This window comes from Bos grunniens, chromosome 10, assembly GCF_055505025.1.
Source record: "Bos grunniens cultivar Pamir isolate PY7600 chromosome 10, Bosgru_T2T1.0, whole genome shotgun sequence".
NCBI classification, from domain to species: Eukaryota; Metazoa; Chordata; class Mammalia; order Artiodactyla; family Bovidae; genus Bos; species Bos grunniens.
The window spans coordinates 25,421,448-25,483,319 of NC_141174.1; the positions used below are offsets into that span (position 1 = coordinate 25,421,448).

The window sequence follows — 61,872 nt, forward strand, 5'->3', positions numbered from 1 at the left end:
GCCTGTTTTTGTAAATAAGTTTTTTTTTTTTTTTGGAACATAGTCATATTCATTCATTTACATATTTTCTACAACTGGCTGCTTTTTTCTTGTTAGTAACAGAGTTGAGCAGTTGTGACAAAAAACATGTGACCCACAAAGTCTAAAATATTTACTATCTAATCCTTTATGGAAAAAGTTTAGTGACCGCTGATTTAGAAGAAAAAAAGCAGAAGATAGTAAGGCATGCCTGCTGGGGAAAGGACATCAGCAAAATGTAGTAGAGAATATAAAATGAAAGAGAAAGAGGGAGTCAAATGATGGAGGCTGAGAAAGCTTGCAAAAAAATAGAGAAATAAATGAGCCACTACAGGACATTCAGAAGAGTAGAACCTTGAAGGGAGTAATATTAGGAAAATGTAAAGCAAGAAGACGCTTGAAGAAAAGGGCAGCCCAGGCCGATGTGGAAATAATCTAGATGGAGGTGACTGAGGCCTGGACTGGAAAGGAGTGCAGAGACTGCGTGACCTTTCCAAAGCCCTGCAGGTGGCACCAGGAAAGAGTACCAGGGAGGTGTCAAAAGTTCTAGCTTTGAACTCTTGACTCAAGCTCGCCCTTGGGCAGTTCTCTTCATCAACTTAACTTCAACTTTGTCATGAAGAAAAATAAGGGGTAACTATGAAGGTCTCTCCACTTTTACTTTACACAATTCTGTGCTTTAATTTCAAGGAAAATGAGGACATGTTTCCTACGTTTCCCTTTTATTCAACCTTGGAAGGCAGGCTTGATATTTACCCTCACATCTTTGTTTCAAGGCTAGTACACCCTACACAGTCCCTTTCAGCATCTTTGTGGTTTTGGTCATAAAGGCTGTGCATGTGGTGACATACAGTTCTCAGACTTTTTGGTGGATCAGATGCCCCTGGAAAGCTTATGAGAATACATGTTGCAGAGCCCCACTTCCAGAGTCTCTGAATTAGTAAGTCTGGGATGGGTCCCAAGAATGTGATTTTCTAACAAGTCTCCAGGTCCTTACTGTTGGTGAGACCACTGGGCTAAGACAAACACACCTCCTCCTTATCCAACCCACTGTTAAAATAGGAGGCTCAAATATTGTCTGTTTCTTCCAACTTTTTGCTATCCAGCCACAGCCCCCCTCACCAACACACTGTTCCATATTTGTAGGATTCCTGGGACCAGACCAAGTAATCTGCAGAGAACCCCACAGCTATGGCACTTCCTGAGACCTATTTTCCATATAACGCTGCGGGGAGTCACTTACCCACCACTGACTGGGAATGATTCAACATCACAGCATGCCATAAGAATTGACCATTGTGCCCTGGAGGGTGCCCGATGAAAGATGGCACTAAGAATGGCAGAGTACTGAATGTGAAAGAACCCTGATTGAAGACTGCGCTTGGAGTGAGGAAATCGGCTCATAAAATCCCTCCTGACAAACATATAAGGAACAAAATTGACGTTTACAGCTATTTGGGAATAAGAATTGCATACTTCTGCTCTGAGGCATTAGCAACATACATTTCAAGATAGCCTTTAAAAACATTTTTTTTGTTGTTACGTTTTCCAATAATGGACTGAAAAGAAGTCTGTTCTTTTCTGGGACCAGCTTCTTTTCCCAGCTGCTGGAAGGGTTCATGCCCCAAGGCTCCTAATTTCAGCTTCTTTAGAGCACATCACAACTGACAGATACATCCCAGCTGGTAACTCCTCACCCTGCTTAGCTCAGGCCTCCTGCCACCAGCATCTCTGATTGTGGCACTTCTGTCTTATTCTGTTCAGTGGATGCTTGAAGAAAGGAGAGGCAAAGTTGACTGTGTATTGCTTGGGTGTTAAATATCAGGCTAAGCACTTGGCATGCACTATCTCATCCAGTCCTTGAAAGCTTAATATGTGGGCATAGATCCCAATATTATCCCTGTTTGTAGAAGAGGAAACCAAAGGTAGGTAGCAATGCTATCCTTAGTCATATAACTAGTGGGGAAGAACACTGGAACTCTGACATTCCAGAGCCTGGGCTCTTAACTACTCACTCTACTGTGCTGGTGGGAAAAACAGATAAAAGATGGATAGATGTGAGACAGCGGGAAGAGAGAGAGGTGATAGACTGACTTATGTGCATGCATGCTAAGTCGCTTCAGTCTCGTCCAACTCTTTGCAACCCTATGGACCCTAGCCAGCCAGGCTCCTCTGTCCATGGGATTCTCCAGGCAAGAATACTGGAGTGGGTCGCCATGCTCTCCTCCAGAGGATCTTCCTGATCCAGGGATCGAGCCCTTGTCTCTTACATCTCCTGCATTGGCAAGTGGGTTCTTTACCACTAGTGCCACCTGGGAAGGCCAGACTGACTTATCCTCTGTGGTTAAACAGTGGGAAATTCAACATCCAGCAAGAAACAGTGGTCTTAGAGGGTGGTCTCAACAATGGTGAACACCTGGGGGCTCATTAGAGAAGCACATTCCTGGACCCCACCCCGACCTACTAATTCAGAGACTCTGAGAGTGGGACTCCGCAACTTGTGCTTTCTTAAGCTTTCCAGGGACTTCTGATCCACCATCAAGTCTGAGAACCATGTGTGAGTACATGCACACTGGCTGCGCTTGCTGTCTTTGGCGCTTCCTGTCACCAGCTCCTAAAAATTACTCCATGAGGGCGCTGATCATGTCTTGTCATCCCTGTGTCCCCACAATCGAGTTCCACTTTCGACACACAGAGCAAGAAAATATTTAATGACTGACAGAGAAGTCAAACACCTTATCAAAAGGGGATACTTTCCCAGACACTTGCTTGATTGTGTATAAAGACCTTTATGGTCTTATGGGTCAGTGAGAGGTTAGAATCCACACCAATTATTTAACGGTAAATGCATAAATTTAGTATAAGGAGCTGTTAACCAGATAGAAAGTTGTAATCTAGGCATTTGAAAGAATAATGAGAGAATTCTATGAGCTAGCCACTGCAGGGAGTACCCCAACCTCACAGCCCAGGTGCCTCACTAGCTGGAATGACCCTGATGGGAAGGAGAAACCAGCAGGAAGTAAATAAGAAGTACCTCCCTTCTGCCTCCTCCAGAGTCACCGTCTCCCTGAGCACCCTCTATTGGAAAGCCTAACAGAGAGCCATCTGGCAAAGCAGAAATTGCTTTCTGAAGTCCCAGCTCCAGTATCACAAAACGTTATACGGAAATGGGTTAGGAGTGAGAGACAATGGTTTAATAGCTGGAACAGCTCATGAGAGTGGTGGTTAGGGAATGCACACTTTTAACATTTGCCAAAATAAGAAGTTAATTGGAGTATTTCTCTTAGCCTATAATTGGCAGTTTATGCCTTTTCCTTTCCCTTCAGCGCCTCTTCCCAGTGGTGAGTCAGAAGAAACTCTTCTGTACCATTTGCCAGGCAAACCCTACGGAGACTGGCTTTTTCCATCTAGACTTGATGCAAACAATTCCAGGAGCTGCCAAAGGGAAGCTGTGGAGCCTTGAGTTATGAATAAACTCTTTTTCAGAAAGAGGTAACAGAGATTTAAGCACTCTCCTCCACGCTGAAGATTTTTTTTTCCCCCTACAACATCATAACTCTTTAGTAAAACAACCATGTTGGGTATTTAACTTCTGTACCCACTAACAAAAAACACTGTTTGATTCTTGTGTTGAGGACTCTTAGAAAACAGGAGCAATGTGTGAACAGGTAAATTCCAGGTGGTTCTTAGATTGAGCCCACTCTCTTCCTGTATGAGATGCAAGTCTTTCTAGAGGTTTCTTGAACCTAATTCCCTGAGTGCAGGCTTTTATGCTTGTAGGTTCTTCATTTTGTTCTCGAAAAGGTTTCTGTTTTTTTCTCTTTCCCCCTAGTTGATCCCTGCCCCTCTCCTCAGCTAAACTCAACAGTGAAAAATCAATCTTTTACATCAGGTCCTGCTTTTATTTAAAAGCAAACTAGATCTCAAGGCCTTGAGAAACAGTTCTCTTGCTGCTTGTTCTTTGCTTCATTCTATGTATTCTTTATTTCTGTCTCCAGTATTTTTTTGGTGGGTTCACACTATTTTTTTTGCCACATCCCTCCCTGTCTCACACTCGGTGTCCAGCCTATGATTTTTACAAGCTTTCCTTCCACAGAGTATTACACACCAGACTATAAATACCATCATTTACAATGAATACATAGGGCTGACACTGTAAAGAGCCAAAACTCCAAAAAGAAAATATACCTTGGAGAGCTTTTCATCACTGAAAGATCAGGAATATTCTATTCCTGTAGAACAGTAGTGTGTATGCCAGACGCTGCTTGCATTGTTGTCATTCAGTTACTAAGTCATGTCCAACTCTTTGAGACACCAGGGACTGTAGGATCCCAGGCCTCCCTGTCCTCCACTATCTCCCAGAGTTTGCTCAAGTTCATGTCCATTGAGTTGGTGATGCTATCTAACAATCTCTGTTTGCACAAGACTTAAAAAAATCAAGACGGATTATAGGAGCTATTCTTATTGTAGTGCAAAGCCAGTTTAAGCAATAAAATGCATGGTGAAGTTCTCACATGGAGGCATATACTCTGTATTCATCAGTGTAGACTTTATACTTCTAGGGTCCGATCTGAATAACTATGAAATAGGAGAAAGACTGTTCCCCAAAGGGATGCTGGTAAAAACAAAACAATCTGTTCATTTTTCAATAGGTAAGGGCTTTTTTTTAAAAGATGAAAGTTAACATTGTTGAGGGTGTGGTAAGATATGTACTGGTTGGCACATAACCTCACAATGGTTCTGATAAACAATTTGTAAGAGACTTAAAAGTGTTAACATACTTTGTCCCAGTGGTTCCGATTTCATGACTCTATCCTAGGAAACAATCAGCAATGTTATTAAAGATTTGTGTAAAAGAATGTTCATGAAAATGTTATTTATAGTAGTAAAAAGATATTAAAAGTAACCTAAATAGAGAAAAGGTCAAATAAACCATGGCACATTCTTATGTTAGAATATTATTTGGTTCTTAAAACTCATATTATTGCAGAAATTTTAGTAATATAAAAAGGTGCTTGTGATGTAATAATATATTTTAAAAGCAGCAGAACACAAAACTTGTGGCTTGAGTCTCATGTTGCAAGAAATGAATATACTATAAAGTGATGACCAACCTAGATAGCATATTCAAAAGCAGAGACATTACTTTGCCAACAAAGGTCCATCTAGTCAAGGCTATGGTTTTTCCAGTGGTCATGTATGGATGTGAGAGTTGGACTGTGAAGAAGGCTGAGCGCCGAAGAATTGATGCTTTTGAACTGTGGTGTTGGAGAAGACTCTTGAGAGTCCCTTGGACTGCAAGGAGATCCAACCAGAATATTCCCTACTAGAATAGAGTATATAGTAGATATATATATGAGTGAGTGTATATCCCCCAAAAGTTTGATGGATTTTACTCTCTTGTTCATTCAATCACTGGGTCGAGAAGATCCCCTGGAGAAGGAAATGGCAATCCACTCCAGTACCCTTGCCCAGAAAATTCCATGAACAGAGGAGCCAGGTGGGCTACAGTCCATGGGGTTGCAAAGAGTCGAACATGATTGAGCAACTTCACTTCACTCTCTTGTTAGGCTCTACTGTAATTTCAAAATTATTTTTAAATGAGAAAAGGTTGTTTTAGAGATGTATCTGGATTATCTGATTATAGAAAATGACACTAGCATATTTATCATATTCCTTTAAAATATGATCTTAGTTGAGTTAGCAAGAACAGTTCTCCCAGTGAGCTTTCCATTTCTTCCCTACGCATTCTTTCCTATGCGTAAAGTCCACTAACTTGCTAACTTTAAAACCATGTCCATTTTTCTTGTTTTCCAAGGCTAATAGATTAGGACCAGATAAAGTTCCAGTGTCAGCAGCTAGGACAGCCTGCTAGGAGTTGGCTATAAATTGGGCTGTCCTGAGATGCATCTCAGAAATGTTTGAAAACTATGAGAAAGAACTGGTTTAATTGTTTAGAATTGAAAAATGAAATTATGTGTAATAAAACACATTCCTTTTGAAGAAAATTACTAAAAAGCTATTATGTTTTCTCTCAAGTCTTGCAGAGTAAATTGGATGTTTGGAGTTTTATCAGCTCTCTCTCTTTTTTTTATTTCTATCCAGAAAAATATTTCTGGTAGGGCAGGTGGAAAGAAGGAATTATTTTCTAATAAGTTGCTTAAATATTTTAATAACTGTGGTGTGATGTACTTTATTTTTCCAGAACTCTTTATATGTCCTCTGATCTGACCATCAAAAAAATCCAATGAGATAGCCGGAACAGATATTACAATTACAAATTGTAGATATTAAGTACAGAAGGATGATGGTATTTCCCCAAAGAATCTAAAGATTGCCTTTGAAAATATTTAACAAATGATACCCTATGCCCGAGGCCAGGGGCGGCGGCCGGGAGGACCAACCCCACGCCCTAGGAGCAGTGGCTGCGCAGGCGCAGGAGAGCCTAGAGGAGCTATCCCGCTTTGAAGGTCAGGAAGGGCGGCGGTGAGGAGATACCCCTCTTCCAAGGTAAGGAGCAATGGCTGTGCTTTGCTGGAGCAGCCGTGAAGAGATACCCCACGCCCAAGGTAAGAGAAACCCAAGTAAGATGGTAGGGTTGCAAGAGGGCATCAGAGGGCAGACACACTGAAACCATACTCACAGAAAAACTAGTCAATCTAATCACACTAGGACCACAGCGTTGTCTAACTCAGTGAAACTAAGCCATGCCCGTGGGGCAACCCAAGACAGGCGGGTCATGGTGGAGAGATCTGACAGAATGGGGTCCACTGGAGAAGAGAATGGCAAACCACTTCAGTATCATTGCCTTGAGAACCCCATGAACAGTATGAAAAGGCAAGATGATAGGATACTGAAAGAGGAACTCCCCAGGTCAGAAGGTACCCAATATGCTACTGGGGATCAGTGGAGAAATAACTCCAGAAAGAATGAAGGGATGGAGCCAAAGCAAAAAGAATACCCAGCTGTGGATGTGACTGGTGATAGAAGCAAGGTCCAATGCTGTAAAGAGCAATATTGCATAGGAACCTGGAATGTCAGGTCCATGAATCAAGGCAAATTGGAAGTGGTCAAACAAGAGATGGCAAGAGTGAATGTCGACATTCTAGGAATCAGTGAACTAAAATGGACTGGAATGGGTGAATTTAACTCAGATGACCATTATAGCTACTACTGTGGGCAGGAATCCCTCAGAAGAAATGGAGTAGCCATCATGGTCAACAAAAGAGTCCAAAATGCAGTACTTGGATGCAATCTCAAAAACGACAGAATGATCTCTGTTCGTTTCCAAGGAAAACCATTCAATATCACAGTAATCCAAGTCTATGCCCCAACCAGTAATGCTGAAGAAGCTGAAGTTGAACGGTTCTATGAAGACTTACAAGACCTTTTAGAACTATGAAAAGTTCTATAATGAATTTAGAACTATAATGAAATTTAGAACTATATTTAGAACTATAATGAAAAGATGTCCTTTTCATTATAGGGGACAGGAATGCAAAAGTAGGAAGTCAAGAAACACCTGGAGTAACAGGCAAATTTGGCCTTGGAATACAGAATGAAGCAGGGCAAAGACTAATAGAGTTTTGCCAAGAAAATGCACTGGTCATAGCAAACACCCTCTTTCAACAACACAAGAGAAGACTCTACACATGGACAAAACCAGATGGTCAACACCGAAATCAGATTGATTATATTCTTTGCAGCCAAAGATGGAGAAGCTCTATACAGTCAACAAAAACAAGACCAGGAGCTGACTGTGGCTCAGACCATGAACTCCTTATTACCAAATTCAGGCTGAAATTGAAGAAAGTAGGGAAAACCACTAGACCATTCAGGTATGACCTAAATCAAATCCCTTATGATTATACAGTGGAAGTGAGAAATAGATTTAAGGGCCTAGATCTGATAGATAGGGTGCTTAATGAACTATGGAATGAGGTTCATGACATTGTACAGGAGACAGGGATCAAGACCATCCCCAAGGAAAAGAAATGCAAAAAAGCAAAATGGCTGTCTGGGGAGGCCTTACAAATAGCTGTGAAAAGAAGAGAAGCGAAAAGCAAAGGAGAAAAGGGAAAATATAAGCATCTGAATGCAGAGTTCCAAAGAATAGCAAGAAGAGATAAGAAAGACTTCTTCAGCGATCAATGCAAAGAAATAGAGGAAAACAACAGAATGGGAAAGACGAGAGATCTCTTCAAGAAAATTAGAGATACCAAGGGGACATTTCATGCAAAGATGGGCTCGATAAAGGACAGAAATTGTATGGACCTAACAGAAGGAGAAGATATTAAGAAGAGGTGGCAAGGATACACAGAAGAACTGTATAAAAAAGATCTTCACGACCCAGATAATCACAAGGGTGTGATCACTGACCTAGAGCCAGACATCCTGGAATGTAAAGTCAAGTGGGCCTTAGAAAGCATCACTACGAACAAAGCTAGTGGAAGTGATGGAATTCCAGTTGAGCTATTCCAAATCCTGAAAGATGATGCTGTGAAAGTGCTGCACTCAATATGACAGCAAATTTGGAAAACTCAGCAATGGCCACAGGACTGGAAAAGGTCAGTTTTCATTCCAATCCCAAAGAAAGGCAATGCCAAAGAATGCTCAAACTACCGCACAATTGCACTCATCTCACATGCTAGTAAAGTAATGCTCAAAATTCTCCAAGCCAGGCTTCAGCAATATGTGAACCATGAACTTCTGATGTTCAAGCTGGTTTTAGAAAAGGCAGAGGAACCAGAGATCAAATTGCCAACATCCGCTGGATCATGGAAAAAGCAAGGGAGTTCCAGAAAAACATCTATTTCTGCTTTATTGACTATGCCAAAGCCTTTGACTGTGTGGATCACAATCAACTGTGGAAAATTCTGAAAGAGATGGGAATACCAGACCACCTGATCTGACTCTTGAGAAATCTGTATGCAGGTCAGGAAGCAACAGTTAGAACTGGACATGGAACAACAGACTGGTTCCAAATAGTAAAAGGAGTACGTCAAGGCTGTATATTATCACCCTGCTTATTTAACTTATATGCAGAGTACATCATGAGAAACTCTGGACTGGAAAAAACACAAGCTGGAATCAAGATTGCCGGGAGAAATATCAATAACCTCAGATATGCAGATGACACCACCCTTATGGCAGAAAGTGAAGACTAACTCAAAAGCCTCTTGATGAAAGTGAAAGTGGAGAGTGAAAAAGTTGGCTTAAAGCTCAACATTCAGAAAATAAAGATCATGGCATCTGGTCCCATCACTTCATGGGAAATAGATGGGGAAACAGTGGAAACAGTGGCTGAGTTTATTTTTCTGGGCTCCAAAATCACTGCAGATGGTGACTGTAGCCATGAAATTAAAAGACGCTTATTCCTTGGAAGGAAAGTTATGACCAACCTAGATAGCATATTCAAAAGCAGAGACATTACTTTGCCAACAAAGGTCCATCTAGTCAAGGCTATGGTTTTTCCAGTGGTCATGTATGGATGTGAGAGTTGGACTGTGAAGAAGGCTGAGTGCCGAAGAATTGATGCTTTTGAGCTGTGGTGTTGGAGAAGACTCTTGAGAGTCTCTTGGACTGCAAGGAGATCCACCCAGTCCATTCTGGGTGTTCATTGGAAGGACTGATGTTGAAGCCGAAACTCCAATACTTTGGCCACCTGATGGAAAGAGCTGACTCATTTGAAAAGACCCTGATGCTGGGAAAGATTGAGGGCCAGAGGAGAAGGGGATGACAGAGGATGAGATGGTTGGATGGCATCACCGGCTCGATGGACATGGGTTTGGGTGGACTCTGGGAGTTGGTGATGGACAGGGAGGCCTGGCATGCTGCAGTTCATGGGGTCGCAGAGAGTTGGACACGACTGAGCGGCTGAACTGAACTGAACTGAACCTGCTGTTGCCCAAGGCTGCTGCTCAGTCCTGGGACCACTCAGATCCCAGTATTATGCTCAGTGCCCACTCCCCAGAGAGGACTCAGTTAAGACCCAGCATACCTGAGGTGCATGTCCAGAGAGCTGGAGACTTCTCCCTAAACCCACATCAAGGACCACCCCCATCACCATGTTCCTTATTGGACTGGATCCCAGCTGAAACCTGAACCCCACCTTTCTTGGGATGCTTGCAGTCTACTTACTATAGACTGGTCCCCTTCTATGCACCCCATTTGGCTTAGAGTTTCCTCGTCCTGACCCTTCCCTACCTCACGCACACACACACCGCATCACCACCATCACTGCCTTCACCATTCAGTCTCTGGCTAATTTGGAAGCTGAGTACCGAAGGCTTGTCACCAGGTCACAAGTCCATTTAGTTGCCAGAGCTATAACAGAATTAAGCACAAGCTGGACGAAGCACAAGCTGGAATCAAGATTGCCAGGAGAAATAACAATAACCTCAGATATGCAGATGACACCACCCTTCTGGCAGAAAGTGAAGAAGAACTAAAGAGCCTCTTCGTGAAAGTGAAAGAGGACAATGAAAAAGTTGGTTTAAAACTCAACATTCAAAAAACAAAGATCATGGCACCTGGTCCCATCACTTCGTGTCAAATAGATGGGGAAACAGTAACAAACTTTATTTTGGGGGGCTCCAAAATCACTACAGATGGTGACTGCAGCCATGAAATTAAAAGATGCTTGCTCCTTGGAAGAAAATCTATGACCAACCTAGACAGCATATTAAAAAGCAGAAACGTCACTTTGCCAACAAAAATACGTCTAGTCAGAGTTATGGTTTTTCCAGTGGTCATGTATAGATGTGAGAGTTGGACTATAAAGAAAACTGAGCACTGAACAATTGATGGTTTTGAACTGTGGTATTGGAGAAGACTCTTGAGAGCCCCTTGGACTGCAAGGAGATCCAACCAGTCAATCCTAAAGGATATCAGTCCTGAATATTCATTGGAAGGACTCATGCTGAAGCTGAAACTTTAATCCTTTGACCACCTGATGCAAAGCACTGATTCATTGGAAGAGACCCCGATGCTGGGAAAGATTGAAGTTGGGAGAAGAAGGTGACAACAGAGGATGAGATGGTTGGATGGCATCACCGACTCAATGGACATGAGTTTGGGTGGACTCCGGGAGTTGGTGATGGACAGGGAGGCCTGGCGTGCTGCAGTCCATGGGGTTGCAAGGAGTGGGACACGACTGAGTGACTGAACTGAACTAAATTGATAACAGAATCAAGGTATGTGTCCAGATTCCTCCCTCTCTCCTGCCCTTCCTTGCTTCTTTCTTTCTGGTTATCGTTTTTTTTGTCCTTAAACCTCAGGTGCCTCCCTTCAAGGTGCATAGTCATCATTTGCCCATTTTATTGTCCTTCATCCAGTTTATTGGTGAATCCAGACTCATGCCCAAAGTCACCCTCTTTGTCCTCCCTCACAAGGCAACTATAAATTTAACATATTTCTCTTGATTACGAGGGGTATAACAGCACATAGATTGTTGATTTGCAGGCATATATTTTAATTGACATAAGCAATGTGGCATTATAGATCTCATTCCATTCACTTTTTTCCTGCACAATAGATTTTCATAATCCATTCATGTAGCTAAGCATTCATCAAATCCAATGCTTCTAGCTGCTGCACGCATAGGTATAAACCCATGACATTTATCCATTCTCTCTCACACTCACCACTATCGAATTGCCAAGATGCACACAGAATCCACTCTGCCTTTACCTCACTGCCAAACTCCATCATCATGCCCAGGGTCTACCACGATAAGCCTGAACTCGCTGAGAAAAAGTGCACATTAAAGTACAGCAATGTTAGGTCCTAAAACAACCATCAGACTCTGTGGCCCTAAATTTCTCCTGTCTGCCTGTCTTTACTAAGACAGGTTTAGTTTTGGATGTGTTTCCAGATTGCATGTTAGACTTTGTGTGAATTTACAATAGGGATTATCAAACTTTTCCACAAAAGGTCAGAGAATAAATATTTCAGGCTTTTGCAACAATTTAACTATGCTATTTTAGCATGAAAGCAACCATAGCTAATATTTAAATAAATAGAAGAGGGTGTTTCCATAAGACTTTATTTACAAAAAGAGACAGTGAGGTACATTTGACCTTGAGCTGGATTTGGCCATGAGTCATCTTTGGCCACAAACTGTAGTTTGCCAATCGTGTTTTATAGCCACTGGTCTCATGGAAATGATTAATCCTGGGAATCTTAGTTGTTTTGCTGCCATATTAGTGGCTTCAAAATACTAGATTGCCTACTGGTGAGAGGCTGTGATTAAAATACAGTCAATAGAAGCTTGCTGATAAAAAATTAATACATATAAATATTCAAGTTTGGTCTTAAAGATCTCTAGAAATCCCCTCACACATGTGCGCGTGCACACACACACAAACACACACATTAGGAGAATTTCAAGCTTAGCCTAAAGAAGAAATTATCAACATTTCCTGCATGCTCAGACACAGCCCATTCCTGGATGAGGCAGTATCCTGCGCCAAGCAACAGAGACGAACCACTGAAACACATGTCTCAGACACAAGGTGGAATTCATCATGTACTTTTTAACTTGCAGTATTTCAATCAAGCCACTTTAGTCCACTTTTAGGCACAACATATTAGAAAAGGAAGAGAGAAGGAGAGAGAAGACTGGGGAGGAAGGAGGGATGAAAATCTAAATTTGTACCAAAAGATAATTTTGTTCCATGAATTTTCATATCCAGTGTATTCATTTAACAAATATTTATTTTAATTAGCTTTTAAAACTGGAAATGTAGTACATTCACATGGTCAGAGATTTCAAGTAGAGGTAATGAAAGAGAAGCCTTCTTCTGATCTAAGACTTTCTGTGAAACCTTCACAACAGAATTGACAAGTCTATAAAAATAATAGTTAGTAAACTATTAAAAATTCCTTAAAAGATACATATAGTTCAGCATCTTGCTTTATTCACTTCAGTCCACGTCCTGGATTTAAATCTGCCCATAGTATTTTCTGCTTTCTAGTTGTCCTGCCTATTCTACATTTCCTTTTCTCTTCTTTTTTGCCCTTTTTAGGAGTAATCAAGATTTTTGTTTTTTAACCACTCTACTTGTTTTGCTAATTTGTTAGGTATGTAACTTGTTCAGTTCAGTCGCTCAGTTCTTGTCCGACTCTTTGCGATCCCGTGGACTATAGCACACCAGACTTTCCTGTCCATCACCTACTCCTGGAGTTTACCCAAACTCATGTCCATCACATCGGTGATGCCATCCAACCATCTCATCCTCTGCCGTCCCCTCCTCCTCCTGCCTTCAATCTTTCCCAGCATCACGGTCTTTTTCAGTGAGTCAGTTCTTCACATCAGGTGGCCAAAGTGTTGGAGTTTCAGCTTCAGCATTTGTTCCTCCAATGAATATTCAGGATTGATTTCCTTTAGGATGGATTGGTTGGATCTCCTTGCAGTCCAAGGGACTCACAAGAGTCTTCTCCAACACCACAGTTCAAAAGCATCAATTCTTCGGCACTCAGCTTTCTTTATAGTCCAACTCTCACATCCATACATGACCACTGGAAAAACCATAGCTTTGACTAGATGGACCTTTGTTGGCAAAGTAATGTCTCTGCTTTTTAATATGCTGTCTAGGTTGGTCATAGCTTTTCTTCCAAGGAGCAAGCATCTTTTAATTTCATGGCTGCAGTCACCATCTGTAGTGATTTTGGAGCCCCAAAGAATAAAGTCTGACACTGTTTCCACTGTTTCCCCATTCATTTGCCATGAAGTGATGGGGCCGGATGCCATGATCTTAGTTTTCTGAATGTTGAGCTTAAACCAACTTTTTCACTCTCCTCTTTCACTTTCATCAAGAGGCTCTTTAGTTCTTCACTTTCTGCCATAACGGTGGTGTATCATCTGCATATCTGAGGTTATTGATATTTCTCCCAGCAATCTTGATTCCAGATTGTGCTTCATCCAGCCCAGCATTTTGCATGATGTACTCTGCATATAAGTTAAGTAAGCAGGGTGACAACATACAGCCTTGATGTACTCCTTTCCCGATTTGGAACCAGTCCATTGTTTCATGTCCGGTTCTAACTGTTGCTTCTTGACCTGCATACAGATTTCTTGGGAGGCAGGTCAGGTGATCTGGTAGTCCCATCTCTTTAAGAATTTTCCACAGTTTGTTGTGATCCACACAATCAAAGGCTTTGGCATAGTCAATAAAAAAGAAGTAGATGTTTTTCTGGAACTCTCTTGCTTTTTCAATGAACCAAAGGATGTTGGCAATTTGACCTCTGGTTCCTCTGCCTTTTCTAAATCCAGCTTGAATATCTGGAAGTTCATGGTTCGTGTACTATTGAAGCCTTGCTTGGAGAATTTTGAGCATTACTTTACTAGCGTGTGAGATGAGTGCAATTGTGCAGTAGTTTGGGCATTCTTTGGCATTGCCTTTCTTTGGGGTTGTAATGAAAACTGACCTTTTCCAGTCCTGTGGCCACTGCTGAGTTTTCCAAATTTGCTGGCATACAGAGTGCAGCACTTTCACAGCATCATCTTTTAGGATTTAAAATAGCTCAATTGAAATTCCATCACCTTCACTAGCTTTTTTCATAGTGATGCTTCCTAAGGCCCACTTGACTTCACATTCCAGGATGTCTGGCTCTTGGTGAGTGATCACACCATCGTGGTTCTCTGGATCATGAAGACCTTTTTTGTTTAGTTCTTCTGTGCATTCTTGCCACCTCTTCTTAATATCTTCTGCTTCTATTAGGTTCATACCATTTCTGTCCTTTATTGAGCCCATCTTTGCATGAAATATTTCCCTTGGTATCTCTAATTTTCTTGAAGAGATCTCTAGTCTTTCCCATTCTATTATTTTCCTCATTTCTTTGCCTTGATCACTGAGGAAGGCTTTCTTATCTCTTTTGCTGTTCTTTGGAACTCTGCATTCAAATGGATATGTCTTTCCTTTTCTCCTTTGCCTTTAGCTTCTCTTTTCTCAGCTATTTGTAAGGCCTCCTCAAACAACCATTTTCCGTTTTTGCATTTCTTTTTCTTGGGGATGGTCTTGATTACTGCCTCTTGTACAATGTCACGAACCTCTGTCCCTAGTTCTTCAGTCACTCAGTCTATCAGATCTAATCCCTTTAATCTATTTCTCACTTCCACTGTATAATCGTAAAGGATTTGATGTAACCTGTTCAGTTCAGTTCAGTTCAGTTCAGTCACTCAGTAGTGTCCGACCTTTTGCAACCCCATGGACTGCAGCACACCAGGCCTCCCTGTCCATCACCAACTCCTGGAGTTAACCCATACTCATGTTCATTGAGTCAGTGATGCCATCCAACCATCTAATCCTCTGTCGTCCCCTTTTCTCCTGCTTTAAATCTTTCCTGACATCAGGGTCTTTTCAAATGAGTCAGCTCTTCACATCAGGTGGCCAAAGTATTAGAGTTTCAGCTTCAACATCAGTCCTTCCAATGAACACTCAGGACTGATATCCTTTAGGATGGACTGGTTGGATCTCCTTGTAGTCCAAGGGACTCTCAAGAATCTTCTCCAACACCACAATTACTCTTTATTTTTTTAGGAAGTTCCTTGTGGATGCTACATTAAACCCAAGGACACTTGTAATTACCTTGGGCTTACCCATATAATCCAGAATAATTTCTCCAACTCAAAGTCAATAATTGACACATCTGTTAAGTCCCTTTGCCACGTAAGGAACCATTCACAAATTCTGGGGACTAAGATGTGGACTTCTTTGTAGGGAGGCATTTCTCTGCTTACTACACCAAGTAATTCCAGGATGCCTGCATCCTTGAATTGTGTAGATTTCCCTATGATTTACTTACATACATAGGGACTCACAGATACTTGTTTCAGTCTATAACCCAGTTCTTTCATTGTTTGTTTATTTGCTCAAATTGTTTGAAATTTAGCCACTGGTATTCCCTCAGATGTGTTCCTGTATCTTTTAGCTATATCCCTGAATTTTTTCAAGTGCTTCATTTTTTCCCTGGTGCCACAAGATATTCCAAGCTCATTTTGAATTTTTTTATGTCAAAATCCTGATTCTACCATTGCTCCTGTGGAGCACTGTTTCCTTTTACTAGGGAAACCAAGAACAGGAAATTAGTGTACTTAGTGCTGTGGGGGCCCTTTCAGTACACATAGCTTGGATGAAACTACACACATACATATATCTACATTTATTTCTATGTCTGCTGCCGCTGCTGCTAAGGCACTTCAGTTGTGTCTGACTCTGTGCGACCCCATAGACGGCAGCCCACCAGGCTCCCCTTTCCCTGGGATTCTCCAGGCAAGAACACTGGAGTGGGTTGCCATTTCCTTCTCCAATGCATGAAAGGGAAAAGTGAAAGTGAAGTCTCTCAGTCGTGTCCGACCCTCAGCAACCCCATGGACTGCAGCATTCCAGGCTCCTCCATCCATGGGATTTTCCAGGCAAGAGTACTGGAGTGGGGTGTCATTGCCTTCTCCTAGCTGTGTGTATATATGAGTGTATATATGTGTGTGTGTATATATATATACACACACACATATATACACTCATATATATTACATGAATTTACACTAATACCTCTGATTTCAATTCAATATCACAAGGCTGTTTCTAGTATTTCTCCTTGCCTTATTTATAGTTTCTTCTTTCTTCACCAGTGAGAAATCTGGTTCTCATTATCTGTGCTTGTTTATTCAACTCTAAAATGAAGTACAGAATTGCTAAACCATGCCCCTAAGAGAAACAGATTTACTGACTAGAGTACAGTATCTGTGAGCAGTTCCTTTTGTCTTTTGTCTTATAGAATCCATCCACATAACTTTTCCAGTGTTATGAAAGTCAGGTCTTTTCTTCCCCATTCCTTTCAATGCTTTTCACCATTTGACAATTAGGCTTATTTGTTATGGTTTGTATTTCAATTTTGGTTGTCTCAACAGCCTGATTGCTCTTAATTATTTACTTATATTTTGAGGTGTGTGTAAAACATGCTGATTCTAAGGGCCAAGGCTGTATGAAAATGTACGCTCAGAGATGTTGCTCCCTCGTCATCCATTACCACATTTCCATTCCACTTCCTCCCACCCCTCTCCCACTTACTTCCTTAAGATAATCAATCTCATTTATCCTTCATGAATTTCATTTGCACAAATAAACAGATCTGTTTTTTTTTTAATACTAAGGACTCTTAAAAATTAATTGATAAATTAAATTTTGGCTGCGCTGGGTCTTCATTGCTGTTCACGGGCTTTTGCCAGTTGTGGTGACCAAGAGCTACTCTTCATTGCAGAGCATGGTCTCCTCATTGCTGTGGCTTCTCTTGTGGCAGAGCACAGACTCCAGGTGCTCTGGCTTCAGCAGTTGCAGCTGGGGTCTTGGTTGTTGTTATTCAGTCACTAAGTTGTGTCTGACTCTTTGTGACCCCATGGACTGCAGCACGCCAGGCTTCCCTGTCCTTCACTATCTCCCAGAGTTTGCTCAAACTCATGTCCACTGAGTCAGTGATGCTATCAAACCATCTCATCCTTTGCCACCCCATTTCCCTCTTGCCCTCAATCTTTCCCAACATCAGGGTCTTTTCTAATAAGGGGCTCTCCACATAAGGTAACCAAAGCATTGGAGTTTCAGCTTCAGCATCAGTCCTTCCAATGACTGTTCAGGGTTGATTTCATTTAGAATTGACTGGTTTAATCTCCTTGCTGTCCAAGGGACTCTCAAGAGTCTTCTCCAGCACTACAGTTCAAAACCATCAATTCTTCAGTGCTCAGCCTTCTTTATGGTCCAAACTCTCACATCTATACATGACTACTGGAAAAACCATACCTTTAACTAAATGTATCTTTGTCAGCAAAGTGATGTCTCTGCTTTTTAGTAAGATGTCTAGACTTGTCATAGCTTTTCTTCCAAGAAGACAGTTTCTTTTAATGTAGTAGCTGCAGTCACCATCTGCAGTGATTTTGGAGCCCAAGGAAATAAAATCTGTCTCTGTTTCCACATTTTCCACATCTATTTGCCCATTGAAATGATGGGACCAGTTTCCATGATCTTAGTTTTTTGAATGTTGAGTTTCAAACCAGCTTTTTCACTTTCCTCTTTCACCCTCTTCAAGAGACTCTTTTGTTCCTCTTCACTTTCTGCCATTAGAGTGGTATCATCTGCATATCTGAGGTTGTTGATGTTTCTCCCAGCAATCTTGATTCCAGCTTGTGAGTCATCCAGCTTGGCATTTCACATGAAGTACTCTGCATTTAAGTTAGATAAGCAGGGTGAAGATATACAGCCTTGATGCATTCCTTTCCCAGTTTGGCATCAGTGCATTATTTCTCCAGTCCTAATTGTTGCTTCTTGTCCTGCATACAGGTTTCTCATGAGGCAGGTAAGGTGATCTGGTATTCCCATCTTTTTAAGAATTTTCCACAGCTTGTTATGATCTACACAGTCAAAGGCTTTAGCATAGTCAATGAAGCTGGAGTAGATGTTTTTCTGAAACTCTCTTGCTTTTTTGATGATCCAGTGGATATTGGCAATTTGATCTCTGGTTCCTCTGCCTTTTCTAAATCTAGCTTGTATGTCTGAAAGCTCTTGGTTCACATACTATTGAAGCCTAGCTTGAAGGATTTTGAGCATTACCTTGCTAGCATGTGAAATGAGAGCAACTGTATGATAGCTTGAACATTCTTTAACATTGCCCTTCTTTGGGATTGGAATGAAAACTGACTTTTTCCAGTCCTGTGGCCACTGCTGAGTTTTCCAAATGTGCTGGCATATTGAGTGCAGCACTTTAACAGCATCATTTTTTAGGATTTGAAATAGCTCAGTTGAAATTCCATCACCTTCACTAGCTTTGTTCATAGTAATGCTTCCTAAGGCCCACTTGACTTCACACTCCAAGATGTCTGACTCTAGGTGAGTGACCACACCATCATGGCTATCTGTGTCATTAAGACCTTTTTTGTATAGTTCTTCTGTATATTCTTGCCACTTCTTCTTAATCTCTTTTGCTTCTGTTAGGACTCTAGAGCAGAAGCTCAGTAGTTGTGGAGCACAGGCTCAGTCGCTGTGAGGCATGTGGGATCCTCCAGGATCAGGGATCAAACCCATGTTTCCTGCATTGTCAGGCAGATTCTTTACCACTGAGCCACCAAGGAAGTCCAGATTATCAAGTATCTATTCTAACTGACTTAAAGAGATAAATAAGTGCTTGTGTGTCCAACTCTTTGTGACCTTATGGACTGTAACTCTCCAGGCTCCTCTGTCCATGGGATTCTCTAGGCAAGAATACTGGAGTCAGTTGCCATGCCCTCCTCCAGGGCAATCTTCCCAACCCAGAGATCGCACCCGCATCTCTTACATCTCCTGCATTGACAGGCAGGTTCTTTACATAAATCAAATATTCCTAAAATTTCAATAACATGAGATTAATTTCTAATGTATTAAGTGTGCTACACTATTAAGAAATTTCTTCAGAAATTAACTCAGAAACATTTTAAGAATCCATGTTCACATAATTAAGATAAATCTTTGGCCAATGTGACTGATTTTAAATGTCTGATTTAATAGAACAATTATATTTTCTCTGATTTATCAGTGTTGTGTATAATAGAAACATATTTTATTTTAATTAGGTTTATTTTTCCTATAGTTATACAAGCTACTGATCAAATAAACTAATATTACTCTTACATAATATAAATTTGTGTTCAAGGTTTTCATAACTTCAAGAATAATTATTCTTTGTAGCATGTCAGCTTAAAGATAATTTTCAGGATTCCTAGGTGACTTAAAACTTTGAACTGGTATTAAATTGAGTTAATTAATGGATATTCACTGAATATCTAGATTATTTCTAAGATAGTATATTGAAACATAATTAATAATATTCTCTAGAGGAGCTATATCTATGGGTCATGTTAATGAACATATTCATTTTTTCTACTTTAAGAATATGTAAAAGAGAAGACTTCTATGTGTGGTAATAGAAAAGTATATTCATGAACTTTTCTAATTTGCTGTATTGTTGGTATATGACAAATTTCTCAATTACCCACCCTGCACTTTCCTCTATGAATGAGATGTTAGTTGTTTTGGTTAAAGGTTATAGGTAGTATGCATGCGTGCTCAGTCGTGTCCAACTCTGCGACTGATGAACTGTAGCCCTCCAGGCTCCTCTGTCCATGGGATTTTCCAGGCAAGAATACTGGAGTGCGTTACCATTTCCTTCTCCAGGGCAGTTTCTGACCCAAGGATTGAACCTGCGTCTCCTGCATCTCCTGCATTGGCAGGCAGATTCTTTACCACTGTATGACCTGGGAGGCTCCTGCAGTTAGTATAAATGGTTGCAATTACCCTTAGGAGCAATAATAATAATAATAATAACAGAGAATCTAACTGTAGATATGTTCTGATTTTTCAAAGAAAAACAGTCGTTTTATCCTAAAGCAGTAGACCTCAATTTTGTTGGTCTCCAGATCATTTTACTCTTGAAATTTATTCAGGCCCCCAAAGGACTTCTGTGTATGTAGGTTATAACTATCAATATCATATTAGAAACTCAAGCTGAGAATTTCTAAAATACTGGTTTATTATTAAATTTGAGGATAGCAGCAATAAACAAATTGCTTATTTATGTAAATAGCATCTCAGAATTCTAAGAAAATTTGTTTTGATCTTGTGGGCCTCCTGAGATCTGTTCTAATGCAAAGTATCAGTATGTTTCAGAATATGAACAAGGATAATAAAGATAAAACTCAGAAATGAATTCTATTTGCCTTAGTTGATAAAAACAAAGTCTGAAAAAAGAAGTTATGAAATGTGTTAATATCTCAGCAAAGTTTACTCTATTTTTATGGGTTTGCTTCCTTGGTTTACTGACAAGTGCCTTTGTTTTTTTACAATATAAATGATGATTCTTTATTTCTGTGTAAATTGTCTAGAAAGAAAAAGTTCTGTGTCTTATGACAATAATTTTCTATGTTTTATGTGGATTTTATTATGTCCTTGATTATCTAAAGAAAAAAAAGCAAAGATTCCTCATTTATAAAAGTAATAAGGTTCTTTCCAATTGCACTGCTGCCAGTGTATGTTTTTAAATATTTTATTATTGCTTTGATTAACTAGGTAATCAAATACTATTTCTCAGGCATCCATGAGCCTAGCTTAATCAACTGTCTGAACTCTTTTGAAAACTTTTCTAAATTGTTCCTTCCCAGAATGAGTAAACAAGTAAAACTGTCAAGATATTTTTTACATCTAAAACTACGATTTCCCAGAAAGCCCCTGGAAAAACTCACAAAGTTATTTTTTCTTTTATTTTATAAAAAGGGAAGTAATAGAAATAATTAAGTTTGCTTGATATGTGACTATTATAAGAGTTTCATGGAAAGTACTGTCAGCAGAGACACTCAGCCTGCCCCAGGTTAAATTCCTGTAAGTAAAATGGTATTAAAAGAATACACTTGAGAAAGGGTATGCTTTATGGGAAGTCCCTGGAAATTTGTCAGTATTCATTCTTTCTACAATATGCTTTCACCTTAGGGGAAGCACTGATTAAAACTCTTAAGAAATTTTTCCTTTCAAGTATTCTTATATTTTATTAGTGTCCCAGAGATACTTTACCTGATGATATTAAGCCACAGCAGTATGGTATTATCTGTTATAAATTCAATTATTATTTGAAATACCTACTCAGTCAAAGCCTTACTTCTTTAATTTGAATCTAGAGGCTGCTAGGCCAATGGTTCTCAGTCGAAAAATACATCAATTTTACCAATGGAGTATGGGCATAAAAACTAGGAATATAAATGTCCATTTATATATTTTATAAAATATAAAATAAAATCCAGACTTATTGACTCTTTTTACTTGATATACTTGATATAGTGTGTATATGTTTCACGATTGTTAATTATATGCTATATCTCAAGATTTTTTTTCTTTATTGAAATCATATTTATACATTTGTATAAACCAAATGTAGCATTCACTGACTTCTTTAGAGATAAGTTTAATAAATATCCTTAGTGATATTTTGCCTAAATTTTAAAACTTACTTAATTATATTTGTTTTGCATATCACCAGACATTTTAAATTTCAAAATGATCAGTAATAAATTAAAGACAGCCATTCTCAGTCTTTTGTATCTACAGATGGTTTTTGTTTTACTCTGATGCTTCTGGGAAGTGATGCTATAAGATGCAGACCAAGGACTTCCTTCTTGGTCCACTGGTTAAGACTCTGCTCTTCCAATGCAGGGGACACAGGTTCAATCCCTGTTCGGAGAACTAAGATCCCACATGCTGCACGGTGCGGCCAAAAATTAAAAAATAAAAAGAAGCAGGCCAGAATTCACCCATCGCTAAAGAGGACAGTCTGAGTCTTGTGGAAAAAGACTTTACAAAGTACTTCAAACTACTGACATTTCAAAAAAATAGACTCCCGGGTACAGTGTTCTGAGGTGACATGCCTTAAACAACTCTCAGGGGTACTAGTTGGCTGAGTCAAGATTTCCAGAACCCTTTTACAGTTGAGAAGCAGAAGGCTTCATGCAATTGCTAACCTAAGACCCACCAGAGCAAGAATTATTTACACTACTGAATAAACTGATAAGGGAACACTTATTGGCTATCTGGAATATTGCTGATTTTTAAAATTGCTCCATTTTCTGGATCTATAAGAAAATTATTTATCTCTCCTTTCACATTTCTGAAACCAACAACAATATAGTAAACTTTGCTTTTGTAAACTGAAATTTCAGAAACAAATTTTAAATGATATCTGGTTCTCACTGGATCTGCAGAACTCAGAAACTCTAAATCTCCTCACTTTTCAAGGCAATGTTGTTATTTCATAGTTTCCATAAGAATTGGTCCTCCTTTTTACTGGGTACAATCAGACAAATTCATTGTGCAATACAGATCTTATCTGAAGTGTTATATTTGAGAATGGGTTCACTTAATCAGATATGACAACCACTTTGTTTTAGGAAACAAAGGTTGGCTGTGTTTATAAAACTAATACCTACAAAGCCCTCCTAGGAAAGCTGTTTCAGTTTCTGGCTGACAGTGTCACAGCCTTTCAGGTGACTAGTAAGGTTATATCCTAGCAGATCAAGAACTGTAGAATATTTGGTGGCCTTATGAAGAGAAGAATTCACTAAATTCCTAGAACCTGCAGGTGAACTTTGGTGAAGAGAATTTCTTAGGATTGGTTTCCTGGTCTTAAGATAGTAAATAGTAGAGGCTTTTAAATCTGTCTGAGATTCCTTATGAAGACTCTCAGAGAGTAGTTAATTTTGTTGCATTTGTAATTGTTCAACACTGTATGGACCAAGATTTGCAAAGCAAACTTAAGGAAGTCTGTATGTTAAGTGAAAACCCTTGCTGCATTTATGTAAACAATCAGGTCGAACTTCATTGAAGTCAGCCTTATTTTGTGATCAAGAATAATCTTTCTTTGAAATTCTACAATCACAAATGGAGAGAGATTGTGAGAAAAAAATTGTGAAAGACTTTGAAATGTACCAAAAGTGAAAGTCGCTCAGTCATGTCTGATAGTCCATGGAATTCTCTAGGCCAGAATACTGGAGTGGCTAGCCTTTCCCTTCTCCAGGGGATCTTCCCAAACCAGGGATCAAACCCAGGTCTCCAGCATTGCAGGCAGATTCTTTACCAGTTGAGCCATAAGGGAAGCCCCAAAATACTAGAGTGGGTAGCCTATCCCTTCTCCAGCGGATCTTTCCAACCCAGAAACCGAACCGGGGTCTCCTGCATTGCAGGTGGATTCTTTACCAACTGAGCTATCAGGGAAGCCTCCTCCCCCTGCCGCCCCTACCAGATGATTGGCTCTACTTCTTGGTAATCTATACGTTAGCTATGAAAATGAAAGTATTAGTTGCTCAGTCGTGTCCAGCTTTGCCACCCTATGAACTGTAGCCTGCCAGGCTCCTCTGTGCATGGAATTCTTTAGGCAAGAATACTGGAGTAGGTTGCCATTTCCTTCTCCAGGGGATCTTCCCAACCCAGGGACTGAAGCCAGGTCTCCCGCATTGCAGACAGATTCTTTACTGTCTGAGCCACCAAGAAAGGCCTAGAGCATACCATTTAGGATGATCTAATTCTATGTCATTTAAAATTTTCACTGTCTTTGAGCTATTTTACAATTCTGTGAGTTACTTTTTAAAATGATAGCAATACAAATAATTATAATCTATGAACATGCAAATTAATTCTGTCTGGGGGAGGAACAATTGATCCCTTCCTCTTCTCCATCATGGAAAAAGTCAGTTTTGCATTTACTTGTAAAGTCATTTCATAACCCACTTATGTCTCTGCTCTTTGAATTCTCCTTTGAACCAGTTATAACATTTTATTGACTTCCTCATTAATTAATATGTTAAATAAAATACTTAGTTTATATTCACTTTGTATATTTATTTGACAATCATGATTTTATCTTTCAAAAATTATCCTTTAACATATTAAATTCTTCCCATCATTCATGTGGTGTAAACTCTATTATCTTTATTATTTATACATAACTCTAAGAGTTTAATTGTTAATAGTTCACTGATACAATGTTAGTTTAGTGAACATTCAATTAAGCATTTATTAATTTTGAATCCACAAGAAGTGGATTCCTATCTTGGAGCTAACAATTTTATTATGTTAGGTGTTAAATATTCTTGTAGGCACTTGAAAAGCTCTTAAGTCCTAGGCATTATGCTTATGGGGTAAAATGAATATAGTCACTCAGCAAATACTTGTTGAATACATAAGTGAGTGAATTACAATAATATCTACAATTTTGTTGGCCCACATGCCACATATGCATACCTATCCTAGAAATAGGGAAGACAACACAATAAGCAAATTAGAGAGATCTGTTAGAAAAAATAATAATAATGGCTATTACGATTATTAATATTTCCAGCTGATAGCTGAGGAACAGGCTAACTGAGGGTGAATAACTTGCCTGTGTTTGCACAGCTCTAAACACCAGAGATGATACTGAACGCATGTCTCTGATTTCAGAGTCTTTGCCTTTTCTAAATCCCTTGATCTTCTGAAGGAATCCAGTCCAGGTGATTCAAACTTTCCCCTTTTGGTTCATCTACACCAGAGCCCCATATCCTTGAACTTGACTAAGAAGACATCTTAACTGGAAAGCATAGTATTCCTGGGCACCGGGTTTCAGTTCTACACGTGGCAGAAAATCCTGGCCCTGCCGGAAGCCATGTACTCTGAAGCGAGTTATTCAATCTTTCTGTTAAAATAAGAATATTAATAATATCTAACCCTAAGAGTTGTTGTGAAAGAAAAGGAGAGAACGCATACAGTGATCTTGACACAGTCCCTGGCACAGAGTAAGTGCCCAACAAGCAGTTGTCATGGCAACATCTGCCCCAGATTTCTGCTCCTCTGTGGATCAAGCATCCTGTGAACCGCAGCAGAGTGGCAGAGACTGGATTGGGAAGGAGGAACTAGTGGTGGGAAGACACAATTTGCATAAGCATTTACATATTAAGAAAACACTTTTTATTTCACAATGGAACGAGTCTTTTGAAGCAAAGCTGTACAATCTAGTGACAATTTAAACAAATTCAAATTGGAAAGTTACAAGGAAGATTACAGAAGGAAACAGGAGGAGTCCGGCCTTAATGGGTTTAAATCCCAGAGGCTCTGAGCCAAGCCGGCTCCAAAATCAGCCTTAATTCCTGCCTGGGCTGGGCGGGAATCCTTCTCCAGGCTCAATATTGGCTGAAATGAAGTAGGAGTGGAGATCACAGGGCCTGGGGTCCAGGATCTACCCCAGGCTCCAAAGTCCAGTCTGACACCAGGCTCCAAGCTCCGGTCTGGATCCCACTGTCCGTTCCTGAAGAAGTTATTTGTCAGCAAATGCAGGGAAATTGTGTTGTTGAAAACACGAGCCCGTCTTCCGTGTGGCCAAGTCCTGAAGTAGAGCTCAGCAGAAGCAGCCATGATGCTTTGGCCTGTCCCTGTGGTTTTCACTGCTGTGTCTGAATCCAGGGCGGCTCTGGGTAAGTGCTAATGTCTAAGGTGGGAAAGGACCCTTCACCCACTGCTGAGGGAGTAGGATCAGGACCAGGAGTATCATCGAGCTGGCCTTGCTGTGCTTAGCAATTGCCTCTGAAAAGAGTTTGAGACTGTGCACGGGGAAATGGGGCTACAGGTGCCACCCCACGGGCACAGAGCTGGGTGACCACAGCAGCACAGCCGCATCTGGCACAGAAGAGGTGCCAGGGCTCTGTTTGCTATCAGTGGAACAGGGTTCACGCCCAGCTCCGTCCCTGCCCAGCCGAGTGACTTAGTTTACTGAAATTCTCTAAACATCAGTTTCTTCATCTCTAAGGTCCAGTTCTTTATCCCCTAAGGTCCAGCAGTTAAGAATCCACCTGCCAATACAGGAGACACAGGTTCAATCCTTGGGCCGGGAGGATCCCCTGGGGGAGGAAATAGCAACCCACTCTAGTATTCTTGCCTAGAAAATTCAATGGACAGAGGAGGCTGACAGGTTACAGTTCATGATGTCTCAAAAGAGTCAGACACAACTGACTGAGCACACACAAAGGAAGATTAAACACACGTGGCTCCCAGAGTGTTTTGATGTGAAATGAGATAATGTGTGAAAACCCCAGGCCCTAACTGGCAGCTGGGTTGGTTTGAAGGAGGGCAGTAAATTCCCCACTCTCCCTTCTGTGATCTGAGCCAACTGAGATCTAGAAATAGATGTCAGAAAAACGGAGATCAAAACATTAGCTTTGCAGCCATCAGATCACATGCGTGTGTGCTAAGTCAATTCAGTTGTGTCAGACTCTTTACAATCCTATGGACTGTAGCCCACCAGGCTCCTCTGTCCACGGGATTGTCTAGGCAAGAATACTGGAGTGGGTTGTCATGCTCTCCTCCAGGGGGTCTTCCTGACCCGGGGATCGAACCTGCGTCTCTTATGTCTCCTGCACTGGGACAGGTTCTTTACCACTAGACCTGCAGCCAAATGGCTTCCAAACATTTCACCTGAGAATCATCAAGGATATGAAGTATCATTTGGACTATTTCCGTAAGGAAGCCTGAGGATGAAGAGTTAAGTGCTTCTGACAATCATACATAGAACATAGTGTGGACTTTCCTAACCCAAACCCTAACCTTTCAACTTGTGCTTCTGAAACATTTCCATCACTCACCTATAAACTAGCATCTTAGTAAGAGAAGTCTTCACAGATCAGCTTTCAGAGGAGCTCAGCGCTCTGAGCCAAAGATTCCTGAGTGATCAATTTCTCTTCCCCAAACTTAAAACCACATCCAGACTTTCTATTTTCATCTGCAGTCCTGTAAACATCACAGCCTGTTTGAAGTACACCCGTAGATTTTCTCTCCTCACCTATCATTCCTGAGGACCAAGTGTGATACAAAGGGAAAGATGTAAACCGTTCTCAATAAGACCCAGCCGCCTTGTCTCTCTTCAAAAGGTGCTGAAGTCCCATCCAAAGTCCTGGCAATGGACCAGGACTAGGCTCCTTCTGATCCAGAAGACAAAACTCCTGCCAGTTAGAACTTTCTATGAGACACTTGGTTATTTCAAATCTTCTAGGCTTTCCTCAAAATGCTGATGAGCATATGAGCGTGCTCTCTCTCTCTCTGTCTCTCTCTCACATACACACACACACTTACAGTTCACTCTAAGTAGGTGACTTTCTTATGAAGTCTCCTACTCCATGTAGACATAGAAGCCATCTTTTGGAAAGTTCCTGAAGCTTCACATATTAAAAGTTACAATCCACACATATCTGATTATGCATGTATCTTCCCTTCCTTTCCCTCTGCTTTATTAACAAAGGAGTTCCTCCTCCAATCTAAGTCAATTTCTTCCACTATTTTTCAGATGCCATCATCTTCCTCCTTCTCAGGAATCTTTACTCTCAGTGATCCTTCTCTCTTTTGTACATGCAGTCTCTATATTTCCATTGGATTTTCCTCCATAAGTGTTCTCCCATTAAAAAGCAAATTCGCACTCAATCCGACCTCTTCCAGTTAACACCTCACCTCTGTCCACCCCCCAGCCCAGTCACAGCCAAACTTCTCAGAAGAGGCAGGCTACACTCATTGGCTATGTCTATTTACCTCTTACTCACTCCTTACCCCACAATCTAGCTCTTTGCTCCCACAAACAACTCACACAAAGGCTACCAACAATCTCTAATTGTTAAATCTAGTGGGCAGCTTTCAGTCCTCATCTTGTTTAATGTCTAAGTAGCATTTCATACTTTGGAGACTCCCTTGGATGTCTCAAGGCAACTGATTTCTCAACTTCACCTCTAAATTGGTCCTGATCTGTACTTCCAAGCTCAGAAGTAGTATTATCATCTAACCAGCTGCACCACCCAAACAATCTGGAGTCATCCGCAACACTCCCTTCTTTCCGACCCTCTACATCTAACCCATCAACAAATACTGCTGATTTTACTTCACAAATACTTGCTAAATCTATCTATTCCCTCCCATCCTTTGGCATTTCTCCCTGAGCCACCATCTTTTTGCACCTGGTCAATAACACACTTAACCAGTCTTCTGTACATATCCTTTTGCCCTAAGTGAATACTGAAAAATATTTGAAAACTAAAAGCTGAATGATGTCTCGAAATGCAAATCTGATTTATTCTCTCTCTCTCTCATATGCGCGTGCACACACACACACACACACACCCCATTCACCCTTCTTAAAACTCTTTAACTGTTTTTCACTGCTCTTAGAATCCAGATTCCAATCCTTAGCATGGCCTATAAGATCCAGCAATTTCTGCCACAATGTTGTCTAATTCCAAGAGCCACCATTCACATGATAGTCTGGGTAGAGTCTCCCTTAGAAGTCACGCAGTATGCAACCTGCACAGCTGTACACCAGGCCCTGGGCCCTGACCTATCTCTCCAGCCTCAATTTGTATCAGTCTCACCCTAGCTCTGTGCACTCAGCCACATTCTAGTTTTCAAATGTGTCTGGCCCACAGCAGCCAACAGAATTTGAACCTATTCTGATACATGCTCCTCCCTACCCCAGTTCCTTTTCTTGGTTAATTTTTAATCGAAAGACTTCTTTACAGCAACCTTTAATATTGGTCAGGTCCCAGCAGAAAACAGACAGTACATTCCAAGAAGGGTTGGCTTGAAGGGAGTTTAATGAAGGGACTAGTTACAAGATAAAGGCATGGTTAAGGGATCGACAATGGCTGATGAAGCGTTCCTGGGTCTCAAGGGGCAAAGGGAGGGAGCAGTGGTTGTAAGAGAGGAGCCTCCTGACAGGGCTGTGACTTCCAGTAGAGGAACACAAATCACTGCCACACTACAGTCCAGCAGGGAAGGTACCAGGGCACAAATACTCCACCTCTCTCCCCTTCCACTCCTCGCTGGTGTCTCCCACCGGCCAAAACCACCCTAAGCCGAGGACCAAGAAGCCAATAGATGCAGTCATTAGGGGCCAGAGCAACCTGAGAGAGAGGTAAGAGTGGGTCTTGAGGGGCCAGAGGAGAATATTCTACATTCCCTCCTCCCTCCCCACCAGTTCAGCTCTTTGATCTTTGCATTTTTAACACAGCATTCTTTTCCATCAGAGTTCTTTTCATTTGTAATTATGATTCCTCTGTAAGTATTTGATTTGTAGAAAATCATTGCTAAATAATTACTTTGATGCCAATGATTATTAATTTTAATTATGAACAGACTGGTTCATAAGCTCATGAGAGTAGGTACTATTAGACACCCAGTGCCAGGCATAGTACCTGATGTTGAGTAGGAGATCCACGAGCACCTGCTGAATGAGTAAATGCAGGCTTATGAGGAGGAGCAATCCCTACTTTTAGCTACTCATTATGTTAAGTTTATGTACTTTAACAAAAAATCATTTATTGATTGATTTTGCTGCCTTGTGTCTTAGTTGTGGCACACAGGATCCTTCATGCAGGATCTTTTCTTGAGGTGTGTGGACCCTCTAGTTGTGGCACATGGGCTCCAGATAGTGCGGGCTTCAGCAGCTGCAGTGCGTGAGCCTAGTTGCTCTGAGGCATGTGGGGTCTTAGTTCCCTTACCAGGGCTGCAAGGAGATCCAACCAGTCCATCCTAAAGGAAATCAGTCCTGAATCTTCATTGGAAGGACTGATGCTGAAGCTGAAACTTTAATCCTTTGGCCACCTGATGTGAAGAACTGACTCATTGGAAAAGACCCTGATACTGGGAAAGATTGAAGACAGGAGGAGAAGGGAACGACAGGATGAGATGATTGGATGGCATCACCGACTCGATGGACATGAGTTTGAGCAAGCTTTAGGAGTTGGTGATGGACACGGAGGCCTGGCGTCATGGGGTCCCCAAGAGTTGGACATGACTGAGTGACTGAACTGAATCCTGTTCATGAGTGCTCCACCCTCATGACCTAATCATATCTCAAACACTCCACCTCCAAATACCATCACATTGGAAGTTAGGGCTTTAATAAAGGAATTTGGGGGAGTCAAACATTCAGTTCATAACAGGAGAGGATCAGGGTGGATGCTAACAGCACAGAGAAGGGTCCTCATCAGACAGTATCAGAGAGGTCTGAGCCTTTGCTACTACATTTAGTCTTAATGAAGTCTCCCTTGACTATATGACTTTGGATAGTCACACGAATCCCCTGGGTGTTGGTTTTCTCATCTGTCAAATAGGGTTGCTGCACTGCTGCTAAGTCACTTCAGTTGTGTCCGACTCTGTGCGACCCCAGAGACGGCAGCCCACCAGGCTCCCCCATTCCTGGGATTCTTCAGGCAAGAACACTGGAGTGGGTTGCCATTTCCTTCTCCAATGCATGAAAGTGAAAAGTGACAGTGAAGTCACTCAGTCGTGTCTGACTCTTAGCGACCCCATGGACTGTGGCCTACCAGGCTCCTCCGTCCATGGGATTTTCCAGACAAGAGTACTGGAGTGGGTTGCCAGTGCCTTCTCCGTCAAATAAAGTTAGTGGATGACTAATTCCCCTTCACAATTGATGGGAGGATTGCATGAGGTCATGTGTGTTATGTAACAGATAGTTTCCACACAATGGTTGGTCCCTGGGTTCCAGAGGTACTCAGGATAATTTTAATAAAGCTCACTTTCTAATCTTTGTCAGGGAGAGCATTCCTTCTGGACGCAGAATCCTCACCACTGATACTTCTGAGCTTTCGTCGGACCTTGTTCACAGGGCTGTTCCTTGGAAAGGCTCTCTCCCCAGTGGCAAGAAGGACAATAAGATCATTGTAAGGACATACCTTTCCACTCCAAATTTAGGAAAATCTCTCGCTGCTTCTCACCACACCCCTTCCCTTCCTCAGCCTGAGAAAATTCCCAAAGTTCAGCCAAAACCATTGCCCCTGGCTGTCTAAGCCCACACACAAAAAGACCCCCCTGCCTTCCCATCAATCACTTGTCATTTATGAATATGCAATTATGAAAATGTGAAGTTATCATTTCCAGTTATGCTGTTTTTAATTTGCAATAGTGGCAAAGGGGTTGGTCTTCCATGACCCAACACTTGCTCCCTGATCTTTGGTTACTACCCTTTATCCTTGTAATCTTTTTTTAATTATTATTGAAGTATAGTTGCTTTACAATGTTGTGCTAATTTTTACTGTACAGCAAAGTGAATCAGCTATATATATACATATATCCCCTCTTCTTTAAATTTCCTTCCCATTTAGATCCCATAGTATATCGAATAGAGTTCCCTGAGCTATCCAATAGGTTCTCATCAGTCATCTATTTTATACATAGTATCAGTAGGATATATATGTCAATTCCAATCTCCTAATTCATCCCTTTCCCCTTTCCCCCTCCCCTTGGTGTCCATATGATTGTCCTCTGTGTCTGCAACATTGACATAATATCTGTAAGGCAAACATGTTCTTTTCCTTTCTTCTTTTATTTCTTTTTTCTCCCTGTGGTCAATCCTTCCTGTGGATTTCCAATGTCTCCTCCTGGCTAAGACATCATGGATTTCCTCATTTCTCCAGACGGCTCAGTACCATTAACTTTGTAGTTCTGTCTTTGATAGATCCAATCTTTGTGTTCCCTCCTCTGCTTTCCTTAACTTTTTAACAACAGAGACATGTCAGAACAGAAATTGCTTCTAGTCTGGTACGGGTTGCGCTCTCCATGGCACGTATATTACTGAGGCGAGGGTGGCTTCACTTTGACTTGACACAAACCCAATCAGGATATGAAACTCTGAAGATATTTGTCTTTATCGGGGGCCTCACAGTTGTTAGAAAAGTAGGAATGATATTGATGCATATATATCTCCTTGTAGTCCACACCAAAGAGAGAGAGAGAGAGAAACCCCTGACATTTATCTCTTAAATAAGACATGTGAGCAGCCAAATGCCGTTTGACAGGACAAATATTTACTGTGCCTGCAAACAGCCCTGAAAGTCGGTGCAGAGAACACCAAGGCTGATCAACGTTCAACGGAGACACCAGACCCCAAGAGCTGGGGATTAAGGGCATCATTTAACACTGAACTATGGGCAAGATTTGTCTAGCTGGCCCTGCATCCAAACTGGGCATTTCATTTTCATTTCCTGGATTCTCCATGGGCTCATGTTCTTCCGGGTGAGTAGCTCTGAGCCCTTTTCATTCCCCTAAACTCTAATCTTTCAGAGAGCTGTGGAGTTTTTCTTTCAGCTGGGCTGAAACCCGTCTTTCAGCTGGGCTGAGGAGTTGCAGAATTCTTGTGAAGATTTGCTAGTTCTCCTCCAAAAAGAAAACTGGACTCCTGGAGATCCACAGAAACAGCATCACTAATAGCAAATGAGAAGAGAGAACTGTCTGGAGATCTTGTCGAGAAAAAGCACTCGAGGGAGTTTTTGCAGCAGCGTCAGCAGCCAACCACATGGAGGGGGTGGGAGGGGGTGGGGTGGGGGAATTTCCACTAACAAGTTTGACGGTTATTCTGTAACTGTAGAGAAACCCTGTTTACTTCAGTAGCATTATTTTTTTAGACAGAAGTGTCTGATTAAGAACTTCATACAGCAATGGTGTTTAATTGACACTGGCCACAAAGGCATCTGAGAAGCTTTATCTTCTGCCTTTCATAGGCATTGCTTGAAGTTCCTCTGTTGCTGCAGGCAACATTTGAGAACAACTCTTTTCTGCCCCACTGACGTCCTAATAAGCCTTCCTTTCCAGAGAAACAGCCTGCAACTGAAGTCAGACTGCTTGCTTCCTTCACTTCCTGGTTTGGTTATATTTAACCTCTCATGCCTCAGTTTCTTCAACGATCTATTTTTTTTAACCTGATTATCCTTTGTGGCAAGACTTCATTAAATGTTCAGTTCAGCAGTTCAGTGTCTGACTTTTGCGACCCCATGGACTGCAGCATGCCAGGTTTCTCTGTCCACCACCAACTCCCAGAGCTTGCTCAAACTTAGGTCCATCGAGTTGGTGATGCCATCCAACCATCTCATCCTCTGTCATCCCCTTCCCCTCCTGCCATCAATCTTTGCAAGCATCAGGGCCTTTTCCAATGAGTCAGTTCTTTGCATCAATAAATGTTAGCTCTTCTGATTATCATTTTGAACAAATGTCACGGTAGCACTGTGCTGAGGAATTTTCCTACCTTGGTCAGGATAAAAGATGCTGGATACAGACTTTCAGTTTTACAAGACGAAAACTTGTAACGACAGATGGTGCTGATGGTTGGACAACATTATGAATGTATTTAATACCATTGAACTGTATACTTGACAATGACTATGATGGTCAATTTTATGTATGTTTATTTTATACAATAAAAAAGCAAAAGATAACCAAATAAAAAAAATTTTTAAGGAGTTGGGTATGGCAGACAGAATCCTGCTTCCCCTGAAAGGTCACCCTCCTAATACCCAGACCCTGTGAATGCTATTTTACATGATAAAAGGATTTTGCAGTAGTGATTCCGTTAAGAACCTGAAGGACTGGGGCTTATCCCAGATTACCCAGCTGAATCCAGGCACAAGGGTCCTTACAAGAGAGAGACAGGAGGGTCAGAGTCAGAGAAGTGGATGTGACGACAAAAGCAGGGGTCAGAGAGGAGAGAAGGTGCTATGATGCCGGCTTCTCGGATGGAGAAAGAGGGTCAGGAGCCATGGACTCAGAATGCCTCTGGAAGCTGGCAAAGGCAAGGAAGCAGATTCTCCCCTGGGGCCTCCAGAAGGAACCCAGCCCTGCAGACACCAGGGTTTTCAGACTAGTGAGACTTCTGCCCTTCAGAACTGCAAGATAATAAACTACTTTTAAGCCTCTAAGTTTGCTGTCATTTGTTGCAGCAGCCCTAGGGAACAAATGTGCTGGATATTTGTGGAGATGTGGGCCTGGTCAGGAGAGAAGGCTGGAACACAGAGACGCCTCGGTGCGGGGACAGAACTGGGCGTCATTCCATCCTGCCAGAGGGCGCCTCCTGGAGGCCACAGCCCTGCGGGGAAGCGCAGCCACTCTTCATTTTTTTTAAATTTCCTTTTTATTGTTTTTCCTTTTTTTTTTTAATTTCGTTAAAAAAAAAAAAAAAAAAACCTTTGGAGTATAATTGCTTCACGATGTTGTGCTAATTTTTGCGGTACAGTGACGTGAACCAGCTATATGTATACATATATCCCCGCCCTCTTGGCCCTCCCACCCCTCCCCCATCCCGCTCCTCTAGGTCATCACAGAGCAGGGAGGTGAGCTCCCTGAACTATACGGCAGTTCCCACTAGCTGTTTTTCTATTTATGTCAACCCATGAAGTCTTGAACAGTGGAAGCACAGCTCAAGGCCAAAGCGCGTTGAGGGGTTGGGGGCCATCCCCGAATGGAAGACGGTGTGTGAGAACCGAAAGTCCTTTGGCTGCAGCCTTATCTCCCCCGGAAAACCTCAGAGGAAGGGCCCGTGTGAGGCTGTGGCTGCAGCTGCCGGCTCACAACCTCCATATCTGCTCGGGAGCTCCTGAGATGAAGCAGAGACAGCTCTCACAGGAGGCTAGGGCTCGTCTTTCTGTACTTTTCTCATTTGCCCCACAAGCCAGTCCTCCAAAATACTCATGGAATGAATAAACAAACAAACAAATAGACAAGCACAACCTAAATGTGATCACAAAATATCACTGTTTTTCTTAGCTTGGGGGTGTGGGACTGGAGTGAGACAAAGACTGGGTGAAGATCCTTTCTCTCTTTTCATCTCTCTAGAAAGGGCCTGACAGAGTGGTCCCCTCCCCAGTCACACACACGCAGGTGTCCTTGGGCCCAGAATAGAAAGGTGGCTCAGAGCCCTGCACTGCTGAAAACAGCAGCCTGCAAACGCCCCCAGAGTATCCGAAATCCAAGGGGTGCATGCTAATAACCCATCATCAATATTGCCTTTGCTGATGCCCAAAGAAAAACAAACATTTAATTGAGCAAAATCTGGCATCAATCAATGATGTGACTTTAGTCAAGCAAAAACGACAGATTCCTGAGTCGGACATCCAACTGTGAGAATCGTTCTCTTCTGGAGCAGAAAATGCAAAATGTGTATATATAGCATCTCTTACCCAGCCCAGGACCACAACTCAGTGTGGGGGGAAAAAATCCTCTCTGTTTTTAAAATCTTCCCGAGTTTAAGTTGTGTTGTGGCAAAGCTTATTATATAACTCCAAACCCTTTCATAGAACTGCTGTGTTTTATTATATGCTAATGATAATTTGATTCTAGGAGACAGTTGGAGATGATTGAGTCAGCCGAGACCTAACCAGAGAGAAAGAGGAACCTGAAGTTACAGCAGCGGGTCAGAGAATTCTGGCAAGGTGGCGGTGACGTGGAAACACAGGTTTGGGACCTTCTTGAATCCCCACAGAAAAACAGATCTGCTAAGTAGGAAAACCCAACTAACCTGGCCACAGGGGACATTTATGACAAAACCAGCTGAATAAGTATACTCATAAACCCCAAATGCAAACAAATTGGGATAAACCCCAATAGTTGTAGCCCCAAGTGGTCTCAGCACCTGTGGGGAAGCAGAAGGGGGCCACCAGGCACCTACAGACCTAGAACAGGAAAACACCCAAGTAGCTGACAGGTGGGAGCACTTGTGAGCCTGCGGAGAACAGCTGGTGCTGGGAAGGGCTTTGCCCCATCCAGCCTCGGGGGTTGGGGTGGGGGAGTGGGAGAAAGCTGCAGCCAGCTCTGAACCATGACCTTTCCAAGCTGAGTAGCCAGGGCTCTCCTTTAGGATAAGATCCCCATCAAGGAACTTGCTGGGAGAGGAATCAAAACCCAGAGGAACAGCGTTTAGAATGATCCAGCCTGACCACAAAAGCAGGTAAAAACCCAGCTGCTGACATTTGTGGCCATGCCCCTCCCTTCCACCTATTTAGGCAGCTGGGCTGGCTCCGCTGTTTTGGGGTCACTGCTTTGTTGACCTATCTGGACATAATTCTGCCCTTGTCACTCTTTCAGACACAGTTTTGCCACCACCCTCTGGCTTCGTGTATAATTTCAAACAATTGATCCTGCTACTGCCCTCTGGAGCCTTTAAAATCTCTCTTCCCTCCTCCTATGACAAGTTTCAAATATTTGGCAACAGCTATCACAGGCCCCCTTAAGGCATCTCTTTTTGAGGCATCTCTGGTTTCTTCAAAAGCACCTTATGGACTGTGGCTTCCAGAACCCTCATTTCTGGTCCCTGCCTCTGGTCTTCTTGCAATTCAGTTCATGGAATGGCAGAGAAAATACCAATCATGGAGCCAAAGAGCTCGTATCTAAGTTCTGGAACCCCACTTCCTGGCTAGCCTCTTACCCTCTCTGGGCCTCAGTTTTCCCATCTGCAGTATGGGGATAATATTAAATCATAGACACAATACTTTGAGGAATAGTGAGATAATAAATGGAGCCACTTGGAGAACTCTAGCACATTGTTGTTCTTCAGTCACTAAATCCTGTCTGAATCTTTGTGATCCCACGAACTGCAACACACCAGGCTTCCCTGTTCATCACTATCTCCTGGAGTTTGCTCAAACTCATATCCATTAAGTCAGTGATGACATCCAACCCTCTCATCCTCTGTCGCCCCCTTTTCCTCTTGTCCTCAATCTTTCACAGCATCAAGATCTTTTTCAGTAAGTCTACTCTTCGCGTAAAGTGGCCTAAGTATTGGAGCTTCAGCTTCAGCCCTTCCAGTGAATATTCAGGGTTGATTTCCTTTGGGATTGACTGGTTTGATCTCCTTGCTGTCCAAAGGACTCTAGCACATAGACAAAATATGTAGAAATGTTTAGGTATTATTTCTCAGACTTGGAAATCATTGTCACCCCAAGTTGCATTCCAGAAGTGATCTGTTTAGCAGAGGATACAATAGACCTATCTTCTCCCTCCCTTTAGTCTCCAGGTTTCTCTTAATGAAATGTAAAGCCAGTCCTCAGAGCTGGCGTTGAGCTGAGTGACAGCCTCTCCACTGATGCTGAGCTTCTTATCATTGTTATGAAAGGCTGTTGTTGAATCACGCGAATACACCGGGATTCTTGGCCCCCGGAGGAGAAGAATTCAATCCGGGGCCAGAGACGAGGCTTGATCGCTCAGAGCTTTTGTGTAATAAAGTTTTATTAAAGTATAAAGGAGATAGAGAAAGCTTCCGACATAGGCATCAGAAGGGGGCAGAAAGAGTACCCGCTTGCTAGTGTTAACAATGAGGTTATATAATCCAAAGAATGTCTGGAGGTTGTAAAGACCTCATCAGACCTACTCCCATAATTTACATTTTAAGGTAACACTGTCCTCAGGCAAGATACATCCTTGTAAAGACCAGGTCTACTCCCATAATTAACATTTTAGGATGACAGAAGGTTGAATCCAAAGACTGTCCTTAGGCAGAATACATAATTGTTATATAGTCCTAAGGAATGTGGAGAAAGAAAAAAAGTTTGTCCTTTCTTCCTCCTTGAGAATTCCAGACCCCTCTCTCCTTGGGGACCCCTAAACTCCCTATCAACCTGCCTAGGAACTGACTCTCTCAGTTATATTACACAGCATATGGATGAGGAGAGCTACTGTCAACTTATACGAAAGGCCTTCTATGTGGAATCAGTTCAGTCCATCATTCTTTGCCCAACATGATTCCAAGAAATATTTTTTTCTGGGGGAGGGAACATATAATAGGGAAGAATCTTTGTATTCGATTACAAGTTAATCAGTAAAAGGATGCTTCCTATAAGCTCAAATTATACAAAATGGCCCTTCTCTAGGAACCAGGTGGTGAACATTAAGCTAAAATACCATTGTTTAGCTCACAGGAAACATCCTGACCAGGCCCACATGTGAATGATTGTAGGAGGAAAGAAATTAACATATCCCCTCTGGAGGCTGACCAAAGCCAGGATAAGTTTGACTTGACTTACCTCCCCTTTTAGTATAAAAGAAGCCTAAAATCTAACTCAGGTAAGATGATTCTTTAGGACATAGGTCTACCATCTTCTCGGAGAAGGCAATGGCACCCCACTCCAGTACTTTTGCCTAGAAAATCCCATGGACCCAGGAGCCTGGTAGGCTGCAGTTCATGGGGTCACTAGAGTCGGACAAGACTGAGCGACTTCACTTTCACTTTTCACTTTTCACTTTCATGCATTGGAGAAGGAAATGGCAACCCATTCCAGTGTTCTTGCCTGGAGAATCCCAGGGACGGGAAGCCTGGTTGGCTGCTGTCTATGGGATCGCACAGAGTCGGACACGACTGAAGTGACACAGCAGCATCAGCTACCATCTTCTCTGTCTGCAGACCATCCTTATAAAGTCATTATTCCCTGACCCAGCAAAGTGTCTCTTGATGTTTTGGCCTGTCCTGTGGTGAGCAGTACAAGTTTGGGCTTGGTAACAAATGTACAGAAATCTCTGCTCTTTTCTCATTTAGAAATATTACAGTCCTATGTGTCCAACTGAAGAAAGTAGGGAAAACCACTAGACCATTCAGGTATGACCTAAATCAAATCCCTTATGATTATACAGTGGAAGTGAGAAATAGATTTAAGGGCCTAGATCTGATAGATAGAGTGCCTGATGAACTATGGAATGAGGTTCGTGACATTGTACAGGAGACAGGGATCAAGACCATTCCCATAGAAAAGAAATGCAAGAAAGCAAAATGGCTGTCTGGGGAGGCCTTACAAATAGCTGTGAAAAGAAGAGAAGCGAAAAGCAAAGGAGAAAAGGAAAGATATAAACATCTGAATGCAGAGTTCCAAAGAATAGCAAGAAGAGATAAGAAAGCCTTCTTCAGCGATCAATGCAAAGAAATATAGGAAAACAACAGAATGGGAAAGACGAAAGATCTCTTCAAGAAAATCAGAGATACCAAAGGAACATTTCATACAAAGATGGGCTCGATAAAGGACAGAAATGGTATGGACCTAACAGAAGCAGAAGATATTAAGAAGAGATGGCAAGAATACACAGAACTGTACAAAGATCTTCACGACCCAGATAATCATGATGGTGTGATCACTGACCTAGAGCCAGACATCCTGGAATGTGAAGTCAAGTGGGCCTTAGAAAGCATCACTACGAACAAAGCTAGTGGAGGTGATGGAATTCCAGTTGAACTATTCCAAATCCTGAAAGATGATGCTGTGAAAGTGCTGCACTCAATATGCCAGCAAATTTGGAAAACTCAGCAGTGGCCACAGGACTGGAAAAGGTCAGTTTTCATTCCAATCCCAAAGAAAGGCAATGCCAAAGAATGCTCAAACTACCGCACAATTGCACTCATCTCACACGCTAGTAAAGTAATGCTCAAAATTCTCCAAGCCAGGCTTCAGCAATATGTGAACTGTGAACTTTCTGATGTTCAAGCTGGTTTTAGAAAAGGCAGAGGAACCAGAGATCAAATTACCAACATCCGCTGGATCATAGAAAAAGCAAGAGAGTTCCAGAAAAACATCTATTTCTGCTTTATTGACTATGCCAAAGCCTTTGACTGTGTGGATCACAATCAACTGTGGAAAATTCTGAAAGAGATGGGAATACCAGACCACCTGATCTGCCTCTTGAGAAATTTGTATGCAGGTCAGGAAGCAACAGTTAGAACTGGACATGGAACAACAGACTGGTTCCAAATAGGAAAAGGAGTTCGTCGAGGCTGTATATTGTCACCCTGTTTATTTAACTTATATGCAGAGTACATCATGAGAAACGCTGGACGGGATGAAACACAAACTGGAATCAAGATTGCCGGGAAAAATATCAATAACCTCAGATATGCAGATGACACCACCCTCATGGCAGAAAGTGAAGAGGAACTCAAAAGCCTCTTGATGAAAGTGAAAGTGGAGAGTGAAAAAGTTGGCTTAAAGCTCAACATTCAGAAAACGAAGATGATGGCATCCGGTCCCATCACTTCATGGGAAATAGATGGGGAAACAGTGGAAACAGTGTCAGACTTTATTTTTCTGGGCTCCAAAATCGCTACAGATGGTGACTGCAGCCATGAAATTAAAAGATGCTTACTCCTTGGAAGAAAAGTTATGAGCAACCTGGATAGCATGTTCAAAAGCAGAGACATCACTTTGCCAACAAAGGTTCGTCTAGTCAAGGCTATGGTTTTTCCTGTGGTCATGTATGGATGTGAGAGTTGGACTGTGCAGAAGGCTGAGCATCGAAGAATTGATGCTTTTGAACTGTGGTGTTGGAGAAGACTCTTGAGAGTCCCTTGGACTGCAAGGTGATCCAACCAGTCCATTCTGAAGGAGATCAGCCCTGGGATTTCTTTGGTGGGAATGATGCTAAAGCTGAAACTCCAGTACTTTGGCCACCTCATGTGAAGAGTTGACTCATTGGAAAAGACTCTGATGCTGGGAGGGATTGGGGGCAGGAGGAGAAGGGGATGGCAGAGGATGAGATGGCTGGATGGCATCGCTGGCTCGATGAACGTGAGTCTCAGTGAATTCCAGGAGTTGGTGATGGACAGGGAGGCCTGGCGTGCTGCGATTCATGGGGTCGCAAAGAGTCGGACATGACTGAGTGACTGATCTGATCTGATCTGATGTGTCCAATGGTCATCTTCCTAAATATGCTTCAATCAATCTTCAACCCAAGAACCAATATACCATTTTGAGTTCTTTTTATCTTCCACCTATTCTATTAATATCTCCTCTGGATAACAAACTCCATATGCCAAACGTGGGATATATGCATCCTTTTATTTGAATTCTCTCTGCCTTTCAAGTTTCATGGAGTACCCCCTAACAATGTGCCAAGATTTTCTACACAGGCCCATCTCGTGTCCCATAGGTTTTCACTGTTTCCTTAATCATTGTTCCAAAATTCAGCCATCTTTAAAAGTAAGCAGTGCAGTTTTAGAAAATGCATGTGAATCACTGTTTTAATGAAAGAGTGTTTTAAAAAAAATAAGAGGCAAAGCATGTTATTCACTTTGGTTAAATAAATAGAACCTCTCTGGAGCCTGGCTGCTTGGCTTCCAAAGCCAGAATAGACAGGCCAAGGCCCATGTGGTTCCTGGTACCTTGAATGGCCAACCAAGAACAAAGGAAAAATGAATAGTCACATGTGGACTAATGTCACCCTCTATTGGGGTCATTAATCCTGTCATATTCTAAGAATTCATATAAGCTTTAAATACTAGATGCCCTTTAACCATACACTCATATACTCTCTCCAGCATACGTATATCCAGAAATATGATTGTCCTTATACCCAACAAAAGCACTAACCTCACACACCTTCTTGGCAAAATGGTAGCAACAATGTATTCATGTGTAATAATACCATCCAATCACAGTAGAAAAAAGATGGTGACTCATTCTGAGCTTTTGCTTAACAGTCTTATTGGTGAAAGTCCCCACGTGATATCGATGGAACTGAACCACCATTGGCATTGGAGAAGCTAAGCAGATCAGAGACCCTCATGAGATACTTACATCCATATGATTAGATCCTGAACTTGATTGGATGTATCATAACACTGAATGTGTTTATGAAATGTCCCAGACAAGGTGGATGAATTTTCACTGTCTCAGTCTCTCCCTTCTGTGTTCCTTATGCTGCTGGTATTTGGTATAATAGTTTATGATTTCAGATAACTACTTTTCACCTGCTTGACCTGCAGGATATCTCCCAATGAGATCGCAAACTCTGCAAATGCAAGAACCAGGTCTTCAGATTTCTTTCTCTCCCCACTTAGCTCTTAATCCTATGCCTTTCATAAAGCAAAAATCCAATAGACATTGCCTGACCAAATGGCCTAATGTAGCCTTGGAAGATTGACATGGAGTCAGTCCCGAATTGCATGGCACTGCATGAAAAGAGCCGTTAAGAGGGGCTGAGGTTTGGACCCTTTCCTGTAAAATCATCTCTCCCTGCACTTATTGCAGTCCTTGTAATTTATTCATCCTTTGATGTATTTGTGCCTTGACTGTTTTTTGTTTGTTTGGGTTTTGTTACTCATTCAGGTAGTAAATTGAAGAAAAAACCTTTTCTAAATTGCTAGCATTCCAGTCATGGGTTTGAGGCCAAAGTTTTTCCTATGCAAGAGAAGGTCAAGTGCAGTTGCTTACCTGAGAAACAGAACAGGGTAAGCCACTTGCCCCCAATCAGAGATGGTCCCATGGAGCACAGGGAAGGCCACTTTTCTGCAACCTGGTCATCGCCTGAAGTCTGAATCTTGATATTAATATTTTCCCCTCACTTTCTGAGTGTCTGCTTATTTAAATTTCCTAATCATCTGGTTACAAACTCCCAGGGATTTCAAGGAAGAAAACAACGGGTCAGCTTAAAGAAGTTAAAGAAGATAAATGAATGTAGGCCAGGGGAATAAGAGCCACTTCCCACTGAAGGCTCAGCTAGCCTTATGTCACAGGGCGCCAGCCTGATTGCATGAGGTAGCTGGCTCTATACCAAACTTGGACACATCTGGAAATGATCATTTTGCAGTTTGCTTGGCCTCTTCCAGATGGCGAGACCTCACTGTCTTGCTTTACGCATACCACAAACACACATTCCTGGCCAAAGGGGACGATTTACTTGGCCCGGCGTGTCCCTGACGATGACATCAATTTAGAGTTAGCTGGTCACCAAACATATAAACAAGACCTCAGACACAGAAGGAACGTGCTAAAGAGGGAGACAGGGTCATCACCCATGGTCACTATACTTAGTGTGCCTTCAGCCAAGTGCAGTATGACAACAGAGACATTGCTTTACCCCGAGTCCCTCTTCAGGCTGGCTGGCAGCTCCCCAGTAGTCTAGATCAGGACTATCTACACACGAAACAGACAGTTGCCGTTGGCTGATTTGACCAGGGCTTGGCCTCAAAGATCCCAAGTCTAGAGCCTGGAGTAAGGATGTGTGTGATGCTTCTGCTTTTCCTCCCCCTGTCATTTATGCAGGAAATTTGGAAGATCCCTTTCATTGGACCCACAGGGCCAATCATCCCCTTTACAGAGACTGAGTCCAGTGGGCTCCTGGCACACACCCTGGTAGACAGGTGTGTTAAAAATATGAGAAAATAAATAAGCAAAAGAAATCAAACTAAATAAAACCAAAAGGACATACCTCTTCTCCAGCTGGCTGGGCACTCCCTAGGCCTACCCCTGGGCGCTCTCCTCCACCAAAGCCTGGCTCCAGGGCTCCAAGTCTGAGCCCAGCTGCATCCTTGATGGAGGACTGTGCAGGTCCTAACCCACCTCTGCCATGAAAGGCATCACAGCTCTTTAAACCACCTTCCTGTAAAAGCAGGAAAAACAAGGGGTACAATTAGTATTCAATCCATTTATTATAATGATCCAAACACCACTGAGTGGGAAAACCCAGATAATGGAAAAAACTTTAGCCTCAAGATTTCAAGACACTGACAATGTGAGATGTCCTAGTGGGTAGAGCACAGGGGAAAGGCCTTCAGATAAATTCCCACTTTATCCCTGTGGAACTTGACTGTAGTTCTGGCTCAAAAAGGTTTTGCCTGGTAGATGGATGGACATCTGAACTTTCAGGATTTGGGGGATAGTCATAGTCAAGGCAGTGACATGGTTTCTGTGATTTTCCTTTGGGGAAGAAAATGATGTAAGAGAATGGACCAGAGAGGAATCATTTAGCTGCATAGAAAGCATTCATGCAAATTTAAACAAAGGGGCTTTTACTCAAAAGATTCAGATTAAGTAGGATCCAATAGGAAGGTGACCAATTAGATCCTGGAGCCAGGACCATGCTGAGGGCATCTGAGGAGCACCTAGACCTTTTCCCCATTGCCTGTTTATTGACATCATTCTCCTCCCTCTTCATTTCTGAGAGGGCATCTGATGTCTTCTGACCAACCTTCATTTTTTATTGAAATATAGTTGATTTACTATGTTTCAGGTGTACAGCAAAGTGATTCAGTTAGATATATATATCTAATAATAATTTCAGGTTATTTTCCATTATAGGTTATTACAAGATATTGATATAGCTCCCTGTGCTATATAGTAGGTCCTTGTTGTTTATCTGTTTTACACATAGTAGTGTATATCTGTTAATCCCAAATTTCTAATTTATCCCTCCCTCCCCTTTCCCCTTTGGTAACTATAAGTTTTCTTTCTATGCCTGTGAGTCTATTTATGTTTTGTAAATAAGTTCCTTTGTATCTTTCTTAAGAGTCCACATGTAAGTGATACTATAGGATACTTGTCTTTCACTGACTCACTTTGCTTAGTATGACGATCTCTAGGTCCATCTATGTTCCTGCAAATGGTGTTATCTCACTCTTTTTTATGGCTGGGTAGTATTCCATTGTATATGTACCACATCTTCCTTATCCACTTATCTGTCGATGGATATTTAGGTTGTTTCCCTGTCTTTGGCTATTGTGAATAGTGTGGCTATGAACATTGGGTTGACCAACCTTCCTAGTCAACTGCCATCAAGGTAGAAGGGGAGATACACAGTAGAAGGACTTGTCTGGAGGGTAGGAGGGTTATGTAGTTCCTTTAAGGAGAGATTGTGGAGGCAGGAAGGGACTGATGAACAGTTCTTCTAAGGAAGATCCCCTCCTATTTACCTCTTTAGTGATAGGGAAAGATCCTTAGTTGCATCACATCCATATGAATCAGAAGGGTAGACCTGGAGCAGGGGACTCCTTCCCAACCTGCTGATAAAGCAGTCTGAAGCAAGATCTGGAATCTTCAGGTCAGTAAGTACATAGAAGATCTGGGAGAGGTGGAATAAGGATAGAAGGAAAGGGCTAGAAGATGTACACATTGCAGATTGTTCTTCAGTCACTAAGTCATGTCTGACTCTGTGACCCCCATGGACTGCAGCACACCAGGCTTTCCTGTCTTTCACTATCTTCTGGAGTTTGCTCAAATTCATGTCCATTGAGTTAGATTCTGCACCCTCTTGTGCACCTCCTATCTGCCAATTCCTGTCCACTCACAGGCAAATTATTCCTGCAGAGCCTACACAGACTAGGCTGTGTTTAATTATCATGGGATGGATGGGTGGATAGATACCTATTCTGCCTAAATCTATGCCTAAATCCAACCTTCTCATCCTCTGTCACCCACTTCTCCTTTTGCCTTCAATCTTTCCCAGCATGAGGGTCTTTTCCAATGAGTCAGCTCTTTACATCAGGTGGCCAGAGTATTGGAGCTTTAGATTCAGCATCAGTTCTTCCAATGAATATTCAGGGTTGATTTCCTTTAGAATTGACTGGTTTGATCACATTGCAGATTATTTAAATATCTTTAAAGATCAAATTTCCGTGCCCTCCCTCAGACCCTGTCTCAACTGCATTCCCACCCAGAGGAATGGTTAATGGGCAGGAGTCAGTGCATTTACACAGACCCACCCCTATTCACCAGAGAGGCAGGAAGGGCCAGGGAGGAGTGGCTGGGTGACACACTATTATGCAATCATCTGGAAATCTAATTTATGGAACCAGTAGCCATCTGTTGCTTGGGTAATGTGCCAAGGTACCTGCCACCATTAGAACAAGCTTTCTGCTGTTGGGTAACTAATTGCATCAATGGGACCAACACAGCACGAGACTCAACTTACGAAACGTGATCTTCCACCAAATTATTATTTCCTGCTTGGATTTTTCTCTGAGCTGGTAAGCATAGCACAGAGTTTCTGACACATAAGGAGAATGATGGAGAGGTTGGGGCAGCCCTGAGCCCCCAAGATGCAGTAGGTCAGCAGATATGAAGGGCAAGCACATTCTTGGAGCCATGCAGGAGGCTGTGGTTCAGCCATGGCCCATTTTGCCTTCTGAGAAACAGGGAAGCCTGACTCAGGATGAAACTGGGAAAGGAGGTTGCCCTAGAAGGGCTTTTAAGTTGTTATCAGTGGTTCTTTCAACACCTTTTGAATATTTTCTCTTTTAAAGCACCTTATTTAGAGACTAGAGGGAATAGAATATGCAGGAGGTGTGAAATCTATGTCTCCATCCCTGTCACTGTGGATGACATGGTGGCCAGCAGCTTAGATGCTGAGCTCCTCTGCTGTAATAAACTCCTCACAGGGAAAGACCTCTTGTTCTTTGGTATCAACCACAACAACCAGCACCCAAAAGGGAGCAAGCTGATAAGTAGATTCTGCACCCTATTCTGTAACTCCTATCCCCCAATCACTGCCACTCATAGGCAAATTGTTCCCACAGAGCCTACACAGACTAGATCCTAGGTTTTTGCAATGTTTATCATGGGATGGATGGATAGATAGATATCTATTCTGCCTAAAAAGACTTATTCTCAAAGCCCATGTGACAGTATATTTTTCACTGCTGTTTTTTTAAAACTGTATCAGCATCATCAAAAATGTACCAAGAACACTGGGCATTGTACAGGCCTCTTGGTACCAGCTAATTCTGGCCTTGAAAAGGGACAGGGAAGGAACCAAGGATCCTGTCTCCTGGGCTCCTTCTAACTTCTCATTCAATTCCTAATCATACTGGATTGGCTCTGAGCTTTACTGAAAAATAACAACAACAAAACACTTTCTATCTTCCCAGCAGACCAGTACCTAGCACACTGCCCACACGTGATGAATATTTAGTGATAATCTTAGTGCAACCAATAGGATAAAACAAGGGATTTAACCAGCAGGGGGAAGAATGCTCAGCACTAAAGCTAAGCTAACAGTGTGAAGTAGTGCGTGTTAGTCACTCAGTCGTGTCCGACTCTTTGCAACCCTATTAACCATAGCCTTCCAGGCTCCTCTATCCATGGGATTTCTCAGGCAAGAATGCTGGAGAGGGTTGCCATTTCCTGCTCCAGGGGATCTTCCCCACCCAGGAATCAAAGCTGTGTCTCCTGCATTGGCAGGCAGATTCTTTACCACTGAGCCACCTGGGAAGCTCATTGGAAAAGATAAACAAGAAATATTCGAGAAGATTGACTTGGCTTTCTAGAGATGTCTCCATTATATATGAGAATGGGGGTTTCTAAGAATATGGGTAATCCCTCAAATCAAAATATTCAAGATTATAATTAACAATTGTGGAGTGGTTTCTATGAGACTTGGTGGGGTCAGATTTTAATTTTTTTTTTTTTTGAAAAAGTGGTTCTAAACTACCTTTCTGTTTGTGTTTTGCTTGGATAAACTGGAGAATTAAGTATATGCCCTGGGCAAACATAAGCTGGGTGGTAAATAACAGTAGAAGGAAAGTTGGCTTAGGATTCATGGTTCCCGGTGATAACAATGATGACATCTGCCCAGGGATGTGCTGGTAAATTTCTAACAACTGGCTCTACAATAAAAGCCCTGATTTACAGTACTTGCCACGTGTAGTGACGTGAATACTCCTACCACAGCTTGTTCCAAAGTACTAGCATTATCACTGAACATGAAGTTGGGAAGAGAGCCAACCCCAACATACCACTTTATCTTCCAGTACAGGCTGGATTCAGGGGACAGAAATCAGAAAATCCACCAGAGTTGGTAGGGCTGGAATCTTACATTTTTTATAGTAATTTTTTCTAGTATCATGATTACAGGCTTCCCAGATGGCACTAGTAGTAAAGAACCTCCCTGCTAAGGCAGGAGATGGAAGAGATGCAGGTTCAATCACTGGGTTGGGGAGATCAACTGGAGGAGGGCATGGCAACCCACTCCAGTATTCTTGCCTAGAGAATCCTGTGGAAAGAGGAGCCTAGCAGGCTACAGTCCATAGGGTCACAGAGTCAGACTCAACTGAAGCAATTTAGCAGGCATGCATCATGTTTTCATTCAAAACTTAATTACTCTTAATAAAAATTGGTATATAAAAAGATGATGTCAAGGAATACCTAAAGTGTATAACTTAGTCCACTGTCTAGAAAAAGCATTTGTCAATAAAGTTCTCAAGTTGGGATAGCACTGATTTCTAAAGGCTTATAATCACATTTAATATGTAACAGAAATTACAGCACTGAATTGTTTACAACAGTCAAGAATAGAAACAACCTAAATGTCCACTGATGAATGAATAAAGAAGATGTAGTGTATATATGTGCAATGGAATATTACTTAGCCATAAAAAAGAACAGACCAATGTCATTTGCAGTAACAAGGGTACACTAGAGATTATCATACTAAGCAAAGTAAGTCAGAGATAGACAAATACCATACGATATCACTTATATGTGGAATTTAAAATACAACAAATGAACATATCTACGAAACAAAGATAGACTCACAGCCATAAAGAACAGATTTGTGGTTGCCAAGGTGGAGGGGTTATGGGGGAGGGATGGATTTGGAATTTGGGAGTAACAGATGCCAGTTTGTATATATAGGATGGATAAACAACAAGGTCCTACTGGATAGCACAGGGAACTATATCCAATATCCTTTGATAAACCATAATGGAAAAGCTCCCCTGGACTGCAAGGAGATCCAACCAGTCCATTCTAAAAGAGATCAGTCCTGGGTGTTCATTGAAAGGACTGATGCTAAAGCTGAAACTCCAATACTTTGGCCACCTCATGTGAAGAGTTGACTCATTGGAAAAGACTCTGATGCTGGGAGGGATTGGGGGCAGGGGGAGAAGGGATGACAGAGGATGAGATGGCTGGATGGCATCACTGACTCGATGGACATGAGTCTGAGTGAACTCTGGGAGTTGGTGATAGACAGGGAGGCCTGGCGTGCTGCGATTCATGGGGTCGAAAAGAGTCGGACACAACTGAGTGACTGAACTGAACTGAATGGAAAAAAACTATGAAAAGAATATATATATGTAAAAAAAAATTAGAGTGCTGAAAAATTGAACTAATATGATCCATCATTAACTCTAAATTTATCTTAAAACCTTAGATTTTAAGAATAATAAGAATATTTCAGAATCTCTTAATTTATATTTTGTTCTCAATTTTACTGAGTAAGTTTTAAAAATAAATCATGCCTTTTCTTATAAATAAATGTCTCTGAGAGCCCCTGAGGATATTTGTTTTTGTACAAAGGGGGAAGGTAAAGAGACATGTTTTTCTCCGAAAGTCAGGTACAAGTAAAACTCTAAACAACAAGGCAGAACAAGGCATGCCTTTACGTTGATGACAAATTGAAATTATAACGAATGATCACAGTTCAGATACACAAAATTGGAGTCAGGCTGCCATTAAGGATCTGGTCTCAGACATGTGGCTGCGCCACCAATAACCTGAACTTTCTTTGAACTGTACCCGCCCCAAGGACAACACCAGCCGTCTGCCGAACACCACCTGCCAGCCGCAACCTTATGGTCGCGATGTGTCCCCTTGTAACTATGCAACCATTCTGGACCCCAACCAATCCTGACAACAAGCACCCTTACTTCTTGCCAGCTTCAATTATAATTCTTGATAAACAACTCATGTAACTAACCATAATCTTGTAGTTTTTATCTTTGTAAGCCTCCCCCGTTTTGTAGTTGAGCAGAACACAATTCAGGTGCTTCTTTTAAATCTGTGTCTTGAAGGCTACAGTCCTAACAAACCCCAAATAAACACCTTTTTATTTCACTCAGGTCTTCATTTCTGAAATTTTGGTTAACACTGTTCCACGTTTTTGATCTGGAAGAGTCTCTTCCAGCTCTAGAATTCTGTGAGTCTCCATTTCTATTTAAAGGCTCAAGAAATGTCCTTTTGATCTGGTCCTAGCTGACAGAGATTGCTTTGGAGACCTGTCCTTCAGTGATGACAGAGTTTCCTCTGTCAAGTTCAGTGGGGCTGTGGCAACAAGTGCTTAGTAAAGTCAAGATACATAAACAAGCCTTCTCCTTGCACCTTCTCCCTGGGAATACTCTGCAAGCTTTTACCCCTTTCAATCAGACCGTTGCTTGGTGAGGTGGAAAGAAGTGGTAAGAGAAATAGAAACAAACTACCGATTTTTTTTTTTCTATGTCAGCAAACTCAGAATGCAATTCCCCTGGAACTCATCTCCAGAGACAAAGTAGACTCCGGTGAAGTGGAGCAAGTCTGCAGGATTGAAGCTCAGATAACTCATCTGCCCACCTCTGAGTTAAGAACCCTAAAACTTTCTGGGCTGGGGGTGGCTGGGAAATTGCTCGATTTTGTACTTCAAGTGTAGGGTTCTGTTGCCCCACTCTCTCTCCCTGAGTCTGCCTTTTGTCTCTTCACTCATCCCTGTCCAACCCCAACTCCTACGTAAGCTCAAGTCCCTAAAATCTGATGCTACTTGCATTTCCACACATCCACCTTTGTTAGGTTCTGGGAAAGGAAACCACTTCAGATCTTTGTTCAGAAGTCATGTTTCAAATATAATTTTAGGTGGTGAAATTTTACCTTAAGCTGGTATTTATTTAACTCATTTGTTCTAAAGAAATAAAGTCTGCTACAAAAAAGCAGAGTTAGCTGATTCTCATCTAGTGGTGGTTGCTAGGAAACCAAATTAGAATCGCCTAAGCTCTGACTTCCCTGTCTTGGGAACTCTGGAGACTTAATGGAGGCACAATTGATTCAATGATGAATCAGCATTATCCAGTGAGATCTTTTCTTTCTTCCTGTTAAATTGTTATTTAAATAATTAACTTTAGCCTATAGTTTGTCTTCGCTCCTCAGTTAATCTTTAGACTCTCAGAAAATAAGTCTCCTTGCATGTATAGCTTTGAATCCCAAATGCCTGGTCACCAGAGCTTAGCCAATATGCACTGATTATACTTGAAGGGAGGTGGTCCATGGGAGAAACGCCCCTGGATGGAAATATAAGCCTGAGGTAAGTTCCACTGATCGTTAAATGCTTTCTCAAAGCTGTTTTTTTACTTTGGCTTGTATTTCTCTTTTCTGTTCTTCAATTTGAGCCCTCAGAAAGGAAAACTTGCTGGAATATTCAAGAAGTGGTTATGGGAATTGGTGTGATCTCTTTGCAGAATAATTTGGCAAGATCTATCAAAGCTGCAGATGTACACACAGGGCAACCCACAGGTCCAGTCCTAGATGTAGAAAAACCACAGAGCAGGGGAAATTCACCAAAAAAGTTCACTTCAACATTGGCTGTAATTGTTAAAAAAAAAAAAAAAAAAGGAAAACAGCTTAAATGTCCTTTCGTGGGGAAGAAAAGGTAATAGTACTACATTCATACAACAGCAACCTATTAATACTGTACTGGTAATACCATTATGTATTACCATTCCCCATGATACAGTGTTACACCACACCAGGCCATGCTATATGACAGTTGAATGAGCTGGAGCTGCATATGCCAACACGGTAAATCACTGAGCAAAACATATCTGTTAGCAAAGAAATGCACACCCTATGATGCCTTTATATAAAGTTTAAAATGTCAAACCAAATTGTGTATGAATACATTATACAGTCATACACAAATATTTATGAGAATAAAATCACTAAATTCAGTTCCACGGTTACCTTTGGGAAGGGGAAAGGAAGGATGGGTCACAGAAGGGTACACAATTGTTTTCTAGAGTGTTTTATTTATAAAAATGTATATTCGAAGAAAGTATAACAAAATGTTACAACTGGGTGAAGCTGAGAGGTAAGAGCATGGAGGGCTAGCTGCCAATCTATTTTTAATATTTTATATATCGCATTTTGTTCTCAGAAACTTGCTTTGGGATGACAGAAGACTTAAGATTCTTTTGCCAAGATAGGTCAGCACCTGCACAAAGCTAGGACAAGAAAAGGTACTAAGGTGTTTTCAGTTCAAGGAATGACAGCTTCATTGCAAGTTCTGTGTACACATTACAAAGTTCACATGAATTCGGTCTTATACTGGCAATAAAGCGAAGGAAGGTCAGACACCGAGGCATGATTTTTTTTATATGTAGCAAATAATAAATCTCTCTTTGTTTTGTTTTGTTTGAAGAATAGTTAATTATAAAAGCAGTACATCACTTTGGCAGCTAACAATGCCTAGAGCAACAGTTCTGAAGCTGTAATGAGCATAGCAACACAGATTCCAAAGTCCTACCCCTCCCCCCACCGATGCTAGTTTCGAATCCCAGGCTGGAGCCTGTCATTTCCACTTATATCCATCACTCCAGACGGTCAGTGAACAGGGTGACCGCAGAGTAAACTGGGACTGTCCCGGGCAGATCATTTCACCCTCGAACTAGAGAACGTAAGTGGTTCTGATTATGACAACACACCACAAGCACTGCTGGGTCATGGTAATATTAGTCAATAAATTGGTCCTTGAAAATCCCAATCTACAAAATTATCACATCCAACAGACTAGCCAGTGTTCATTCATTCACCAGATATTTTTTGTGAATGTATTCACCCATACAGCCATTGCTGAATGTCTGTATGGGCACAGTACTATCTTTATCCACCTTACCTCTTCTCTCTGTTAATTTCTTGACATATATATGTAAATTTTTACATAAAAGCATAAATGTGGTTGGCTAGTTCATCCTCTTTGCTTTCTTTTGCCTGCAAAGTTGAACTGATATATTAGGAATGTCTTCTTTCTTAAAGTGTAGTCTTTTTTTGTCCTTTTTCTTTGTTAACCATCCTCCCATTCTTTTTTTCCATCCATATACCTATGCCTCACTCACATAACCTGTGTTAATAACCTAATATGTACCCATCCATATGCTTCTTTGCACCCATATGATTTTTTCCAAAATTTATTTATTTGGCTGCACCTCTGCGATTCATGGGGTCACAAAGAGTCGGACACGACTGAGCGACTGAACTGGACTGAACTGAACATCTTAGGTGTGGCACACGGGTTCTTCCAGCTCTGTTGCAGCATCCAGGATCTTTAGTTCAGTTCAGTTCAGTCGCTCAGTCATGTCCAACTCTTTGCGACCCCATGAATCGCAACACGCCAGGCCTCCCTGTCCATCACCATCTCCTGGAGTTCACTCAGACTCACGTCCATCGAGTCAGTGATGCCATCCAGCCATCTCGTCCTCTGTCATCCCCTTCTCCTCCTGTCCCCAATCCCTCCCAGCATCAGAGTCTTTTCCAATGAGTCAACTCTTCTCATGAGGTGGCCAAAGTATTGGAGTTTCAGCTTTAGCATCAGTCCTTCCAATGCAAACTCTTCATTGCAGCATGTGGGTTGCAGCAGCTGCAATCCACACCACTGCAGCTAGTTCCCTGAGCAGGGATCAAACCTGGGCCCCCTGCATTAGAAGCATGGAGTCTTAGCCACTGGACCACCAGGGAAGTCCCTATGCCTATATGATCTTATACAGATGTATCTGCACTTATGCCTAAACGTAGCCCATCAACATGCATGGATGACTCAGTGCAGTAAAAGATACAGTCTCCCTCCACCAGCAGCTTATCACCTTTGGGAAAGACAATACACTTACATGAAAGCATCAAGACAAAAGAGTTGTACAGTACAGTGAAAACTAGATGGACAAGGTCTATCATCTCATGTGTTGTAGGCTAATGAGAGGCAAAAAATAGAAAGTGTAAGGACTCACTGTCATTGCCTCCATGTCACGGACCCCCAGATCAGAATTAGTTTAATATCTGGATTCTGTATGTGTTAAGAGATGTGTTCTGCCAGGTCAAGAAGGAAGCATCTCACCCTCAGAGGTCAGAGCTGAGGGGAGAGTCCCTCCTCAGCATGGAGCTCCCAGACCCAGAATCATCTTGGGTCTGGAATAAGGTGAAGGTCAGGCAAGCAAGAGCATGTGTTTAACTGAGCAAATGCCATGGTGATATTTGCAGGCATAATCGTGCAAATGTTATTTGCTGTGAGAAGGCATTTCGAAGCAGATGCATCCTACCATCTCTCCACTTGGCTGCCTCGCAATGAAGCAACCCCTTCCTCAGCCTCCCAGGAGAGTGCCATTTGTCGCGGGCCTGGGACGGAGACTTGGGAGCCAGACCACAGGAAAGCTAAAATCCTTCTGTTGGCTGGTGAGGTGGGCTTCTGATCTGGGTGTGGCAGAACTTGTATTTCCAGGCTTCAGAGGACACATGTCAATTCCCTCCTTCCAGGTCAGCCCTGTGTCCCAACTGAGAGGGGAAGTGAGGCTTTGGGGGTGAAGTGACCCTCTTTAATGAACCCAGAATTAGAATCTGAAGTGAGCAGTGGGGTAATGAAAAGACTAGAAAACAAAGGACACGGAAACCAACAAACTAGGAAAAGCAGCTGGGATGCGTGAGACAAAGGGGTCTGCTTCTATTTGAGTATCTTTGATTCTCCTTGTTTACTGGGTAGCTTCATTTACCCAAGTGGTTATTTTTTTTTTCAATCTTCTTGGCAGAACAGATATGTCGCATCACAGGGCTTTCCTAGTGCTTGATTTGTCCAGTATCAGATGGAAAAATAAAGAAACCAACTAAGCAAAGAAGCCTATAGCACAACCTTTACTGTTACCAGGGTTAGCCCCATATCCACTCAACAGGGATTCTAGGAACTCGCTCAAATCCTCTGAGAAATACTTACTGCAATACTGCCCAGGAAGGTGATATAATCTAAAAGCCACTGCACTTGAAATTGAATATCTAGAAAGAAGGCATATGGTACAGTGGAATGAAAATCAGACATCAGTGGCTTGTGTTCCAAATCTTCCACTCGTTCATGGGGTGACTGTGGGTCACCTTAACTCCCTGAGCCTTTGTCTCTTTGTCTGTAGAACTAGAGTGTTAACATCTTCCCACTTACCTCACCTGACTGATGTGATGAGGATCGTGTGTGGTGATGATGGCTAACACATTTAGAAATGCTAAAGGTTATAGAATAATAAGGTGGCTCTAGTGGTAAAAAATCTGCCTGCCAATGCAGGAGATGCAGAAGACTCGGTTTCAATCTCTGCATCAGGAAGATCCCCTGGAATAGGAAATGGCAAGCCGTTCCAGTATTTTTGCCTGGGCAATCCCACGGTCAGAGGAGCCTGGCCGGCTACAGTCCATGGGATCACAAAGAGTTGGACACAACCGAGTGGCTAAGCACATGCACACACACACACAGAATGATAAAGTCCTAATGGCACTGTATCACATCTTTTGCTACTAAAGATTTGAGAGGAGCCTAAAGGGGCCCCAGGAGAGACGTATAATAGGGGAGCATATAGCAAAGACACTAAGGCAATGCCTAATTACCTGCTAAATGGGGTAAAGAAGAAAGGACCTTTGTCATTAAGAGAAGCAAATGATGATTCTGGTCTACAAGATATAGTTTTAGAAAGAGGTTGGGAGTTAAGTCAGTCCTTGAGAATTTGAATAACTGGACAATTCAAGAACCCAGGTGAACAAAAGCATACAGATAACGTTATCAGAAAGTAGAAAAAAGTTGTCTGCATCCCAGGTAGGAGGGATCTGTGAAGCTGACCCTCTTACTAAGGGGCATCAAGGTGTCCTCTATTGACCCTCAGCTGCCACCTAACTTTGAGATAAGAGATAAGGCCAAGAGAGAACTCGCAATCCTTCATTCCCTCACATGACTTTCATTAGGTTTTTCCTATGCAGACTCAGTGTTATGAAAGATATTTTATAATTTAAAAAATCAAGCAGTAATTCAGCCACCTCCAATCTTCTGTGTAACAGTACAGGGTGTAAATGACAAATAAGTAGGTATAATTACTTTCCTGGCTCATTATTTATTCATAATATAGATATCTGCCAATCAATTCTTCCTATTAGCATGAGGATAACCAGTGTTGCCACACCAAGCTAATAATATAATTCTAGCCCAAAGGCTAGGAGGAGAAGGGGACAACGGAGGATGAAATGGTTGGATGGCATCACTGACTCAATGGACATGAGTTTGAGCAAGCTCCAGGAGATGGTGACGGACGGGGAAACCGGGAGTGCTGCAGTCCATGGGGTCACAAAGAGTCGGACACGACTGAGTGACTGAACAACAAGCCCAAGGGCAAAGGAACTGAACATTTTTGTTAGCACAAGCATTACTATCTGTGTAAACATACAACTTCCTGAAAACTTTATGAAATATTGAAAATAGTTCAAATATCTCTAATGAGACCGGGAAGTCCAGATCTCTAGGTCAGTAATCACTTTCCCAGAAGGTAATTTATTTATCAACAATAGGAGAGTTGAAAAACATTGCCTGGACTCCCTTAGGGCAGAATGCTTAGAAGTGACATGCAGGTGACCCACAGAGAAGTCTGCATCAACCATGTCTATCTCAGCTCCCGTTCTTGTTTCCTGCATGCCTCAAAGTCTGGACAGCGGCTGCTGTCAATCAGCGAAGTTTCTTCTGAGGGCTTCTCAGGGGTGAACCCTCAGTTGCAGGACGTTCGTCACTTAAAATGGCCCAGAAAGTGCACCCCTGTAGGGAATTGTTTTATCTCCCCTCCTGGTCATCGTTATCCTGAGCCCTGCCCCCCCTTTCTCCCAGACTCTCCAGCCAGGGGTCTTAATTTTCTCTCCATCCCCGTCCAGGCAGGAGTATATGCTGAGCTTCATCCACTGCATGGGTTGGACCATCTCTAGTCCTCTTATTTGGTGGGCTGACTTGCCCTGAGCCTGGCTTCCAGCTTCCTGCCTCCTAATGCTTTTCTCCTTCCAATTCTTTGGAAGGCAGAATTTTTAATATCATGGTATAAAATATATCTAAACCTCAGAAATGTTACCATGATTTTCTTAAAGCTGTGTTGTGAAAATGGAAGTTGGGGGGAGGGCCTAAGGAGGAATACTGGAAAATAAAACATGAAGTTAGAATGTATTGAACCATCACCAGTAAAGATCAAGAATAAAGGCACTCTGACTTCCAAAGACCACAACCAATGCACCAGGCAGGAATATCACTTGAAAAGAGAAGAGCTGCTCACTGCTGGAAATGTCTCCTGAGCAATGTTCAGATCTGCTGGGTGGTCTCCTGAGCAGACTGCCTACCCAGAGGGATTACCAAACAGATGGTGGGTGTGGGACCTTTGCCAACAAAGGTCTGTCTAGTCAAAACTATGGTTTTTCCAGTAGTCATGTATGGATGTGAGAGTTGAACTATAAATAAAGTTGAGCACAGAATAATTGATGCTTTTGAACTGTGGTGTTGGAGAAGACTCTTGGGAGTCCCTTGGACTACAAGGAGATCAAACCGGTCAATCCTAAAGGAAATCAGTCCTGAATATTCATTGAAAGGACTGATGCTCAAGCTGAAGCTCCAATACTTTGGCCACCTGATGCAAAGAACTGACTCATTGGAAAAGACCCTGATGTTGGGAAAGATTGAAGGCAGGAGGAGAAGGGGATGACAGAGGATGAGATGGTTGGATGGCATCACTGACTCAATGGACATGAGTTTGGGCAAGCTTCGGGAGTTGGTGATGGATAGGGAAGTCTGGCGTGCTGCATTCCATGGGGTCACAAAGAGTTAGACACGACGGAGCAACTGAACTGAACTGGCAGGTGTGGGTCACCTTGGATACGAACATCTGGATTCCAGTGTCCTGATTCTTCTTTGAGATCAGTAGAAATTCTTTGCCCCAGGCTCAACCCCACCCCCTCTAAATAAATGATAACAAACCCTCTGAATCCACAGTGCCAAAACCCAGACTGGGTCTCAAAAGTCCCGTAGGATACAAACCCAGCCCGATGTTGGGCCCAAAGCAGCCTCTCAGCTGCTGCTCTTGGATCCCCTTATCTGCACTGGGGGTCCTTAGCACCAAGGACTCTGGAGGAGGACAGTGTAGAGTAGAGAATAAGGATGTGAGCTTTGGCATCAGAACCTAGCCCTGCTGTGTAACTGGGGCAAGGAGTTCAGCCTCTCTTAGTGTCTTTGTCCTCATCAAAGTGTTGGCAGTGATAATAAGATCTTCTTCAGAGGGTCATCATGAGGATTAAATGGTGCTTAGCACAGCAGCTGGCACACTGCAAGTGCTCCATAAATGTTAGCTGTTGCTATTAATACCCAGCATGCTCCCACCACGTTGCTTTGGCAAGGGCACTGCCCTGTGCTTTGCACAATTCAAAGACAGTTTTCCCCTCTTAACAATCTGTCCTTCAGCACCTTGGCCAGAGACTCCAGAATCCCTGTGGTGCTGTTTTACTAGACTTTACCAGATGGGATCAGAGGGCACTCTGCCTGCACCATGGTCTTCAGCCCACATCACTAGCCTGTGGGCTTGCCTATCTCTCTGAGGCACTGAGAGCTCAAAACTTCAATCGCCTATAAATGGCAACAGAACCAGAAGCAAAACCAATGCACCCTCTTTCTCTGTGATTGTTCCAAAGAAAGGAAGCCTTTTGATGGCCAAGGGGGAGCTCTTGATTCTAACTTCTGTTCTGGCCAAACTCAAGGTGGTGCAGCAAGGTCTGCTTAATTCAGTGTGGAAACAAGAACTAACCAGAGGGGAAGTGTGATTGAGGACTACCCCAGCCTCTCATGATTCTCCCCTCACTGCTCCCAGAGGGAATTCAGGTTGGAAAACATTGATTTAGTATCACAAAGCCAGCTTAATGAAAGCTCTTAGAGACAACTGAGGTGGCTGTGACTTCTGAGAGAAAGGAGAGATGACAAAATCCCCCTTGGGCATTATTTCAAGTTGTTTTCTTGAAACTCCCAGAGCAGTCAAACAATTATTTCTTTGTAAAATCCAGGAAAAGCTAGAGAGATAGACTCCCTGGGAAAAAAGGACTCATTCCACAGAAAGCGTTACTCTTTCAGTCGTTTCCAACTTTTCAACCCCATGGTCAGTACATGGACTTCTCTAGGCAAGAATCCTGGAGTGAGTTGCCATTCCGTTTCCAAGGGATCATCCCAACCCAGGAAACCAACTGGGGTCTTCTGAATTGCAGACAGATTATTTGCCATCTTAGCTACCAGGGAAGGCCATTTTATATTCTACAGGAAAGCAGGGACAAGATGAACAAAGAGCACGAAGGTTATAATTGGAAGGGAGAATTCAGATGATTTGTATTTTACAGATGAGGAAACTGAGACTTTAAAAAGCAAGGTACATTTCCCCAGATCACAACAGTCAGAGGCAAGACATGAATTAAAAACAGAAATAAACAACTAGTGCTTATTATAGAGCTTACCATGTCTCAGTCCTCATAAAGACCTTGAGCATGTGATTAGCCTCTCTGAGCCTCAGTTTTTCCCATCTGTGAAATGGGGATAGTTGTATTGCATACCTCAATTTTATAGGGTTATTTTAAGGATTAAGTGAGTTCTCCATGTGAAGATCTCAGAACAGTGCCAAGCACACAGTTAGCACAGTCTGTGTAAGTTCTTACTATTATCACAAAAATGATTGACATTGTTAACTTTTTAGGTTGATATCAGGGAGAAGTGACCATGTTGCCTCTCAAGACAAAAGCAAAGCTCTTGACTGACTCAAAGACAAAGGCAAAGCCTTCATCAGCCAAAATAAGTGTGGTAAATACCTCTCTGGCAAGGAAACAGCTGTGACCCTCCATAGAAGGGCAGGAATGTCGCCTGCCAAGAAAGCAGAGGACTCCCGTCAAAGGCCACTTCATCGTGGCCACCCCACAGCCAATCCAGACAGGGCAGAAGTCCCCCCCAGGAGGAAGGAGAGACAGCCAAGAAGATGAGGAACATGAGGAAGGTCAACACAGAGCCTGTGAAGAAGAGAACGAGAAGGAGAAGGGAAGGGATGACAGTGAGTCAGGGGAGGGCAGGCAGTGAGCAGAGAGCTGCAGATGCTGTAGAAGCCAGAGAGATGAGACCTCCCACTGGGAAAGCTCCCCACAGGTCAGAGGACTAGAGGGGTCTGGATGGCGAGGGGTCCAACAGAGATGGCCGCTCTAAAGAAAATTCCAGAAGTCGATATGAGTTTACCTATGTCTATGCATGTCTATGGAGTTATCTCATTTATGAAAGTGTCCTCCCCCCAGCATATACTTCTGCATAATGTTTGCCTGCTTCAGCAGCCTGATTTGGGATCCAGTGAGGCTCTTCAACTGGTTAAATACTGGGTGGGAGCTAAGGGGGTGCCCGAACAAATGTGACATTGTACAACTGTAGCTTGGGACCCCTAAGGTTTTAGGGTTGGTGCCCCCATTTCAGTCCTCAAGCCAAAGAGGATACTCCAATGAGGGGTCAGCAAGCCCCCTAGTGCCAAAGTTCTGTCCTACACACTCTCCTCTGGTCACTCAGAGCCACCTGGCCATCTGGCAAGGAGCAGAAGCCAACCACTTTCCCGCCCACAGAGGCTCTGACCTTGAAGTGGGGCTCAGCTGGCCCTGGGACACACTCCCTGCTCTTCAGAATGAAGGCCCTGTTAGGTAGCATTTTAAGGCAAAAAGCACCGGGTTCCTGTATACAGGAGGGGTTTCCTTTGCCCCTCTCCACGTAGCTTTCCATTCCTGTTGTCTGCATAGCAACAAAATCCTGCATCCACAGGGACCAGCCATTGACATCTATCAACTTGTGTTTGGTGTTTAGGTCTTTTCCTGAATCTGAATGATTAGGGATGTTGTAGGGAGGTTGTGTTTACCAAGGGGTTTAAGTACATGAAAGTGGATCTTGTCGAATAGGCTGGAAACCATTAGACTCAGGAGAATAAATACAAGCACAGCTTGTTCTGTAATAGCTTCAACACACAGGCTGCAGTTGTCTTTTGCCTTCTCCTCTTGGCTCCCCTCCTCCTTCTGTTTCCCCTCCATCCGTTCCCTTGATGATCTCATCAACTCCTGTATCTGCAACCATCACCTGCAGACACATGATGCCAAATGCACATTCTAGCTCCTCTGGTTCCATGCCTCCAAACTTCTCCTGAAGTGTTGCCAGCTTCTCAAACTCAATAATACAGAACAAAATTCACCATCTACACTTCTGAAGCCTGCTGCCCCTTCTGAAACCCCTTCCTCATACCTTATTGCTGTTTTACAGTTCAGTTCAGTCACTCAGTTGTGTCCAACTCTTTGCGACCCCATGGACTGAAGCACGCCAGGCTTCCCTGTCCATCACCAACTCCTGAAGCTTGCTCAAACTCATGTCCATTGAGTCAGTGATGCCATCCAACCATTTTATTCTCTGTCATCCCCTTCTCCTGCCTTCAGTCTTTCCCAGCATCAGGGTCTTTTCCAATGAGTCAGTTCTTCGAATCAGGTGGCCAAAGGACTGGAGTTTCAGTTTCAGCATCAGTCGTTCCAATTGAACATTCAGGACTGATTTCCTTTAGGATGGACTGGTTGGATCTCCTTGCAGTTCAAGGGACTCCCAAGAGTCTTCTCCAACACCACAGTTCAAAAGCCCCCAATATCCAGTGAGCTTCCCAGCTATGCCAGTCCTATTCTCCTGCTTCTGCTCCCCTCATCACTGCCACTTCTCTAATCATGATGGTCACTCCTTAGTCAACTATTGCAACAACCTCCTGATGGGCCTCCCAGCCTCAGCTACTCCTTGCCCTCATCCCCCCTTTCCAGACTCTGTTGTCAGATTAATCATTCAAAACATTGTGTTTGATTACATCACCCCTTCAACTGGGGGAGCAGGGAGACAAGGGGAGGAAAGGTTGTTTCCCCCCAGCCAGTTTCTCCAGAATAAAATGAGA

General features: G+C 42.4%; 2 long non-coding RNA genes across 2 annotated transcripts; both read left to right on the top strand.

The window, feature by feature from the left end:
• Positions 1-25,511: 25,511 nt before the first annotated feature.
• LOC147364164 (uncharacterized) lies at positions 25,512-31,591 on the top strand. Its single transcript, XR_015133549.1, has 2 exons — positions 25,512-26,026; positions 31,144-31,591. It is a non-coding gene; the product is annotated as an uncharacterized LOC147364164 (long non-coding RNA).
• A 4,121-nt stretch (positions 31,592-35,712) lies between these two features.
• On the top strand, positions 35,713-53,112 carry LOC147364165 (uncharacterized). The gene is made up of 3 exons (XR_015134139.1): positions 35,713-35,829; positions 36,232-36,321; positions 50,343-53,112. It is a non-coding gene; the product is annotated as an uncharacterized LOC147364165 (long non-coding RNA).
• The last annotated feature ends 8,760 nt before the right edge of the window (positions 53,113-61,872 follow it).